At 28.6% G+C, this 72,089-nt stretch overlaps 2 protein-coding genes across 4 annotated transcripts; both read left to right on the top strand.

Moving 5' to 3' along the window:
• The first annotated feature begins 11,996 nt into the window (after nt 1-11,996).
• Nucleotides 11,997-17,345, top strand: LOC124814443 (dentin sialophosphoprotein). Of its 3 annotated transcripts, none has more exons than XM_065800284.1 (2): nt 11,997-12,128; nt 15,420-17,345. In XM_065800284.1, the coding sequence occupies exon 2, from the start codon at nt 15,446-15,448 to the stop codon at nt 17,147-17,149; it is 1,704 nt and encodes a 567-aa protein (XP_065656356.1). In that variant the 5' UTR covers nt 11,997-12,128; nt 15,420-15,445; the 3' UTR covers nt 17,150-17,345. The 3 variants fall into 3 exon arrangements, with proteins under 3 accessions (XP_065656356.1, XP_065656358.1, XP_065656357.1); XM_065800286.1 differs by lacking the exon at nt 11,997-12,128 and adding an exon at nt 14,482-14,573; XM_065800285.1 differs by lacking the exon at nt 11,997-12,128 and adding an exon at nt 14,687-15,345.
• Nucleotides 17,346-41,288: 23,943 nt separating this feature from the next.
• Nucleotides 41,289-43,928, top strand: LOC136081436 (uncharacterized). The gene is made up of 2 exons (XM_065798749.1): nt 41,289-41,713; nt 43,376-43,928. The coding sequence occupies exons 1-2, from the start codon at nt 41,289-41,291 to the stop codon at nt 43,926-43,928; spliced, it is 978 nt and encodes a 325-aa protein (XP_065654821.1).
• Nucleotides 43,929-72,089: the final 28,161 nt, after the last annotated feature.

Raw genomic sequence — 72,089 nt, 5'->3', positions numbered from 1 at the left:
ATGCAAATATTAGATTGGGAAGTACAAGCAAAAGTAAGCTGCGTACTCTTTGTCATCGTCAGAAACACGCGATACACTTAGTTTGTTTTGAAAATCGCTATACGTATTCAAGGTTTTTATTTAAAAATATAAAAGTACTTAATATTTATGAAGTGAGTGTATATAAAATATTATATTTCAATGTAAAATCAATCCGTCATTACACATTTTTAAAGATTTTATTACCTTAAAAACAAAAAATAAGTATCCACTACGAAATGGCTTATCGTGCACCTAATCTCTGGAACAAAATCATTTAACCTAATTTTGATTTATCAATTACCTTCCCAGTCTTTAAAAAGAAATTAAAAGAATTCATTCTTTTTAATGACAGTATTTTTGAAATACTTTTAAAAATAAGAAATTTATATAAACACGCTCTTTTGTTTTTGTATTTTGTCATTTTTATTTGTTTATATTTATTGATAGCTTAAGTTATATTTTATTATAACGTTTTATGGTTCTGGCGACAAGATTATTAGATCTTCTATCAGATGCCAAGTTTTTATTTAAACTTTCTTTTTGTTATTTTATTTTTAATCTTATTAATGTGGTGATTATATTCTCTATTATAATTTATTAAAAACATAAAAATTCCAATATTTGTAAATGTAAAACTTAATATTAAAAAAAAAAGAGGAAAATTTATACATACAAAATATATGTGTCCCAGCCAACATTGACATACGGGTACCGTACGGGGCCCATACGGCTCGTCAACTGGGTCCCGTATAGGAAGACCAACGGTATCCCGCTGGATCTTGGCCGCGGTTTCCATATGGGACTCATATGGGTATGCCCACTGGGTATCCCGTACGGAACCCAGTCAAATCCCGTACTTCAAAACCTTAAGGGGCCCATTTGGTTTGCAACTGGGACCCATATGGGAAACCCATTGGGAATCCGCCGGAACTTGACCGCGGCTTTCCTCTGCGGCCCATATGGATATGCCCACCGGGTATCCCGTAAGGGTCCCACGAGGTTTACCCATTGCAAATCTTGAAAAACTACGTTTAAATGTTTAAGATTTACAGAAAAAGCAAATTTATATATAACTTGCTTGGTTTATTTCAAAAAAAATAATTAAAATTACAGTCGAAATTAAATGCTTTCACGGTTATCTCGCAAATTGGAAGCTTTTCCATGGTTGTTAAAACGACTTCTTTGAAAACCTCTTTACACAATATCTCGTTTCAATATGACCAGTAAAAAAATTAAAGTTAACTGTTAATCTTAAATTTTATAGGTTACAAGTTATTTTTAATGTTATAAAACTCTAACGATTTCTCCTAAAACTCTTCAGATAAAAAATGTAATTTTCACCATCGAAGGTAGAAAAATATAATCTTTAATTTTATAATCGACTTTTATTTAAACGTTTTAAAATGAACTTGTAATAAATAAGCACATGCTTGTGATTCATATAATAATTTGATAACAATCCTTTAGTTACGTAGATAAATAAATTATATAAAACTATTATATAAATATAAATTTATATTTATATTGAATATAATTTGATATATACTGTTTATAACTTTATATATATACATATTTTATATAACTTTTATATAAATAAGATATATATATATATATATATATATATATATATATATATATATATATATATATATATATATATATATACATATTTTGTATATAACTTATATATATACATTTTGTATATAACTTATAAATAAATATATATATATAAATATATATATATATATATACATTTTGTATATAACTTATATATATATATATATATATATATATATATATATATATATATATATAAATATATATATATATATTTATAAGTTATATACAAAATGTATAAATATATATATATATATATATATATATATATATATATATTTATAAGTTATATACAAAATGTATAAATATATATATATATATATATATATATATATATATATATATATATATATATATATATATATATATATATATATATATATATATATATATATATATATATATATATATATAGTGGGTTGCATAAATATAAAGTCAGTTGATTTTTAATATGATTTTTTTATGTTTTTTGAAAATTTAAAGCAAACAAAAAAGTTAATAATTTAAAATGTTTTGAATTTTATTAACAGTGGTTTAATAAGCTAATTAAGGAAAAAAATTTAAAAAAAGAAATGTTTAAGATTTTTTTTTGAAAAAACTGTCACACATGCACGAACATGTCTAGGCATAGATTCAACTAGTCGGATGGATAATTCTCTTGAAAGTTCTTTCAAAAGCTTTTCTAACACCTGCTGTAATTGCGCAACACTGGCTATGCTCTCTTTGACCAATCTCTTGTCTATCCAAGCCCAAATGTTATTGATGGGATTGAGATATGGAGAACGAGCTGGCTAAGGCATGACCGCAATGTTTTTCCGATCATGTCACTCTTTAACCGAGATTGCTGTGTGAGTCATAGCCCCACCGTGCTGAAAAATCCATTGTTATCGTCCTCCGTAACAAGATCTGGCTGTTGGCAAAAGTTTACTTTCGAGGATCTCTTTGTAGTTGTACTGGTTAATTCTGCCGTTATAAATGTTGTATCACCCTGTTCCATTATGGTAGAAGCATCCCCATATTCCAACTGATCCTCCTCCGCCTTGTATCTTTGGTACACAAAAACATCTTTTCACCAGCCAACCTCTTGATGATTAATCTTGACTTGTAATTTATCACCTAAAATTGGATTCGTCACTGAAAATAACTTTAGTCTAGTCTTCTACAGACCAGTGAATTCTTTCTCTACACCTCTTTAATCTTTTTAGGCATAAGTTGTTTTAGAGCGGCGACATAGCAATCTAAGCCTTATGATATATTAGTTATATTATTTATAATAATATATAATTATATATAAATAACTTATATATAAATAATATACAACTTATACATAATATTATGTATATTATGATACTATTGTTTATATTACAAGCGTACAATTTCAAATCAAAGTCAAAAAGTATCAATGAATAAAAAATGAGGTAGATGCACAACAATAAAGTAATTTTTTGCATTTATATGTAAACACTTAATATTTATATCTCACGGTGGGTAAACAGTCATTTTGTTTGAATAAAATATAGAAAAATCAATGGAAAAGAGTGGATCTGTAAAAACGATTTAAAAGCTTTAAAATCCCTAAATATAACCTATCCACCACAACATTCGCCTGTTTTCTCTTTTTAAATGTTTCTGACTAAAGCAAAGTTTTGATTAAACTCAAAGCAGTTATTACCATCACTAGCAGAAACAAAACTTTATATTTTGATCATTTTAAAAATGCTAACAGTGTCTCAATGGAATAGTTACTTCATCTTTAATAGTTACTGGAGCATATGTTAAACATATATGTTGAACTTTGTAAATTTATTTTAAAAAGATATAAAAAAATTCTTTTATAATGGTAATAAATGAAATTTTAAAACAGCGTCTTTTTAATAGAGTTTCACAGTGAAAAAATACATCGAAAAAAATTTTTCTCTTCAATCACAATGTATATATAATATATACAAAAAATAAAATGCATAAAAGTCAAATTTTTAAATTTATTTCACGCACAATACGAATTATAAATGGGAACCATCGAGTAGGTTTTGTTATGACTTTTTTAATTATCAGTTTAAACCTTTTGGGAACCTTATGGGAAACCCGTCAAATCCCCAGATCCTTTGGCCTTTATAAAAACCAGATAGAACATAATCAAGCAGATTTGCTTTATTTTTTAACCATATGGGGCCCGTCCGGAAACCAAAACACTTACCCGTTAAAATCCCGCTCCCGTAAGCCCAGACAAAAACCATACGGTAACCGTCTGTCAATGTTGGCTGGGGTGTATATATATGTATGTGTGTAAGTGTGTGTATTTATATATGTGTTTACAGACAAACAAAAATAAATTAAAAAAAAAAATTATCAGACCGGAACACATTGGTCAAAACAGCAATTTCTTAGTATCTACGTCTTTATTGACTGTCAAGAACTTGAGACGATTTAAAAGAAGAAGAAGAAGAAAAAAAAATGAAGTGTTATTTTTTTAAAACGTAAAACGAACATTACGATGAAAGGAGAAAAGGTTATTAGTTTCTTAAAAAATTGAAGATTTGGATGTTCAACAACTAAAAATAACTGAGAATTTGAACAAAACTATAACCGGATAAAAAAACTCGAAAAACAAATTTCTAAGTAAAGACACACAAGTTCTGCAAGTAAACATTTTCACCACTAACAAGTTATAAAGATAAAAACGTAAACTATGTAAACTATATTATGGAAATATATTAAATAAAAACTAAAAAAAAAACAAAAAAAAACAAAACAACTACAAGCTATGCCAAAATAGGTATCCATACCAACCAAATAAAAAATAACACCTTCGTAAGAAGCGCAGACCTTGCACTGGTGCTCGTGGCAAATTTAAAATGTATAGCACACATAACAAGTCTGCAACTACAAATAGTAGGTCGTTGCTATGCAAAAATTAGATATCCATAGGAACCAAATAAAAAGTAAAACCCTAATAAGAGGCGCAGACCTTACACTGGTGCTCATGTCAAATTTTGTGTGTATAGCACACATAAAAAATCTGCAACAACAAAAAGTAGGTTAATGCTATGCAAAAAAATAGTTATCCATAGCAACTAAATAAAAAATAACGCCTTCATAAGAAGCTCAAACCTTACATTGGTACTCATTCTAAATATAGTGAATGTAGCACTAATATTAAATTAGTTATTAGCTTTGTCTTAAAATTGGCCATTCTTGCCTACTGTGCAGTCCCTTACAAAAGGAGCATTTCGAAAAATGCGCTAATGGAAAGACTCGTAAAGATTATTTAAACCGTCAAACAAAACAAAAATAAAATACTATTTTTATTGTTTAAATAAAAATAATGTATATACTAAATATATACATATATATATATATATATATATATATATATATATATATATATATATATATATATATATATATATATATATATATATATATATATATATATATATATATATATATATATAAACAACTTTAAAATGTATTCTACAAAATAGAGTGCTCAATGTTCTTAAAAGAACAGAGCAATTATATATTAGTAGATTTCTGATGAGTCTTTATTGATGAAACTTTGTGTAAAATAAAAAAAAAATTTTGTTAATTAATTTTCTACTAATATATATATATATATATATATATATATATATATATATATATATATATATATATATATATATATAGTAGCAAATATAGTAAAAACTAAATTTCGAACACCACTTGTTTTTTTTTAAACATAATCAGAGTTTCACGCAAATTAGTGATCATCAAATGTTATTTACATTATTTAATTCTTGTTCGTTAAATGAAATTTTAGAAGTATTTATTACGAATACTGTTATTTATTTATGAAAATTAGTATACGCATTTGACACTTAAGAATATCAATAAACAAGTAGCACTTAGTTACATAGTTACATAATTAAACATTTTTGGTTCATATAACATAACTAAATACATCTATAATGACGTGTTTCATAAGTTTTTCTCCGTAAGTGACTGTTTTGCAAGTTATTTTGCGAAAGAATTCATGTCGACATAAATTTTTATTTTTTATCATTGATTAAAAAAGTAAATTTTCATATTGGTAATATTTTTTGATTCTGAAAATAAGATTTAATTAGAAACATTTTTAAACATAAAGATGTTTAATTTTTATAATTCTATTCGTTTGGTGAATAAATTTTCGTAATGAACTTTGAAATGTTGATAAGCGAAAGCGCTTGTATCGCATATGCTTTTTCCGAAAGCTCTAATTTAGTATGAACCAAAAAAGCTTTATTTTGAAATTCAATTTGCGAATTTCGGCTTTAAAGCTCTATTTTAAATGCAATAAACAAGTTCTTAACATCGCAGTCTTAAAAAAAGTCACGAGGTTTTTAGGCGTTTTTCTTTATAAAAATGTGTTTCCTCAAGAGCACGTATTTTATATACTGTTTTAAAATTAATGTTAAACTCTCTGTTATATACTTTTGATGCATAGAAGTCATTTTTAATGAATAGAAGTCAAGCACTTAGTATAAAACTTTTATGCAAGTCCCATTTTTGTTTTGCACGTTGATGTCAATGACCAAATTGCAAGTCTCATTTTTGTTGATGTCAATGACAAAATTGAACTCTTTCACATTTCGGTCACTTAAATATATTGAATATTTCAGAGTTATTGAGCAATCTATAGTTATATATCCGCATATTTTTATAATGGTACTGGTTGTTGAATAATACAGGTTTAGTCTTTTTTATCAGTACGTAAGATAAATTAAGTTCATATTTTTATTTACAGCTATCATTTATTGTAATTTAAACTTTAATTTCAATAAGAGTTCAAATAAACACTGTCTTCTGCATCTTATACTAATAGTTTTAAAATTTAGTTTTTAATATAACACTTAAGCAATTATGCAATTTTAGATTTAGTTAATAACATAAGTGATTCTTTTGATAAAAAGCAATTTGTATTAAAAACTTTTATAGACCTATTCATTTGACACAATTATTCATGATATTTCAATAAACTAATAAAAAAATACGGGATAAAAATGCAACCCTTGGTTGATTTAAAAGTTACCTGTGTAATAGGAAACAATGTGTTATTTAGAACGATAATAAATATTCAAATTTATTAGAAAGATTCTATCCTTGGTCCTTTTTTATTTTTTATTTATATTAATGATTTTCCACAATCCGTAAATCCTGATGCAAATATGTTTTCTGATGACACAAATTTGTTTTTTTCATCAGCATCAATCAAAGACCTTTACGATTCTGCAAAATGATGACCTTTAAAATGTATCTTGGAAAAGTACATATAAATCTTAACTAAATTCTCAATATATACATCAGAAACATCCATTAAGATTTTTGATAAAAATAAGTTCACACTTACTTTACTTAAAAGCTTGAATCATTAATCAAATAATATTAAAAAGTTTTGAATTCACTTTTTTTGAAATATATAATAATGTTTGTTATAAAAAAAAAAAGAAAAAAGCTAAAAGGTTTTATCTCCTCAAGAATTATTAACACTACCCTATAAAGTGTTGCTAATTTTTTATAAGAATATTGATTTGATTGCAATTGTTGCAGCAAGGCTATCCATAGACTGCATATCGGTGAACTATCCCTAGACTGATCAGTGATGACTTTATTAAGATTTGAAACATTTTTCCTAAAGAACGATTTTTTTTTTCTTTGCACAATTTTCTTGTTTTTGAAATAACAGAAAAACATTGTTCTGATCTGATAAAACCAGGCGCTAACTTTTGCTAGGTGGATATGTAAAGATACCAAGCATTTTACAGCAAATTTACAAAAAGGTCTTACACAGTTGCTATAGACATTGCTAGCGTTAAAAATTTAAGATTTGCTAAAAAAAAGTACTGAATTTTAAAGATTTTAATTATGAAATTTGATAAATCATTGATAAGACACAAACATAGTCGAGTAATAACCTTTGATTCATTAAAAGTTATTTTTTATAAATTGTAGTTAAGTAAACTAAAACGGTTACATCAGTGAAAACTTGTTTCTATGGTAACAATATTCTGTCCTAGTTTAAAAATTAATTTGTGAATTGCTTTATAGTTTGAATAAAACTGTATACTTTAGTATTTTCAATAAAATTATAAAAACCCGGGAATTGTTTGTTTACTATATTTTCAAACAGAGATCCAATACAAGTTGTTAAACCTTTTTTAAAATGTAGCTAAAGTTTCAACATTTAAATCATGTTATTGTACAAAGTTTTATTTAAACCTAATGTTTTATAAAAACTACAGGCAAAAAATTTTGTCAATTTTAGTACTACCGACATTTTAAGCTTTCAAACAAACAAAAAAAATCTATTTTCAAATACAACCAGATGAGTTTCCTACCAAAAGAGATCTAATACTTGGAAATTTTTGGAAACAAATCATTAAAAACTACAGTATTGTGCAAATTAGTTCGGACAGTGGCAAAATTGGAATAATTTTCACAATAAGCCCAACTTTTAGCTATGATACTAAAGATTCTCTTGTTTTTTCAGATAAATAAGTGTTTTACTGTGGTCTAGTGGTGTCTGGCAACTCTTTGCTGCCGGTAAGATATTCTAGCAAACGCATCAGTCGATTCAGTGCTACTCCAGGCTTTGTGCAGAAAGGTTGTGACGGATTATTCACCTTGTATTCACAATGGACATCACTCCCAGGAAACGTGCAAGCATTATAGCTCTTAAAGAACATGCTGGTTTGAGCATTGGACAGATTTCTAAGGAAATGAAGGTGGCCAAGTCAACCGTTGGTGACATCTTGAAAAGAAAAAAAGACAATGGTGAATCTTCAACACTGCGACAAGGAAGATGTGGAAGAAAACGCAAGGCAACACCTCGCGATGATACAGTTATCATCAGAGAAAGTATAAAGAATCCTAAGAAAACAAGTGCAGACCTTCAGAGAGATTTGTCCACATCAGGCGTAAATACTTCTTCTTCAACTGTCCGACGAAGGGTCCTTGAAGTTGGCAGATTTGCCAGAAAACCTCTAAAGAAACAGTTATTGACATCGATTATGAAGAGAAAACGTCTTCAATTTATTATTCTCAATGGACAGCAGACGACTGGAAAAATGTAGTATTCTCCGACGAATCGCATTTTGAAGTCCATGGCTACAGGTCAAAGTTTGTGAGACGAAGCAAAGGTGAACCGCTTCGGTCAAGACATTCAACAAGCACCCAAACATCCGCCTAAGAAGATGTTTTGGGGTAGTTTTAGTGCTAAAGGCCTTGGACGACTCATTAACGTAGAGGGAATGATGAATAGTGATAAATATAAGGCTATTTTGGAGACTCATTTGCTTTCTAGCATGACAAGGGACTTTCCTGATGGAGATGGCATTTTTCAGCAGGATCACGCACCATGCCATACTTCACGTAAAATGCGCACATTCTTTGAAGAAAGTGGACTGGAGATTTTAGACTGGCCTGGAAATTCTCCAGACATCAATCCCATTGAAAACTTATGGGCTATAACCAAACAGAGACTCCTGAAAGAAGACTGTTCGACAATGGTAAAGCTAATTAGTGCTATAATTAGGACCTAGTATCATGATGAGCAAGTGACTAAAATGTGTTCAACTTTGGTCGAATCCATGCCAAATTGTGTTCAAATGCTTGTAAAAGCAAAAGGAGGTCATATCTCCTATCAATTATATCATATTTTGTACCATTGGCATGTTTTTTTTGAATAAAACTTCAATGTGGCAAATAATTGTGTTATTTCAACCAATGTCCGAACTAATTTGCACAATACAGTATGATCCTAATAAAAAAAACTTTAAAGTTTTACAACTTGAAAAATTCTTTCTTAAGATTTTAACTTTTTATTATTCTTAAACTTATTCTTACAACTGAAGACAAGATTAACAACTCTGTAATCTTAATCTCTGATTAAGTTTTTTTGTGAAGTTTCTCGTTTCAATGCATTTGGAACCAGCCAACGATCAGCTAACGTATTCTTTTCCATATTAGAAAAAACGTCTGATAGCAGTAAAAGGTTTTTTACTGTCTTGTGGCTCAGTTAAACTTGCCAGCGTTGTTTTCAGGTAAACATTTGCGGAGTAGCACATTAAAATCTCTATACTATTCAGAATGAAAATAAAAAGATTTAAATCTATGTCTTTCTTTAAAACAGACTCACAAGCAGCTATTTTTTTCTAAACTTGGACTTGTTAAAAATTATTTGAATTAAGATTAGCTGGATATTTTAGTCAATCTGCTCACCTGCTGCTAGATTTTTCTGATGAAACAAAATTTTAGTAATAATGAAAAAAATATTTTAATAATCACAGAGTTACACGGAGTTTATTTAATAACTACCTTTAGTCAAAGCAACTCCTGTTCATTGATTGGTACCAATTGATTTAAAAGATACCAACTGGTCAAACACGATTAACATTTACGAGCCACCAACTGGTTAAACAAACTTAACATCTACAAGCAACCAATTGGTTAAGCAAACTTGTCATCTGCAAGCCACCAATGCATAGAGAAGAAATCAATTTAGAAATTTTACTGAACCATATTGAAGTTTATTGAACAATATTGTCTTTATGTCAATTCAGAAGAATTGCTTGAAATGCTAAAGTTGCTTTCAAAGGTTTAAGTTTTAAAGCAGTTAGAATTTAAAACATTCAAAACAATCAGACCGACATACTTTGGCAATAATTCCTATGGGAATAATTACTACTTTAGAAATTATTTCTTTTTTTGTGAGAGATGCATAACCAAATCTCTTAAAAATTAAATTACGCCTTAATTTTAAGCTACAATCAAACACTAGCTAGTTTAGTAAAAATTAGGTTGATTTTTAATAAACTTAGAAATGCGCTTCCTAGTTATAAAACTTTCATCAGAACCAATTCATGCATATTTCATAAGGCTAAAAAACAAGCGCTTATATACAAGCGTAAATTTCTTTTATAAACGATATTTGGATTATCTAACGCAAACTGCGAAACTGAAACTGCAATAAACTGGAACTGCAAAAAACTGAAGAATTTTACAATTGCGTATTGCTTATATTTATAATATATATTGTAAATATAATATATATTATAATATAGTTATTAATTTTTAACTTCTAGAAATGTGTTGAGCACAACACATTTTTAGAAGTTATAAGTAAATAACTATTTTATGAGTCAAAATTCGTAACTTTATCTAAAAAAAGAAATCTACGTAACCTAATGTAAATATGAAACAAATATAGTAAAAACTTTATCGAGTTTTTTGGTTCAAAAGTTCTTTTTTGGTTAGTAATTAAGTTAAAAGTTATTTGCATATTAAAAAAAAATTTACCCGGTGGGAAATGAGCTAGCGACTAGCCAGCGACTAGCCGACTTACCCTATGGATAAATGACGCGTTCAAGACGTAGTAATACGTGTTTTAAACACGTCTTTTGTCCTCTGCAAAGCGTTTTAGTTTTGCAAATTCTAAAATTGGAAATCGCTTTATTTTTTTATAGTTTATTAAATTATGTCTACAAAAAAAACAACAAGTAACATATAGTTATGAAACAACCAGTAAAAAACAATGCAAAATTTACTATAAAGCCCTTGTTATTTGTTTTTTAAACTGTTATTTATTCTGAACTATTTTAGATAACGTCGTCAAATTTTGCTATCCGAAATAATAAATATAATTAATTATTAGAATTACATTCAAGATTAACTATGTGACCATCGACAAGTACGTTTCATTGGCAAGTATTTTTGACCATTGAAAAGTATGTTTGACCATTGACAAGTATGTTTAATCAGCATTTTAAACTTGATGGTTGTCATAAACTTTTAAAAGTCTTTTCCAATTTAAAAGAAATTACAATACATTAGAAAAAGAACTTTTAAACAGACAAAATTAAAAGTCAAATTTTTCTTATAACTTAGATTCCACTAACATAAATTTTACTGAAAATTAAAATTTCATTTATATCATACTGGTATTACTATTTTATTAACACTACAAAAATTTTATTTTGTTTTTGCAGATTTTGGGGGAAAAACTTTTTAAGTTTTTACAAAGTTATTTATTAATATTTTAGTACAATTTTTTTAGTTTTTATAAAATTGTTTATGATCATTATTCTAATTATTCTGTTTTATTACGCTTTATTCATTTTATAATCATTTTTTTTATAGTAATTTTTTGCATAGTTTACATAGTTTAGTGTCATTTAATATCATCAGTATTTAATATCAATAGTTTTAATTAAAAAAAAACCAAGCAATTCCGTGTCGAGAACTTGATAATTTACTTTAGGAAATTATTTAAGAAAAGAGGATGTCAATAAGAAATTAATTACTATGTTAAAACCGCATGTCATTCCTCCCCGTATGTGATTGATTTTATGTATATTATCCTCCGGGATTACTTAATCCTCCGGGATTACTTTCCTTTTTAAGTTTCAAATTGAACTTATTCGATAGATAAGCAATCCGAAAACAAATACAAACAAAGAGTAAAACTAAGGGTAAGTTTCGGTTTGAACTTCTTTTTTAATTTTTTATCTTTGATTATCATTCTGATATGTGACAGCAGCATACCAGGTAAATTTTTTTGGACAAGGTAAAGATTTTAAACAAGCTGGCAGGTATATCTAGGCACTCCAGACTTTTCAAAATAACGGTTTTAAATAGATCATATATTTTAAACATTTTTTATACATAAAATACATTTTTTTTGTGTTTATAATGCAGTGTATTTATAATATTTAATTACTCATAATTAAATAAAAAATTTAAAAATGTTATATTGTGGTTACAATCAGTTTAATATAAACAGGGCCGTCCCGAACAGGTAGTGTTTCCCACACCACCCCCCACCCAATATGAGAGACCACTTCGAGACGGCCCTGAGTATAAAATAGTTTCAAGTTTAAGTAAAAAAAATCTCATCAATTTAGGATAGATTACTGCGGAGAGCTAAGACTCAATTATCTATACAGTTAACTATTCGGTTTTCACCTGGTTATCATCTCTTTTATTGTTATATATTTTTTTACTTCTATTTTCTTGCTGTAATTGCCGAAGCCGAAAAGGTTCCAATTGTCAATTAGGCTACTTATTCGTATAAATATTTTTATAATTGTTGCTACCACGTTTAAAATACATACCTTGAAAAATAAATCCGTTGCGCGGAGAAATAAATTAATCTTGGTGCTATCAGAGATGTGGCAGGAATCGAACCATGTACTTTTTGTTTACAAAGCAAATGCTGTATATATACATGTATGTATGTATGTATGTATGTATGTATGTATGTATGTATGTATGTATGTATGTATGTATGTATGTATGTATGTATGTATGTATGTATGTATGTATGTATGTATGTATGTATGTATGTATGTATGTATGTATGTATGTATGTATGTATGTATGTATGTATGTATGTATGTATGTATGTATGTATATATATATATATATATATTCGTTATATTTAGGCGTTATATATCGATGGTTTAAAGCACAAAAGATTTTAACTTTTTTGAAAAATGCAACTTATATAAAATACAAAAATAAATAATTAATGAAGTTAAAAACAAACAAAGATTGCAGTTTTACTGAACTTCTGAAAAATTAGTTATTAGTTAATTAATTGAGGATCTCAATTTTTGAAAACCTGTTTTCTTGAAACTTTTTTGTGTGTGTTTTAAACCATCGATATCGGCGTTATATACGCATATATGTAACGATTGTTCAAATTTAAATAGTGTTAGACCCGTGTGAGAATTTTTTCAAAATTCATTTTTCAATGCAAAAGTAAATTTACCTATTTTTCAAATTATTCCTATCAAGCGTATATTTCATAGTTTAATTGATAATTGTTAGAAATTTTGTTCATTTTCTTTTGTTCATTTCCCAGAAGTAATCAGTATCTATAAAGTTTCACGGTAGTATTAAAATCAGCGAACAAAAATAACGACAAGAACTAAAATATCGGTGTGTTAACATCATTATTGTTAGTACAGACAACAAATGGTAAAAAAGATACCAAAAAATAAAACAAAAAACAAGACGCTTCTCTAGCTTCGAAATGAGGGCGGGAAAAAAACACGTAAAACTAAAACTTGAAGGAAATATAACTTAAATGTGATATAATTAATTAAATAATTTGAATGATGTCTAATAGAAAAAAATGGGGAAAAAAACAACTTTTTAAACTTTTAACAATGAGTAAACAATTTCTACTTTCAATATAGTGTCAAAATTACATCCCTTAAATAAAAGTCTCTTCACCTAAAAAGAAACAAATAATTTTAGCAACTTCTAGTTATCTTATAATATATGCAATAAATTTTCTACGCAAACAAAGTTTGCATTCTACATGTTGGAAAATTAAATCTAAGAATTTAAAACACCTACTATGTATAACAAGACACACACACACACACAAACACATACACACACACACACACACACACACACACACACACACACACACACACACACACACACACACACACACACACACACACACACACAAGGTCAAAGAAAAAGCTAGTGGACTTATCATACCACTAATATATATTTAATTCAAATAAATATTTTAAAGGAACAGTATTTTTTTTTTGAAAAATCACTTTTTAAAGAACAATTCGATTACTTTAATTTATTTGTATTACTTATTTGTAATAAAAATTTAATTTAATTTTATTTCCCCAAATCACTGCAAATAAAATAAAAGTTATTCTTTAAGTTCCTTTTTGATACAAAAAACAACAACGTTACGTTTGTTACGTAATTAAAAGTTTTAACTGTCGTCAAGCAAATCCGCCCTCAAATGTTACATTGTTTAATTTATCGCAATTAAAACATAAATATTTTAAGCCTCTTGTAGTAATATCGTTCTATATTAAAGTATTTTATCTTTGACAATTTCCTACTCGGATTTCAAGTTGAAGTTATAATATCTGGTAAGCAATATATAAATAAATAGCGTTTTTGAAAAATGAATAACTCGCTTTTTTATATTCATTCAAAAACTGGATTGAGTAAACAGTGTTTTTTTTCTTTTTTTTTTTTTTTTAAACTAACCTTTTGTCAAAACTTTAAACTATGTGTTTTTTTTAAAAAAAATCACTTACAAAGAATTTTCGAAAAATGTTCGGAAAATAGTTACGAAAAAAACAACAACAAACAATATTATTATTTAAAACTCCAAAAACCTGCAATAAAACTTTTCAATAGGAAGTAATATTCTTCAAATCTTGCTTTGATACCTCTAAATTCAGGCACGGATCAAAGAGTCCTTTTTTTTTTGGTATTACTGCAGAAGTTCCTGTTTGAGTAAGCTTTCATATTTACGTAACAAGAGCACTTAGATATTTTTAAACATACACCAAAGTATTTTCAAATGTATTTTGGAGTATTTTGTAGCAAGAAAATGTTTTAAAATATTAAAATAAACTTTGAGGAGAGAGAAACAACCATATTATTAAAAAAGGTTTGTGCAACAAACTTTTTACTTCACGTTTTTTGTTTTACAAGAGAAGCGGTTTTACTTTAGACGGATAAAATTTAAAATCTTAGATTTAGTTCCAACCGCGAAAATTAATTTAATAGAAATTTAAATCGTTAAATTAATCTTAAACGCGATTTTTGACACAGAAAACGATCTCAGTTAATGTGTCGAGTATTTGTTTTAACAACACTCAAAAATTATTTACACTGCTTACTATGGAAGAAGTAAGTAAACATAACTAATCAAAGTGTTTTTTTTTTCAATGTGAACGTTTAACAAATTTTGTTTTATGTTTCAGTTTTATAAAAAAATTGGCACAGCAAAATGACGATTGAGTCCGGCTCTACACGCGACTCTACACACGACTCTACACATGATTCAAATAATTTTTCTAAACCGTCGCTTCTTATCGCGTCATCTCAGCCAGTGCGTAAAATTAGTAGAGATTCGCTAAGTTCCGAAAATAGTAATTCAAGTGGTTGCGAAAGAAAGCCAGCATCTTTCACTCAGATTCAAGATTTGTATAGTGCCCTTCATGATCTCGTGAAAAGTAATGTTAGATCAAATGTAATAGACGGCAGCGACAACACTTCTTCAATACCTATAATTGTTATGGAAACAAATGTAACTTCAGAAACTTCGTTTCAAGAAAGTTTAAGCAAAATTGAAGAAAACAATTATGTGATAAGTTTAAACCCATCTTTGAAAGACATTAAAAATCAAGAGTCTTTAAATATCATATACCCTGAAAACACTAATTCCCAATCAAAATCTCTACACAAGAGAGGATATTCATTAGGAACATTAGGAGATTTAAATGAAAAAAAACTTACAAAAAGTCAAAGTAAGTCCCCATTGTTGCAAAGAAAGCTGTCACACGGTATATTACGACGAGAGAAACCAATTTTTAGAACATCTTCTAAATCGAAACAAAACAAGTATACGGAAGTATCTTCTATAACAGAATGTTCTAAAAAAGAATCTAGAAGAAATTGGAATTTTAAATGGAGATTTCGATCTAAGAGTAGTTTAAGTGATCCTGATCAAGATCATTGTTCTCATGATCTAAATCGTGATCAGAATGAGAATGATCAGACGTTTCAACCAAAAGATATAAGAAGGTTCTCCGACGGAAGCATTAGTGATTTTTTACCTGATTTTAAGTCAGAAAAAATGACTTCAAAAAAGTTTAGGCGGAAGCAATCGTTAGATGTTTGCAATCTGCGCTCTGTAGAGCTAGAAAAAATTGACAATCTTATAACATCTTTATCTTCAACAAAAGAGGTGGAAGTAAATATTACAGACACACCTAATTTTTATAAATCTCCTTCAGAAGAGTTAAATAAACTAGAATCTTGGTTTGAAATGGCTGCCGCAGAAGCTTTAAAACATTCTGACAACGACGAACTCAATAACTTTGGTTTAAAAAGAAAAATTAGCTCACATAGTAGTTCTTCAAATCAAAGTTTACAATTTGATACTAAAAATGAAAATTTAAAAGTTGGATCATATCTTGGTATTGTTCGAAGTACTCCAAACTTATCAACAGGTTCAAAAACAACTAACGTTTTTACAGCCGATTCGAAATCTCAAGATGAAGAAAACGAATTATTTACAAACATTAAATTTAGCGCATCAAATGGGAACCTTGTATCTAGTACGCCTAATAATAACTTTTTAACTAGTACGCCTCAAAGTAGTTTAATAGCGGATACATCAAACAATAACCTGTTAACTAATTTTCCTAATAGTAAAATAATAGCTGTTACTCCTAGAAGGAAAGTGATTCGTTCGCAAATAACGTTTGAAGAAGAGTCGTTACACTTTCCTAAATCTCCATTGTTCTATGTTCCTTATGAAAATTCCAAATCTGTCAATCACCAAAAAGAATATCCAAAAAACAATGAAAACAATTTTCAATTTTCTCGCATAACTGACTCCGAAAGTGATGACAATCACTTTCACAAGATCCAGTCAAACACAAATAAAGATAAGCTAACAAATAGTTCATTGGATCTAAATCTATAGAAATTCGAATATCAAATTATTTAATTTTATCAAAGTTGAATGTTATATGTCTATTTGCGTGGGTGCGTGTAATTGAAAAATACATATTAAATAAACATTTTAATTTATATAATTTTCAAAATAATTTGTGAATAAAATGCTTTGATTTCAAATATTTGTACAGGATATTTCAAATAAATTTTAGGAATTCAACGCATGACTATCCTACTGTCTAGAATTTTATTTATATGTTGTTAATAGTATTTATTTACTTAACAATAAAAATATTTATACTTAAAATTATGACTAAAGTTTAAAATAACTTTTAAACAAAATATTTCTTAATCATCATGTCCTTAATTTCTTAATCATAATGGGTCATGTCCTCTCCTGCCGTGATTTTATGAAAGTTTTTAACATTTAAACTTCAATACTCCGAAACCGTAAGAAATTTATATTTCAGGTTTTCGGGTGAAAAATTTCCATTAATTACTGATTAATTTCTAATTACCCCATATGAGTAAAACTATTTTTTTAATATTATTTTTTATTTTTGACGTTTTTATTAAAATTTACGTACATAAAAAAATATAAAATTTAAGTACGTTAAATACGTTTGTCTACTTACGTGATACAGCACCAGCTACTATTTTTGTATATTTTATTTTTAATTTTATTTATTTTAATAAGTGAAAATGCATAAATTTGATATAATTACTAAATAAACGAAACATTAGTTTTTCGGTAATCCTACGTGGCCTAAAATAATTCCATTTTTGAGCTCTCATTCGTAAAGACTTTTAAAACAACATGAAATATTTATCATATATTTTATAATTATTATTTTAAATACTTTTTATAAATAACAATTATTATTATTATCTTAAATATACAAATAATCTTTATAAATAACTATTATTATTTCTTAAAATAATGCTGAAATTAATAGCAGTAGTAGTGCCCCTTGAAGCAGTAGTAGTGCCCCTTCGAGCGTGTTTGAAACAAAATCTCGTTAAGCCATTGATATCGAAGGTAATGATGAGAAAGACTCGCAGCACTTTTTTAAAAAAGAAAAGTGTATGAAAATATCTAAAAAGCAAATATCTTCAAGTTATGTAATGCTAAAACATATTAAAACATATACAGTAAACTCCCGGTTGTTCGAACCTCCAAGTGGAACAAGAACTTGTTTTAAATAACCAAAAGTTCGAATAACTGAAAATCTTCTTTAAAATGACCTATTTCAAGTTACTATCAAATTTTAACAGAAGTAGAGATTAAAAAAAGAAGAAAGACTTTGAAATAAGATGTTTAAGTTTTTACTTTTGAAGAAATCGAAAAATTTTCGATTTCTTTTTTGCTTCTAAAGAATGCATGTCAAACATCTTTGATACTAGGCTCAGCGATTGTCAGATTTTGACCCCGATTTTGATTTTCACAAAAAGACTAACATTCAATTAACTCTATCCCAGTGAGCTTGCGTCGTCTGGGTAACGTCCGTAGGACATCTTATTGACGTCTGGACGTTCGTGAGACGTCTAACGGACGTTCTCCGGACAATAGATGCCCACTGGGGTTGCACGAGCTCTCTGATAAACTTGGCATTTTGGGAGGCAAATATTATTTCAGATGATCAAATGGTTGCCGAAAATTTTAATAAGTTATTTAATAAATTTGATTGTAATCAAATTTGGGAAGAAAATGATGTTAAACTACTTGTAAAAACTATAGGCAACAAATTAAAATTTTAATTAACACCTTACTCAAGTCTGTGCAAAAGCGAATCAAAAAACTTAGCATTCTTAAAGAGTAGCTAAGTATCTCGACGTTCAGAAAAAAAAAATAGCATTGAACGTCTTCTTCAAATTCAAATTTATGTACTGCCCTCTTGTGTGGATGGGTTGTAGTAAAGCAACAAGTGCAAAAACTAATAAGTTACATGCAAGGGCTCAGTACTTCATAGAAATTTGCAATTTTTAGCCATAGAAATGTTCAAAATTAAAAATGATCCTAACTAAAGTTTACTAGGTGACATTATATTCGTTAATACGAAAGCGCTCAATATACAAAGTAATCCTTACTTTAGTACTCTTCGAGTTAAACTGGAGTTGTACAAATACACTCACTTTGCTTTTTAGGACCATTAATTTGGAACTTGATACAAAGAGACATTTCTTCCTCAACCAACGTTTCAAGTTTTAAGAAAAAAACTAAAATGTGTAAAGCAATTAAATGCCCATACAAAAAATGTCATGAAGAAAAGAAAAAAAACAAAATTTCAAAAAGCTGTTATAATTGGAACAAATTTACATATGATACAAATATCATCGGTTTATAATATGATACAAACATCATCATTTACATGTGATACAAACATCATCGGTTTACATGTGATACAAACATCATCGATTTATATAGACCTGTATTTTACTGTGATTTAGTTTATATAGTATATTTGTAAAATCTACCGTTAATTAAGTAAATAAATAAACTGTTTGAGTCGTTGACGTTCTCTTTAAGCAATTCGATTGAATCATCTTCACCATTTATACTTGCAACCTATAATTCCTGCGAGATGCCTGCCTTTCTAAAATAATTCATTACAGTGTTTGCCGATACAGCATCCCATGACTAGACTAACATGCTTATAGGTTCAAGAATGTTAATATTTGGGGTCGTTTTACAAAATTCATGCGATTAAAAGTCTTTAATTCCCTAATGACTCCCTGGTCCATTGGTTGAACTTTGAAGGTTGTGTTTGGTGGTAAAAATATTAATTGAATTGCTTGAGATCGTCAACATTAGGATGAGCTGGGCGGTTATCTATGATTAGAGCAACTTTACTACGTCTTCGCATTAAACTTTGCTTAAAGTCTTCTTACATAATCAATAAAGAGTCCATCCAGGATTTATTTTGGGACTTGTACTGTTAAGGTAGGCTTTTGGCACTATTGAAACATCGTGGTTTTTCTGCTTTTCTTATCATAAACATATGCAGCTTTTCACCAACCCCACTTCCTGCTGCTAAGCCTGTTAAACGAACTTTGCTCAATTTTCCTCGTGTACATCGTTCTCCTTTTAGATGAAAGGTTGTCGTCGGAGGCTGTTGATAAAACAAATCAAACTCATGAGTGTTGTAAATACCCCTCAATTCTTACCTTGAGAGTGTAAGAATGTGCTCCGCGATGGAGATCTTAAGAAAATTATATTTATGTTAATGTAATTTTGTAAAAGATTATTATATAGAAGTAAGCGATAATAAAGTTTGTTTTACTTCATCAAATTGGCGACGAAGATAAACAAAAAATAAGGGGATTTAAATAAGCATTATATTTATCATGGCGATAAAAAAACTTAATCTACCACATTTTCCACCATTTTCATGTACGGAAGATGCGAGTAAGTTATTTTCTATCTGAAAACGCTACATTAAACGATTCGAGTTACTTTGCGATTCACTCATAATTACAGATGATAAGCAAAAACTTTCGTTACTTCTTACTTTAATTGGAGATAATACTTACGAAATTTATGAAAACATTATACCGCAAGACACGCTGATCACATACCAGCAAGCTGTCGAAGCTTTTAATGAACACTTCAAACCCCAAGTAAACCCGAGCTATGAAATTTTTATCTTCCGTAAAATGGCTCAACGTACAGATGAAACCACTCAGCAGTTTTTCGTTTGATTACACGAACAAGCTCTTAAATGCGATTTTGCCGATAAAGATAAAAAATTAAACAACAAATTGAGCTTAGTTCAAACATTTCAAAACTTCCTAAATACAGTTTTCAAAATCCTAACAAAACTTTACAAGATTTGTTAACTACTGCAAAAACATTCGAACTGATGGACAATCAAATAGACGAACTGGAGAAAGAAACGAATAAACAAAGCGAAGTAAATACAGTCAAGAAAACAAACTTACTACTAATCAATAAAGAACCACATGAGATTATAAATATGTTGCTGAAAAAAATTTGTTATCAATCAATTATCAATTGTTATCAAGAATGTGCTCCACGATGGAGATCTTAAGAAAACTATATTTATGTTAATGTAATTTTGTTAAAAATTATTAAATACAAGTAAGCGATAATAAAGGTTGTTTTACTTCATCAAAGAGAGGATTGTGGGCAAAATGGATTTGCTCTTGATGTCTTTTCCACTATATGCAACCTTTCCTCGCCAGAAATGTTTGAAAAAACAACATTATGCCTATTTTTCCACCAATCAAGTTGCCCTTCTGAAGCCTTAAAGTTCGCAATGTTGAGTTCTTTTGTAAAATCTAAAGCTTTTCTCTTAATGATGTGTCCACCAATCGGTACATTTCGTTTACGTGCATTCACAAACCATTTATACAGTGACGGATCCAGGAATTTTTGGTTTGTGTGTGTGGGTGGGGAGGGGGGAAGGGGGATGCATAACTCTCATTCCCACCCCTGGATCTGTCACTGCATTTATACACAACTCTTTTTTTTTTTTTTAATTATATTTAGGTGCCTCAAGAAGTCCTTACGGTCTTATCACATGATGAAGATGGATGAGTATTTAATTGGAAGTTCACGCCTCCTTCCAAACCGATGTTGCAAAACTTGCCCAGAGGTGGGGTTTGAACCACGGATCCTTTGTTTCTGAAGCAAGTGCGCTACCACTGCGCCACGGCTGCTAAACTTTATCAACTGAATCATGTTTTCCCAAACTTAACTTTTGTCTCTTTGCTCAAAATTGACCAGACTCATACTTGCTGGTATTGTCTTCTTTATGCTTAATACAGTAAGTTAAAGTGTTTTGAGGAACACAAAACTTTTTGGCAACGCTTTTTATTTAGTTCTTTTACTAAATCTTTAGGAGCAAGATATTTTTCTTTGGTTGTCAAAACTGTCTTCTTTTGTGTAGATGCCATGTTGAAATTTCTACCCCACTAAATTGCAATGTGTTCAATTTTTTTATTAAATTTTAATAACATTATTTCGTTGGTTATATTTTGATGATGTTCTAAAATTTTACGCGTTGAAATGCAATAGAATGGTATCAAACAAAAACAACTTTGAATAACTGGCAGGGATTTTGTCAAGAGGAGTGAAAAATCATTTCGAATAACCGAAATTTCGAATCACTGCAGGTTCGAATAACCATTAAATATTTGCATGAGTTCGTTTTGAAAAATTCACGGGGAAGGAACATTGTTTCGAATATGCAGGAAGTTCGAATAAGTACCAGTTTGAATAAGCGGGAGTTTACGGTATCAAGTTTTACAGTTTTACTTTTACTTGACAATTCAGGGCCGACGACACGGGTTTCGAAGTGGAGGGGCACAATTGTCAATTTTAAAAAAAGTCCTCTATATCTAGAATTTTCTAAAAATAAAAAAAAGATCTTCTAGAAAAAGTGTGTGTGTTTGGGGGGGGGGGGGGTGAAGCGGCCCTCCGGCCCCCCGGTATCGTCGGCTCTGCAATTTTAGGAAACTACGTTTCCTAAAATGATAAAAATTTTATTAAGTTTTATTATAAAAATTACATCAAAATTTATGGACAGATATCAATTTTCATCGAAAAATCTCAGTTCGTTTAAGATTTATGACTATAAGAAGATATTTCACTTACCCCTGAAATAACTTTGATAAATTATATATTATCTTATTTAATATAACACACAAAAAAAATTGAAAAAATCTCTTTAGGAACCATGTTCTAAGGGGTGGGGGTGAAGGAACTTTTCTTACACCATAAAATTGTAATTTATCATGCCCACGAGCATGTATTTCGAGTTTCAAAAGTGAAATCGCAAACTTAACTATCAACTTTATTAACTATTAACAACTATTTCTAATTCAGTTATTACGATTATTAGAATTTAGTTATTACGATTATTAGAATTCAGTTATTACAATTACTATTTCAAATTATTATTAGTTAGCAATGGCTAACTGTTAATAACTTGAAGTAGTAATTATAATAACTGTAAATAATGGTGAAAAAACATACATAATTATGTATGTTGTTTCATCATTATTTACAGGTCTTAAAGAAAGGCAAAAGATTTTAACGGCCAAAGTAAGATCAACATCCCCTACTACGTAAGGAAAAGTTCTGTCCAGTTCTATCAAGGAGCATAAATGAATATGGGAACACTTTAGCTTTGAAAACTTTTTAGTTTAAAGTAACATGTTGTCTATGACGGAAAGACTTAGGTCTTTTCTTTGGATAAATTGAACTAACTTCAACTAAAACTGCATACCAGGTAAGCTTTGATGCTTAGAAAAAGATACTCCTATGGTGTATTGTAATTACGTTAAAGAGCTTGTAGCAATGTTGCTTCATCACAGACATCAAGAAACAAATAATGTTGATATCAAATTAGATGAAGATGAAGGGCATTCCTTAAAGCTACTCTATTAATCATTTAAGTTTCTCAATTTATTTTGGGATATATTTTTATCATTTTTTTTTTTTATTATTACTCTTTTTTTATTATTTTCTAATAGTTAGAAAATAATTCCAAAATAAATTGAAAAAGTGTGAAGGATATACATTCAAAGTTTTAAAAGATTCAAGTGTACACAAAACTATTATACTGGCCATTTTGCCTTCATTGAAATTTTTTTTGGATAAATTAAACATTTCTTCCTTAGATTACACAGTATCTGAAGATTTAAAGGTTTTGCTTCAAATGGTTGGAAAACAAACTAGAACATTGACTACATCATCTCCTAACTTTCAAAAAGCTGATCATTATTCTTTAGAATATTCTTCAAAAAGCTGATCATAATTTTTTGTGCAGATTATGAAACTAATGGATATCTCATGGTGCAAAATTAAAAAATGCAAAAATGTACAAAAATATTGTTCAACCCTCTTTATTAACAGGGGACAAAAATAAAAAAATAATAGAGCTTGTAAATATTCCTTGTGTACATAATGAATTCATCGACATAAAAGCTGGAATCTTCGGTCTAATGAATAAATTTTAAGTTTGATAAAAGACAATAATATTAGTTACTATAATGATAAAATTTAAAAACTTATTATTACAATATTACAACAGTTTATGCAACTTAAAACTTGCATAAACTACGACAATTATTCATAATATAGACTAGATTATTTTATTACTTTGTGCATTTTTTTTTCTGTTGGCTTAGGTTACTGGACCATACAAGCTTGCGAATCCATTCACCAGCATTTCAATCAATTTTTGGGAATGAGAAAAGTTGAAGAGCGCTGTCCAAACTATATTGAAGCGCAATAAAACGCAGTTGTTGCAAACAACTACAAACAATTTTGAAGATTCTTCCAATTTTCAGGTAGCTTGTAAAAGTACCATATTAACCTCCAATGAAAAATTGTTTTATATAATTTTTTGATATATGATATGATGATATATGACATGCAAAATAAAAATAATAATCTAATCACATAGACTAGAAATTTTTTACGGCGATTAAGTAATTGTAGCTAACCCTATTGGACCCCTAATAGCGCCCACCCCTAGGGTAAGGTTCTTAAAAGGAATTTTTCAAATTTTTTTTGTGTTATATTGTGTTATAAAAAAAAATAGGGTTCAAAAGTTACAACCATTCAAAGTTATTTTTATTTTGTATTTTTTTTAATCTTTACAAATTCGTAACATATAATAGAATCGTTTACAGAGTATAATAAAATAAAAAAAATCACAAAGTTATGTTATACAAAAAATATATAAATAAAACTGTAAAGTATTAGAAATTACTTTAAAGAACGTGGGAAACTTGTCTTGAAACTTGGTCTTGTCATCAAAAAACCGCTGGTCATAAACCTTAAACAAAATTAGATGGAATTTAATTAGATTTGATATCTGTCAATATATTTCGATCTAATTCATGATAAAACTTAAAAAAAATTTTTTACGATCTTAGGAGACGTAGTTCTAGGAAGGGGGCAATTAGAGATCGAGATGAGGTTGCGTTAGCTCTAATTGCAAAAATTTTTGCAATTAGAGCTAGATCAACATACTAGAAGCTTGAGTATGCCACTTGGCTCATGCCATGTGGCATACTCATATTTCTATACTCAAATTTCCTCATTTTTTTGGAATAAGGTAAAGTTATCTTATGATAAACGAAAAAATTCTGGGGATGTGCTGCAAGGTCTTTGAGCATGTTTTTATGCACCGTGGCATGTAATTGATAAACAAAACATTTTATAAACTCTTATTCCGATTGCAACCAATCAACACTTTTCAAGCTAAATAAGCGAAACTTTATTGCATAGCATCTAATATAACACAATATGTTGCATGCAAATGTAAAAAACCCCCTTATATAACGTTTCATTCAGTGTCGTATGTAACATAAGAAACTTTTTCTAATTATTACAAAACTTTTTTGCTTAAATTGTTTTTTTTTTGAACTTTTTTATTTATGTTAATCAATTTAAAAAATTTGACAAGATTGAAAAAATACGTAAGATATTGTCTCATCTAAGTGGAAAATGTGGAACTTCGATTTTAGATATGCTCCTCTCTAGATATATTTTGATTGCTAAAATTACGTTATCTTCTTAGTTCCGCCATTTGTATAGCGTTTCGTAAAAACGTCAATAAGTGGAAATGTTTGAGCATGTGTTGAGTTTGCAGGCTGGTATAAGGAACAATTGTGTATAATATACGTATAATGTGAGAACACTTAAAAAATTTTTTTTTAAAAGTTCGAAGTCTTTTTTGCTATATACATATACAAAAATTTTAATATATATTACGCTGAGTGAAGGTCTTGAACCCCCCGAAACGAAACTGATGACAGCGCGCTAAACCACTGATCGATTGATGATATGCGTTTAGGAGGTAAACAAACCTAATTATAAATCTCTTATAGGCTCTACGTAAGTGGGAAATGTACTCATGTTATTTTTTTTGCTCTGAAAACAAATTTTCAGAATGAATTATTTTACTAAAAAATATTGAAGTAAATAAGGATTAGGTAAAGAAATTACCGGTGTGCAATATGGTATGGTGCAGTATGGAAATGATCAGTTTGGTAAAGACCCATTTTACGGGTCCGTAAAATATAGATATATATTTAAGGAAAAAGTATAGAAAAGATCGGTGTGGAAAAGACTTACAAAAACCCATATTTTTACGGGTTTGGTCAGCTAGTCATTTATTATTCTTATTTTATTGATATAGGGGGAGGAGAGGGGGAATTTTTCAGATTTTTTGATTTGGTAAATCCAGTCCATCCTGTATGGGGGTGATTTTTAGATTTATGATTTATCGATTTGTCTGCCCACAAATCAGACTTGTTTTGTATTTAGTGTAAACAGTATATTTTGGTATAAATTTGATAAATATTGAGTACATTTATTGTTTGAAATAGGAGTTCAGCATGTGTTAATTTGTCTTTATGGTAAATTAATCTCAAAGTGTATTTTTGGCAACGATTTATAACTCTCAACTCTGTTATATGTGTACTCGCCCAGGCAGTATTTGCATATACAAGGTAACAGACAATATCTACCTTCAATATTATCACCATCATCAAGTGAGAATAGAATAGATTTTGTATCTTGATATGCAATATTATTTGCCATATCTTTTCTCTAAAGCATTTGGCTGAAAATCTGAAACTTTGATAATAAGTGATACCAAAATGTTGTCAGCACAATAAACTCATAAGAGTTTATTTATTTTTTATCAATGCAACAAATGTTTTACAATCTTAATGGCTATTTTTAAGTTCATCTAGCGCAAGGGTGGCCGGTTCTAGACAAGAATTCAGGAAAGCCTTTCTAGGAAGAAACATGAAAATTCTTGCTATGATAGAAAAAAACATGATTACTTTTTAGGATAGAATAATTGAAGGATAGAAAAGAAGAAAGAAATACATATATCCTTTCTGGCAAAGAAAAATGAAAAACTTGCTAGCAAAGACTTTTTTAGGATAGAAATCGCTCAAGTAAAAGTCATTTTCTTTCTAGCAAAGAAAATTGGAAAAACGTACTAGCAAAGAAGTTTTAGAAAAGTAATTTTAAAAACGTGCTAGCAAAGAAATTTTAAGAAAGAATTTGCGCGCAATTTGGTAATTACAGTTATGATTTTTAATTGAATAATTGTTAAATAATTATAATCGCATTAATTTTGGTTCGATCAGAAAAATTCATTTTAAAATGAATTTACTATATAATATTCTATTTGCACAAATCTTAGTTGCATTTTTTTATTAAATTAGTTTACTGCATAAAACCCTTCAAAATATTTATTCTAAATATATTTTTGAATGGTGTAAATTTTTTGATTTGAAGAAACATTTAATCGTCATTATAGATTATAAGTATAATCTAATTCTAAAAAAATCTTTGTGAAATAATAAAGATTATCTGAAATTTCTGAATCATTCATCAGTGATTCACTTTTATTATAAATGGTAATTCTGTCCAAGCAAGTTTTTTTGGATTAATGAAAAAAAATTCTGTCGTAGCAAGTTTTTTAGATTTATTAAATAAAACTCTTTCCTAGCAAGTTTTTCGCATTTATTAAATAAAAATTCTTTTCCAAGCAAGTTGTTTACGTTTATTAAAAAATATTCTTTCTTAGAAAGTATTTCAAGTTTCTTTTCATAATTTCTGCCAAAAAATATTCTTTTGTAAAAATTCTTTTCTAGTAAGGTTTCTTTATTTCTATCATAAAACATTCTATTCTGAAATTATTCTTTCCTAGTTTTCTATCCTCATTTTATTCTTGTCTAACATGGCACACCAGCGCAAGATAAATTTCTTTAATCTGGAACTGGAAGAAACTGTAAAAAACATAATTCATCGGTTGTCAATATCATGTCCTGACTGAATTCTTCACGTAGAAATGGATGAATGAGATGGATCAAGATCTTTTTGACATCTGTAAAAGAAAGAGAACCTCCAGCTTAGATTTATTTTGTCTAACAAAGCATAAATATTGTATATTACGCTTTAATTAAGCTGAATATAGCAAAACATTTTTTCGATAAATACATTAACTTTTTGTTCTTATAGAATTGTTATTTAGATTCGTAATTTTATATTTATTTGTAATTTAGAGTGTTATCGTGTAAAAATGAACTGTTAAAGGCTCAAAAACTACATTATAACTCTCCGATTAAAGAAATTAGAATAAAAAAATAACGATCATAAACTTGTTTGAACTTTTATTCATACGCATATAAGGTAAGTTTGAATTTTTGGCTCGTGGATGACCTTTTCAGCAAGATTTTTTAATGTTTTTCATTACTTTTGTACAAGTATTCATCATATATATATATTTTTTTTATATTCTTTTTTCTTAACTTTTCAAAAACTGCGTCGAATTTTTCGGTAATTTTTAAATTTTCTTGTCACTTCGTTAGCCGAGAACCACAGGCCTTATCACGGCTCGTGTTCATTTTTTTTTTGTTTCCAAGAAATCAAGTTTTAAAATTTAATTTGTAAAGATTTTCTGCCAAAAAGTCCGCCTAATTTTTTAAATATGTTTAAAAGTTGCATCATACTTTAGACTAGATTTACTAGACACTCCAATTAGTTTAAAAAAAAAAGATATACTTTTTTTTAAAACTAATTTTGCTTAAGGAGGAGCTTTTGCGCATCTAACACTTAAAGTGCATTAAGTAAGAGCCATTGTTATTGCCGTACAATTTTTACATTACCGATTCAGAAATTTAAATGTATTGTTAAACCAGGTCACAATATCAAGTAGTTGACAGGGTTAAAGTCCTTGCTCCCGTTAAAACTTCCCGTTAAATAGTTGCTATTATTTGCAGCTTCCTAATGATCAAAGGTGATAAAACATTTATAACATGACATTTCCGCAAGTACTAGTGTTTTAGATTTAATTTTCCAAAAAAACATCCATCTGCAACAATAAATTCCTATACAGCTTAGTCAAATGTTTTCCTATGTCAATTGTGATAGATTTGTTAAAAAAATCTGACAAAACACTTTGTTTCGATATTTTTAAACAACTGCTTTCCGAAACATCTGGTTTCGACAGTTTACGTATTTTGTTCGCTCTGCTTCAGTTTAGGTATAAAGTGTCTAGTGTTATATTCCAGGTAACGCCAGAGATGTGATGTTGTGTCAGAGTTTTGTGCAAGTAAAGTAGCTTTACACGTTTTACATAAATAAAACTGATAGTTTACTTCAAAGTCCACCTAATAATCCCGCCATTGTATAAATAGAAATATAGCAATTTAGAGTTTTATTTCAGAATTTGCGGGAAATAACAGTTTATAACAGTGTTGTTACAACCATTAAATAATTCGACTTTTGACTAAAATTGACTAATGCATTTTTCGAAATCGACTAAGTCGACGAAAAGTCAATTTAGTCAAATTATGAAAATAATTCATTTTTTGAAACAAAATGTAATAAAAATAATAAAGACCATCCATATATTATGTACGTGGAAATCTCCAGATTTGGATCCACCTCCCCCTATTGCATTTTGTACAATTTTAAAACCCCCATCCCCCATGCGTACAAATACTTGGTTGTTTTACCCCCTCTCCACTATTGTTACTATTATAATGTGTATAGAGAAAAATTAACACCGAAAATAATTCTGACAAAATAAAACTCTAAACTTAAAAAACTTATAATAACCTCATTAATATATGCTCATTACAAGTATTACAGAACAGAAATATACTATAACCCCCACAACACCTCCAAAATTGTCTCTGTATATATATATATATATATATATATATATATATATATATATATATATATATATATATATATATATATATATATATATATATATATATTTAAACAACTTTAAAAAGTATTCTACACAATAGAGCGCTCAATGTTCTTAAAAGAACAGAGCAATTATATATTAGTAGAAAATCACTTAACAAAAATTTTTTCCATTTAACACTGTGTTTCATCAACAAAGATTCATCAGAAATGAATGATCAAATTAATTAAACTTCAATTTATACCAAAAATTAAATTACAGGAAGTTGCAAATGTCTTAACTACTGTAAATTTTCACACATTTGTGGAAATTGCTGACACTATTATAAAAAGAATTCTTTAGAAATGATTACTTATGCTATTTTTTTAAATGTTTTTTTAAAAAGGGTAGTTAATGTAAATATTATTTGAACTCATTTATTTTTATAGTTTTTTAGGAGAAACTTATTTTCGTGCCTACATTTAGACATTAATTCCGATCTTTTGTTTAATAAGCATTCTTGATTTGCATGTGTAATTATTTCAAATTTTTCTTGTAGGCATAGTATGCTTTTCTTGGAAATAATGTTATATGCAGGCGCTGTTTTAAGGATAGACCAATTCAGTATAAAATCATTAATATTTTTTTTCTTTTAATTCCCATATATATTTTGACAGCATGGTGTCTTTTGAATACTTTTTATTTTTGAAAGATTGCTTTTGCCAATCTTAAATAACACAGTGTTAAATGGAAAAAATTTTTGTTAAGTGATTTTCTACTAATATATATATAAATATATATATATATATATATATATATATATATATATATATATATATATATATATATATATATATATATGTATATATATATATATATAAATATATATATATATATATATATATATATATATATATATATATATATATATATATATATAGAGAGAGAGAGAGAGAGAGAGAGAGAGAGAGAGAGAGAGAGAGAGAGAGAGAGAGAGAGAGAGAGAGAGAGAGAGAGAGAGAGAGAGTGCTCAATGAATTAAAGTAAATCAAATCAGGATAAAACAGAGCTGTATTTGTATATATTTTATAAATAAAACTACATATTTTTTACAACTTTTATGTTTTACAAGTTTCATGCTGAATGTAATCATTAGGTAAAATTGTGATTTTTCCTCAATAAAAAAAATTCTGTACAAGAAAAAATGCCTTCCAAAAATCTAATCTTTTGGTTTGAGGTTACCCAGCAAAAAGTTTTTTTCATGGCAACACTTGGATAATAATTTTTTTGTTTAATAACTCTTTGGGATTTTTATAGAATAAAATTATTAGATTTTCCTATAAGCATATTAGGTATTTTTTAATCATATTTTAGTTGTTAGGCGGTGGCGCTTTTCATGATGAACCATGTTAAATAGGGTGTTGTTTTTAACTTATCCTTTGTATCCCATAGATATTTTGAAAGTGTGGTTGTGTTTTTAAGAGTTTTGTTTTTGAACGATTGCTTATGGTTCGCCTTACCTAATTTTCGACACGCTCTCTGTTGAACCTATATTTTGTCGGGTGTATTCGGGAATGATGCAATGCATTTATAAATTACATTTATTTTTCTGCTATCTCCATTCATAGAGCAGGTTTTGTTTATTTTAATACAGACCTATGTCTATTTGTATATACACTTGGCATTTATGAATATCAGTAAATAATAAGCACGAAAGCGTTTGAGAGAGGAGAGGATGGTTCAAAATAAACGTCAATGGCAGAATACAACAAAGCCCTAAAAAAAAGGGTTTAAGGGTTTAAAAGATTTAAATTTTAAATACAGTCCTAAAAACAACACCAAAGTAGCCCCAAACAAAAAAAAAACAAGAAACATAATCTGGTTTAACCCTCCTTACAATAAATGCGTTCTGACAAATATAGGCAAAAGATTCTTACAACTAATTGACAAGCACTTTTAAAAACCAAATCTATGTAAACTGTTAAACCGCAACACAATAAAACTCAGTAACAGCTGCACAAGCAACATAGCGAAAATTATAATAAAAAAAGGGGAGGGGGACGGGAAGATGTAGGGGGAGGGGGAAAGGGATCTGCAACAGCCAATCCCATAATTTTTTTTACAACCAATTTTTATGCGGAGTGACTAATGGGTGGCGTAAAAGTCATACTTTTATAAAAAATAATTGTGTTTTATATAAAAAATAATTGTGTTTTATATAAAAAATAACTGTGTTTTATATAAAAAATAATTGTGTTTTATATAAAAAATAATTGTGTTTTATATAAAAAATAATTGTGTTTTCTATTTTTTCTTGATAGAAAATTTTTTCTTGCAGTAATCGCGCCGATTGTTCGAAGTTACGCTTTTTATTATTTTTGACTAAATTTAGTGTAATTTCCAAGCATTGGCGCGAATAGATTCTGATATCAAATCTAGTTAATTTGTTCAGAGATATTTTCTTAATGTGTTCCTGAACCAAAAAAAACTGTTCTTATTAATTTAAGAAATATAATGTACCTATCTTTTACTGATTACGATAGATAAATAACACTTTGGCTATTGTAAAGTGATTTTTTGTTGATCTTTGGCTTTTTTCCAGTCATACGACAAACTTTATGATTTTTACTTTATTTGGTATCAAATGATGTTTTTTCTTTTAAAATAGTACTGCTACTAGAGCCTTGGATCAAATAAATCCAAATCCAAAATGGTTTCCTTAAAAGATTGGGTAAAGGACTTTCAATCTGTTGTTGTAAACTAAACTAGATCAAAACATATCAATGTGATTCAAAAATATATATAACATTTTTTCTGTGGTTATTTTAGGTGCTCCAAGAAGACCACATGGTTGCATTGCAGAGCACCGCAGAAGAGCATTTAACTTGGATGTTTACGCTTGCTTCATGTCGAAATAAAGTCAAGAGTAGGGATTGAACCACAGATCAGTGAAGGATTTAGCATTTTTTGGTGTTTGAAATAGCTAACAGACATGGCGCAAGCTCCAAACATTTGTATGTTTATATTTGTGTCAAATAATAATGCTTTGCAAAATATTGCGATGATTGGAGCCTGGGAACAAAAAAGCCCAAAATTCTCATCCCATATGCCCCAAACGCGAGAGCAACAAGTTGATGCAATAATTTTTTTTTGCTATTCTTAACTAAGTTTATATTCATCAATAAATATTAAGTTTCATAGTAATATCTCTCAGCGTTCATAAATTATGACCATATAAAGTTTAAACCCCCCTCAATTTGAGGGGGTTACAAATTTTATATGGTCATAACTTTTGAACAGTTAGAGATTGTAAAACAGTACTTAAAACTTATTGATGAATATAAATTTAGTTAAGAATAGCAAAAAAAAAAATATTTAATCAACTTGTTGCGGTCACGTTTGGGGCATGGGGATAAAATTTTAGGGGTTATTTGTTCCAATCATTGCAACATTTTAAAAAGGCTCATTATTTGACATAGTATAAGCATAAAAATGTTTGGATTTTATCCCATGTTAGCTATCTCAAACACTAAAAAATGCTGGATCCGTCAGTGCCACATATCTTTTGCGTCTGAAGTAAATTTGCTTCAGAATTCAGCGTTTAAATCCTTCAAATGTATGTACAATAAATACTTATATACATATAAATTTTCAGCTTAAGACAAATATCTAAAGAAAATATGTAAAAACAAAAATAATTTTCAAATAAACTTTTAAGGCTCAGAGTTCGCCGTTAGGTATCAGATCAAAATTCAAATTATTAGAACCATTCAATAACGAGAAAGCGAGAAAGCAGTAGCCGCAGATAGCTCCTTAAATCCACTATTCTTCAAATTTAATGGTTTTTTACAAGAACTTTTTGTTGTGGCTACTGAAGCTTCCCCAAGCTCATCACACGCTTTACATTATATTGAATAAATTCCACTGTAAGCACAGCAAAATTGAATTTTTTATTACCAAATATTTTTCTTAAAACAAGAAATACGTCTCTTGTTTTAAGAAACAAATATCCTTCCCTGAAAATAATTTTTAAAAACAAAAAACATGTTTCTTGTTTTGAGAAATAAATTTCTAAAACTATGGTCAATAGATTAACGATTTTGCTGTGAGTTCTGATCAGTTGTTAAGAACTTAAAAAGTTTTTAAAAGTTTTGGAATTGATTGTTTCCAAAAAGTGTGAGGGAGTCTCATCCGTAGGCGTTTTTTTAAACAATGACCTAGAATATCAAAAATTAATCAGTACTCTGAAGTAATATACAACTCAAGACCTAGTGGCTGGTCTTTATCAACAAAAACTGCTTTCAGAAGGATTTCATCTTTTTACATCTTTACATCTTTTTACATCAGACCTCCTTTTGTTTTTGAATACAGATAATTTTATCATTTTTTTATTGTGATCTCGCTCAAAAGATGCTAACGTCAGCACCAAACACCTTTATCGATTTACAATGATTTGAATTTCACCTCTGCAGCAGGCTCAGTAAACATCTACCAATAGTCTTGTTGATCTTAAATGTGTAACTTAAAAATAATGCAATGAAGATAAAATAAGGTTTAAAATGACACTGCTAAAAACTTATAACATTTAATTTTAATTAGATAAAACCAAAGTGCTATTTCTATTGAATTCATTTTTATTATATTTCTACTGATTTTAAGAAAAGTCTGTCATTCGAAAAAAAAAAGTTGGTTTAGAGTTTTTTTTTTTGTATTTTACGTCTGACTTTAAACCATTTTGCAAACCATTGTTTTTAAATAATTTAATATTTTATGACATAAATTATTTTGGGGCTTACTGTGGCTGGTGAACTTTAATTCAGATAAAACTCAATTTTTTTCAGCGAACCGTTATCGCAATAACTTAGATCTTCCTATATTTAAGAACGGTGATGTACTCGATGAGTCACCTACTCTTCATCTTCTAGAATTAACTCTTACTTCCAATCTTTCTTGGAAACCATACATCAAATTAGCATCTTCTAAGGTTGCATCTCTTTATCGAGCTCGTCACTTTCTTACTTCGGATTCTATTCTCTATCTCTATAAATCTCAAATCCGGCCTTATATGGAATATTGTTACCATATCTGGGGCGGATCCTCTAATGATGTCTTTCTCTTTTAGACAAGGTGCAAAGACGCATTGTAAACATAGTTGGACCTGCTCTTGCAGCCAACCTCCAACCATTATCACATCGTCGTAATGTTGCTTCTCTTTCTCTTTTCTACAAATACTATAATGGACACTGCTCTAAAGAGCTTAATGTCTCTTGTGCCATCTAATAAAATTCATTCTCGTGTTACTCGTCATTCAATTAAGTGTCATCCTTTTTCTGTGACTGTTCCGAAGTGCTCCAAATACGCTTATTTGTCTAGTTTTTTTCCTCGAACATCAGTTCTTTGGAATTCGCTTCCTTCATCTTGCTTTCCTGATTCATATAATTTGCAATCTTTTAAGTCGCCCGTCAATCGTTATCTTGCTCTACAATCTTCATCTTTTCTCTTTCAGTAACTTCCAACTTTAATTAGTGGCTGCTTGCAGCCTTGTTGGAAGCGAAGATGTTTAAAAAAAAAAAAAAATTTTTTTTAAATAATAAGACTAAAATATCAAAACTTATGAAATTAAGTTTTACTTTAAAAATTGCAGAATTAGAAAAGTCGCAGTTCAAAAACCGCGATGCTCTGGAGAGAGAAATGTTGTCAGCTATTCTATTGATCTCTTTGAGTATTTTATTACTCAGAATAAAATCCTGCCTGATTTTAAAGAAATGCAACTTGAATTTCATGAAATTCAAGGTGCGTGAAACAGCTCCATATTTGTTAATTTTTACTTTATGGTCTGATTTTTTTCTGCGAGTTCACAATAAACTCTGCACTTCTCAAAAATGTAAATGTGAATAATTTTAAAATTAGAAAATTATACATTTTGCTATATGAAGCTCTCCAACATGATGGCAGGAGGTTAACAATGGTTGGCTAGGAAACTTAGCTAATCTTGTACAAACCCCTTTTAAATAGCCAGGGCCTAAAGTGGGTGAACTGTATGAGATCAAAAGCATCTAACAAACTTTTGATTGCTGTGTATTGGGCCTCAACGCTATTGTGTTTAAAAACCACGTTTTTTTAATTTTATAACGAATTTGTGCCTTTTTAAAATACCACCAGGAGGAGTGACTTAAAGGTACGCATGGAAACAGGGGGAGCGGATCAAAGTTATAAATTTTTAGCTTACTTACTTTATGGATGATTTCGGGACAATTTATAACCAAATCCAAATTATTTAAGGCTGGTCTTAAATACTTGCTAAATATCAAAAAGTCAATACAGCCGTACTTACAATATGATTGTATACAAGGCTATTAATAGGTCCGGTCTGGGTGGGTTTCAACGAACCCGGTACCAGACCCGACTTGTAGAAACGAGTCTGGGTTTGGGTTAGGTATCAACGGACCCTATCCAGATCCAACGGTGATTGAATACTTACTGGAGCTTAGAATTTTATTATGCGCATGCGTCAGCAGGAAATGTATGAGTATTACTATTTAGTTTAACCGTGTTAAGCTTTCATCATATGATTGTTTATCAGATTGTTTGTTTTCTTGTTTGCTTTTGTTTGGTAAATTATTCATAGTGATACTAAACAAAACCGGTCATAATTGAACCTGATTAAGTATAAAACTTATTAGAGTTTGAAGTAGTAAGCTCGTTACAAACATTTTAGAAGAACTAAAATGTTTGTAACACATTCGTAAGTGCTTAGTAATAGTCATCCTTTTTATCTTTTCAAAAATAATAGTTCTTGTTAATTTTTTTATAAAGTTGCATGTTGTTTTTGAACAGAGTTGGTTTTACGAAAATATATCCGCAAAATATGGCAAATAGTCATCAACAAAAGTTATCAAGAGTAAGTAGAATTTGCGACAATCTATTAGTTTAAAAATGACAGTAAAGTTTCTCGAATTTATAAAGACTTTGGAATAAATATTTTCAGTATGTTCATCCAGAGAGTATGTGCATGAAATGTTATACAACTCTTAGAAACATTGAAAATAGAAGTAATAGTTTTTAAAACGCCAAAAACTTACACAGACACAGAGGATGATATTTAATAAACCGAATAAAGTTTTTGTTTTATTTTTAAGCTAAGTTATGACTAATTTATTTTATGGATACAAATATATTTACAAGATATAAAAAATGTTTAATAAATTTTTTTTTTTTACATAATCTAATTGTAAAATATTATTATTAGTAAAAAAAACTGCAAAATTTACGTGAAAGTAACAAACAAGACAATGTATATATATTAGCGGTACTTATAATTATGAGTTGCTTTAAATTATTTTGAAATTTTATTCTTATTTATAGCATCAACCATTGCTTTACTTGTGCAATTCAATTTCTAAGCTAGTTGTAGACCTTGGCTTTGTAAATACTGGTGTTCACTTACTATCTATTGATGTGAGCCAGAAATTTAAAAAATTATTTTCTTATTATTCAAAATGTCATTACATTATGAATAGCTCCCACTCTTTTGGAGTTTGTGATATTCAGGAACTTGGTAAATATTTCACTAGTAATTTTACTCTTGCAGAATGCTATGTGCATAGCTTTATATTTTTTTCAGCATTGTGTATTTTATTACAGATTAATCTTATCAATTTTTGAGATTTAGCAATCAAAAATTTAATGGATATTTTATAGATTTACAAGGCCAGATGCTACTGTAACACCAAAAATGCATTTGCTTGAAAACCATGTTTATCAGTTCATTGAAAAATGGAGGTTGTTCTGGCATATGAAAGGATATAGTAGGCTTGAAAGTACTATTAAAGAACATTTTATAAGAAATAACCCTAAAGCGGAGTGTATGAATCCTATCGTGAAAAAAAGAAAAGCGAATCTATAGACATTTTTTCACATTCCATAAAAATTTAATTTTCATTTATCATTGAAGGCATTGAAAATTATTTTCATTTTTGATTTTTATTCTATTATATTTACCAACTTTAGAACTTTACTTTTAGTTATCTTAGAAAGATAAACACAAATCGTTACTTTCATTTTAAGACGTCTTTTTCGATTTTTGAAATTTGTTGTTATTGAAGTTTTTAGATTAATTAGAAGAATTTTTGATATTGATTTTTTAGTATAAGAATTGTGTTTTTTAACTTCAAAATCAAAGTTTAGTTTTATATATGATGCTAGGTCTGGAATATCATTACATACCAACATTTAGAGATGCTATTCTTATATACATGAAGACTCCGCGGGAAGCAACGGCAGGGTCACTTTTTTTTATTTTGAGATAATTCGTTATTAAACTTTTAAACCTATATAAGTTATGAACTTTTAGGAAAAATGCGTGCATTTTCAAAGTGTATTACAATTATTGAAATATACTTTTAACTATTAACTATATAACTATCGTGGTTAATAAAGCTAGAAAGTGCAAAAAGTTAAAATTTTCAAAATGTGACCCTGCCATTTCTTCCCGTGGAGTCTTCATATGAACTTTCATGCTGTAATTTGTGAATTCTTCTAGCTTATCTATCCGTGCCGGCCTTAAGGAGGAGGGGGAGGGGCAGAGCGCCGCCCAAGGGTGCCAGGAAACTGGGGCGCCAAACGTTGTATGCAAACTTTAACAATATAATAAATAGAAAAAATAAGTTAACCTAAATTTTTTCGAATGTTTTTTTTTTTTTATAAAAATAATTTTTTTAAATAATTTCTTTATTGTATTATTACACTGTTAAAAATTCTTTATGCAAAATTAATAATTTGATTAAAAGTGTTTCAATCATAGCACATATTTTGTGACTTAAATTCATTTTTTTACTTGTATCTTTCTCGGCGCCAATTATTTTGCGTTCCATCTATTATAAATTTTAAACATTATTTTCGGTACGAGTTGCGAGCGCGTTGTTTATTAATTTGTAGAAGAAATTTAAAGTTGTATTTGTGATTCAAATTCAGTTTTTGTCAAGTTTTCAAATTTTGCAGTAATAAGAAGCAGGTAAGTATAAATAATGAAATTGTTTATGAATTATTAGCTTGCGGGTAATTTTTTATCTTAAAATTTTAGACAAATAGAAACTGTCAGCAGCAATCAATGGAGAGTACTCATAATAAAGAAAAAAATGTTTTTAAAACTCATAATAATAAGAAACCATCTGGTGCTCAATACGGAAAACGTAAAGCAGAAAAAGTTGATAATTTGAAGAAAAATTATAAAAAACTCGAAAATTATTTTACATCGGAAAATAGTGATTGTAATAAAATAAAGGAAGGAGAAAATGTTGCGCATGTACTTAGTGATACATCAACCAGCGATGAAGAAGACGGAATAGTATCAGTTGGAAATGTTCACTACGATGAAAAAGATATCGATAACGAAAATGATGATGGCCAAGATGGTGATGTAAATTATCGCAGCAAAGAAACATCAATCGATTACTCAGACTGTGGTTTGTGGCCAATTCATCGCAACATTCAATTTGTTGATTATGTAATTAATGTAGGTGCAATACAAGTGAATTTGGACACATATCCACGCGATAATAGAAGACGAAATTTTTCAAATGCTTATTACAACCGAAAACTTTCAAATAGCGAATTATTTCACGACGTTGGCTTGTGTACTTAGTTTCTAAAGATGCGGTATTTTGTTTTTGCTGCAAACTTTTTGATTTCAACATGAATTTAAAGTTAAACGAAAATGGATTCAATAAATGGAAGAATTTAACAGAAGCATTAAAAATTCATCAAAATATCACACAGAAATGCTTATCAACTATGAATTGAGACAGAAATACGAATGAAGCTGGTGAAACTATTGATAAGGATTTATTATATGTTTAATAAAAACATTTGTTATTTTAAAAGCAGCGTTGCGTTGTCTATTTATTTAATCACTCATTTCTATAAACCCATATCATGAAAAGTCTAAGTTCATACTTTTAATAAAAAATTAATTAAATAAGAAACTTGATGCACAATATGGATCTCTTTGCATTAAACTATATATTCCCTTTAGAACTTTTGTTCATCATTTTAGAGCATTGATCTCGTTGTTAATGGTAACAACCCACCCATATATACCTAGGGGCGCGTTCACAAGTTTTGCCCAACCTGTCAAAAAAGCTAAGGCCGGCGCTGCTTATCTTTATATAAATTACCTCGATTTCAAAAAATGACTGGTGAAAACAAATAACATATATAGTTTTTTCATACAATATCTATAGTGAGAATATGTTTTGCTTTTTACTCCAAAAATTTTCAATTAGAAGTTATTCTTCAAATAATTGGGTTGATGCTTTATTTTTTTCAATAAAAACTAACTTATTTCAAACAGAAAACTTTCTTTTTTTTTCACTAAAGTTTTCTTAATTTCTTTTTTGAATGAATAGTTAATAATAGTAATAATAATAGTAATAATAATAATAATAATAATAATAATAATAATAATAACAATAACAATGATAAAAATAATAACAATGATAAAAATAATAACAAGTCAAATGTTTTTATAAACACAAATAGCTATATGTATAATGTTAGACAGTTACAAACAGGTAAAAAAACTGATAAAACGTAACAACTCACAATGACATTAAGCAATTATTTAAATAGAACAAGAAGAAAAAAATAATAATAATTTCGATGATAACGGCAATTATAATAAAAATAACAATAACAAAAAAGTATAAAAATAAGAAAAGAATATTTAACATTAAAGTACCGTAAACCGGGGTAACTTTGGCCAGCGGGGTAAATTTGACCATTTTTAAAAATTTTAACATCTGTAACTTTTAAACAGTTAGGTAACGTTTTACTATTTTTGTTTTATTTGTAAATGCAATCTTTCTTGCTTAAATTTTGATATGAAGTTTGTTGCAAATGCTCTTTACTATAAGTGAAAAAGAATGAAAACAACATCTTGGTAAAACACAATCAAAACTGTAAAACAGAATGTTGTCTGGGCGAAGATAAAAATGATAGCAAACAACTCAGTTTTACTTCTGTTTTAAAGACAAAGATTCAGATAAAATTGGCTCAAGTAACAACATTCCGGTTTTTTTACAGGGTGGTCAAAGTTACCCCGTAGCTTTATACTCTTTTGGGGTAACTTTGGCCATGTAAATAATATTCATTTTAAAGTAGTTTGATCGTTATTTATTATAACTATAATATTTTTTGAAGCATGTTATCCTAATAGTTTATTTTGAAAAACAGTTTTTAGCATTCTTTTGTAAATGTATTTTAGGATTATTATAGAAGTATATTTTCTTGCTGAACTATTTGTTGTTGTTGTTGGTGAATCATAATTTTGTTAACTTTATAACAAAATTAAAATTTAGAGACTCTTATTTTTAAATTTAATTCCAATTTAATAAAAATATATTATAGTTTAATAAACTATTACATTGCAGTTTGCTTGTGTTGTTTATATTCACTTTTGTTTAAAGCATAATGCCTCGTAAATATAAAAAGCATAGTGTTGGAAAACGTGCATACAACTCTTGTTCTAATACCATTCTTTTGAAAGAGTGTATGGATGCAATTAATGAAGGTATGTCTATTCGTCAAGCCTCAAAACGGTTTAGTATACCAAGAAGCACAATACATAATAAAATGAAGTTAAAGCATAAAAAATGCATTGGTGCACCAACCATATTTACTTATGATGAGGAGCAGTTATTTTTATCTAGAATCAAGGTTATGTGTGATTGGGGATTTCCATTAAATAAACTTGATGTTAAAATGTTAGTAGCTGGTTATTTAAAATCACAAAACTGTACTGTAAAAATATTTAAAAACAATATTCCTGGTGATGATTGGGTCTCAAGTTTTATGAAACATTCACAGTTAACCCATAGAATAGGAGGTGAAAGGAGGTAAAGGAGGTAAAGGAGGTGAACTAAAAAATGTAAGTAATTATCGTCCAATCTCAGTTCTTTCAGTTTTTTCTAAAATATTTGAAAGAATTTTATTTAACAAAATATGTAATCATCTCTCTGTTAATAATATACTTTATAACAATCAGTATGGTTTTAAAAAGAATAACTCAACTGAACACGCAGTAATTCAACTCACTCGATGCATTACAAATTCCTTTGAAAAATCACAGTTTACTTTAGACATTTTTATAGACTTATCTAAAGCCTTTGATACCATCAATCACATCATTCTCATAAAAAAACTGAAACAATATGGTATCACCGGTGAAGTCTTGACATTATTAAAAAACTACTTAAAAAATCGTAAACAATTTGTTTACATTGATGAATCTACCCCTTCAAATGTTTTAGAAATAGCCTGTGGAGTTCCACAGGGTTCCATACTTGGACCACTATTATTTCTTATTTATATAAATGATCTATATAGAGCCTCTAACTTAATGACAATAATGTTTGCGGACGATACCAATCTTTTTCTATCCAACAAAAACATCAATCATTTGTTTCATCATATGAATATTGAACTGAAAAAAATTTCAGACTGGTTCAAATCAAATAAACTTTCGCTAAACATTGAAAAAACCAAATATATTCTCTTTCATCCAGTTTCAAAAAAGCATATTCTACCATGCAAAATGCCTGTGCTTATTCTTGATAACATTCCTATAAAAAGAATCACGTACACAAATTTTTTAGGTATCATTATAGATGAAAATCTTTCGTGGAAGTACCATATCGATAACTTATGCCATAAAATATCCAAAAGTATTGGAATTCTTTATAAATCAAGAAGTATTTTAATGAGACATACTTTAATTAAGTTATATTACTCTTTGATACACTGTCATATTAGTTATGGCAATGTCGCGTGGGGGAGTACGCACAAAAGTAAGTTAAAACCTCTCCATTGTCAACAGAAGCATGTAGCACGTCTTATAAATTTAAAAAATCGTTTTACTCATGCAAAGCCTCTTTTATTTAACATGAACATTCTTAATATTTATGAGGTTAATATTTTCAACGTTCTTTGTTTTATGTTTAAATGTAAAATTAATGTCCAGTTTCTTTTAGTGATTTATATTCATGTAAAGAAAAAAACAAATATGTGCTCCGAAATAATAATTTTATACGACAACCAAAATGTAAAACAAATATCGGCAAATCCTGCATTCCATTCCGTGGAGCATTTTTATGGAACAAAATAGTCTTAAAAAATTTTGATTTTACTCATAAGATAGCTTTATATTTTAGTTTTGAATATATTTGACCACTAACGATATTTATATTTTTGTCAAGTCAAGAGTTTTTATCTTGTAACTTTATTTTATTGTATTTAACGTTCTAGCGGTTCTCGATGACAAGACCTAGTAGTCTTCTGCGAGTCTCCGCGTTCTTTATATTAAAAAAAATATATATATTTTAGTATTCATATAATATATTTTAACGATTTATTTTAACATGTAACACGAGTTTTATTCAGATTGTAATAAAAAGAACAAAAAAAAAAAAGAAAAGAATAGCATCAAGTATTAAAAGAAAACATGCAGCAACAATTAAAACAAACAAAGAACAATTAAAAATTTATTTTGACAATATTAGACTTGAGCTTGAAGGAGTTCCACCTTGTAACATTTGGAATTATGATGAAACAAATTTGCGTGATGACCCTGGAAATAAAAAAGTTGTTATGAAACGTGGTACTAAGTACCCTGAGAGAATAATAAATAGTAGTAAAGCTTGTTTCTCTGTAATGTTTTGTGGAAATGGTGTCGGAGAAATTCTTCCACCATACACAGTTTTTAAAAGCACACATTTATTCGATTTATGGATAAAACATGGTCCAAAAAATTCTCGCTTTAATAGAACCCAATCTTGCTGGTTTGATGAAGTTACTTTTGAGGATTGGTTTTTTCGAACATTATTGCCATGCATTAAGAAACAAACTGGGAAAAAAGCATTAATAGGGGACAATCTCTCCTCCCATTTAAGTCATAAAGTTATTCATTCTTGTGAAAAACATAACATTAGATTCATATGCCTTCTGCCCAATTCAACCCATTTACTTCAACCTCTTGATGTTGCATTCTTTGCACCATTAAAAAAAGCCTGGAGAAGTATAGAATACCGAAAGGAGATTTTTCTAAGTTGCTGAATGATTTAATGACATCCACATGGTTAATTCGAAGGGAAAAGTAACTGTTGAAAAATAAATATTCACAAAGCTATAATTGGTAGAATATTATTTTAATTTTAGGTGGTAAAGTTTATTTTTAATTGTTTGTTTCTCTTAAATGCCCGTAGGAAACAAATTAATTTAGTTTAATTCACAAAAAATTGAAGTAAAACATTCCTTGAACAAATCAGAAAATAAAATAAATCAGTTAAACTGAAAAACGTACACTTCAAGTATTTGTATGAAATAACGTAAATTTTATTTTCTCCATTCTCAAACGTTTTATTTGCTTGACTAAATTTAAATATTTTTGCGTTTGTTTTCTAGAACCGAGTATGCGCTATTACGCAAAAGCAAAAGAGAAAGAAACTCATATATAATTAGCCTACTGCTTGAAGTATGCACCTTATCGTTTAAATGGAAGTAAACGGAAATCCTACAAGCACGAAAAAGAAGATAAAGAAGTTAATAAAAGTAGGTGATAAAGAAAATCAAAAAGATGCTACCTGTAAGGTAGAACGTGACAAGTTCAACGAAGGTAGTTGTGAAAATGAAAATAAATTACCCTTGCGTTTGTTTTCTAAATAGATTTTTTGTCTTTGTTTGATTGGTGCTGCACCAAGCAATGTTTGCATATTAAAATAGGAATGAATAAATGAGTAATATATGTATTTCAAACATAATTGATCTAAGTATGATTTTGCTTTATAGAGTAACCCGATATTTAAAGAAATTTTGTTTTTAATCATGTTTAAGTGGTCTTACCATATTATGTTCTCATCTAGAATTACACCTAAAAAATTTCATTGAGCATTCTCTTTTTACGATGTATTCTCCAATAATAAGTTATGGAGTGCAAGAGATTGACTTTAACTTTTTTATGGAGGCGATGAAAACTAGTATACTTAGTATTAGTTAATTTTTTTAGTTAAAAATTAACGTTGAACTAACGTTTATTCACAAACGATGGTTCTATAATTTAATTAATTCAAGGAAGGTTTTACACCTATTTTTTGTGAATTTAACTAAACTCATTTATTTTCAACAGGCAGCCATTAAAGTGAAATAAACACTTAAAATTAAACTTTGAGACTTAAAATCACAATAACATTTTACCAATTATAGCTTTGTAAATATTTATCCTTTCATCGGCAATTTTACTGTTACTTTTATTTTCGAACCAACCAAATTAAACTTTGATTAAAGTCTGTTTGTCATTAGCCTTAAACATGTCAAAAGACAACTTCAACATTTTTCTTTTAAAATTAAATATCAGTTAAACTGATTTTCTTTATGAAACTAGTAAGTATTATTAATAAAAGAAATGTTTTCGAAACAACTTTATTATATGAAACATTTATTTGTTTTACATTTGTTTCTATTGTACTTTCTGACTCAGTAAATAAATAACTTCTTAATCAACTTTTTTTAATTGCGATATCCGTGAGGACATAACAATCGAATACTTTTATTTCTATAAATAAATAAGTATAATAATTAGAACTAAATACTTTTATTCATATATATATACATATATATATATACATATATATATATATATATATATATATATATATATATATATATATATATATATATATATATATATATATATATATATATATATATATATATATATATATATATATATATATATATATGTATATGTATAAACACACACACACGTAATTAAATATATATGAATGAAGAAAATATCTTTATATTATCATGTACAATATTGTATATTTAAAAGAGTTCTTATTAGATAAACTAGAGCTATTTAGTATATCGATGGCTAAACTCCAACACCACGTATCTCAAAATTTGGCTGTTTTGAGTTAAGTAGTGAATAAGTAACCATGGCCAATTCTACACCTGATTCTAACAACACTTATGTTAAATAATACTGGGAAAAGTATTTAAATTACGTAAATTTATTTCCTGTATCTTGTTAGTTGGCAGAACTGAATTCTAACACCTCGTATCATGAAATGTTTACTTTGAAAATATGTGACAATATTAACCAGCTGGTTTATTCCAGGTAATTATTGTTTAATTTGTTAACCGTAATTCAGTTAAGTCAATTGGTTACTAGCTTAGAAGTATAAGGAATAGTTTTGAAGTATTCACTTAACCTAGATTTGTTGTTTACTATAGAAAAATTGCTTGTAAAATAAACGTTTAAGATACGTGTTGTTACAGTTTAGTTTGTATTCTCGCAGGTCGAAGATACGTGTTGTAATATTAATATCTGCCACCTAGCAGTTGAATCATGGATGAACCAAATAGTGAAGATAGTGATTTTATTGATGGCGTGATTGGTTTGCTACAAAAAGAAGAAACAGTACGTAAGTAGCTTTTAAAATAAAACTTAAATTCAAATTTCTATAGACCTACCCCATAAAGTAATAAGCCTAGGCGTACTCCTGTATAAAGTATGAGTATTTGACAATACTAGTACAAGCTTAGTCTTTAATAAAATAATAATTGTTAATAAAATTAATAAATTTCTCTCATAATTTATCTATTAAAAATTAGTCTATAAAAACAATAATAATACCCTAATATTTTTTCAGGAATTGAGCGGACTACGAACTACCTTGGAAGAACAAATATTTTGAACAGCAATGATGATACAGAAAATCAAGCTTTTTTGACTATTGATAAATGAAGCAAAAGTGATATTTGAAGATGGCCTAGGTATTGAAGACGTCCTACAGGAAGAAGTCATCTTCTCTGTCGACGAAACGGATTTGAATCAGCCCAGGACAAACCATCAGGATATTTTACGAGAAGGAGATCAACCTATACCTATTTTTGTTTGCTCTCTATGCTTAAAAGATAAAGAAAAACTGCTACAAACATTGACAATAGTATTCCAATATTAAAAATATCGAAAACCTCAAGATGACTAACAAAACTATGCTTAAAATATCGGAAATAATCCCGTTGCAGACAATTTAATTTGCCAAGAACTTGAAAGAAAACCTCAAGATGATTTGTGTTTGGTTGAGGTACTTAATGAGGAAGGCAATAATAGCAAGAGAAAAAGAAACAAGCGGCCTGATTGATCTTCTTGGGATGTTAACGTTCACAGGAAACTAAGAATGACAGGAAAAAAGTACGTAGGCTATAAAAAAGTCAAAATTGATGGTAAAATTACAGTTAAATGAAGTGAAGTAGAGCATAAAGAGAGAAAAATGGGACCAAAATGGGACCAGCTTGTAATTCCAAAATTTGTAAAGCAAATAAAAAACGAAAATGTACTAAAATATCAAAAGAGATGAAACATAATTTATTCAAATTTTTTTGGCAACTATTTTGGAAAGAAAAACAAGTTTTCCGCAACCACGTGAAGAAAATTGATGTACAACAGAAAACTATTATAGACAAAATAAGTAGGAGGTCTGGTTCATTCAAATACTACTTAAGTCCTACTACTGCTGATTTAAAACCTGTTTGTAAACAGATGTTCTTGAATACCCTTGGTATGAAAGAATGGGTAATTCAAAATTGGGCATCAAGCACAGTTGTGTTTCCAGACGACGAGGAAGCACAGCATTCAGAATAAGAAAATGGTGCTATTCTACCAAAAGATGTCATTGAACAATGTGGATGTAGAGAGAAAAAAATACCACAAAAGAAAAAGGTCATTTCTGAATGATTTAAAATTTTTTTATTGCAAAGCATCCACGTCGAAAATGTATTTAGAACAATTATGGGATACAAAAATTGATTTGTACTGATCATACAAAGACTTTTGCATTTCTCACAATAAACCGTATGGATCCCTTACTATATTTATGCAAATTTTTGAAGAAAAGAATTTATCCCTCTTCTTTCCCAAAAAAAGATCAGTGTGATACTTGTTACGCATTCAAAGCAGGCAATGTTTCAAAGGAAGACTATGATCAGCATATTACGGAGAAAAGTAGGGCTCGAGCTGAAATAGAATAGGACAAACAGAAGGCAGTTGATGGTGAAATATATTGCTTGACGACAGACATGGAATCTGTTAAGTTAACCCCCATGACAAAGGCAAGTTTCATGTATTACAAGACGAAGTTATGTTCACATAATTATACTGTTTATAACTTAGCTAATAGACATTGCAAATGCTACTGGTTTTCAGAAGTAGAGGGGAATTTATCGGCCAACACATTTGCCTCCTGTTTGGTTGATTATTTGAAGGAACATTGTCTATCTCCTTGACGCCCCATTGAAGTATACACAGATGGTTGCACAAATCAAAATTGCAACTAATTTGTATCAAATGCCCTTCTTCACTTTGCCGTCCAAAATAATATTAATGTAACTCAAAAATACCTGTGAAAGAGTATACGCAAATGTCCGGAGATTCAGTACATGCGAGGATTGAAAAACAAATTAAGGGAAAGGATATGTACCTACCATTTGAGTATGTAAAATATACCAAGGAGGCCCGGCAAACTCCCTTCCTTTTAAGGCTGCATGCTTGAAATATGACTTTTTCAAGGATTTCTCTAATATAAGCTATTACGACTCAGTTCGTCCAGGAAGAAAGAAGGGTGACCCATGTGTCGTTGATGTTCGCTGTTTCCAGTACCTACCCACAGGAACAATTCAATACAAATTATCTTTTGATGGAAGTTTTGTGGATTTGTCTAGAAGACCAATCAAAGTTAAAAAAGATAAGTGACCTATAAAACTATTTAAGGAAAGGATTCCGCTTCCACCACCAAATGGAAACATTTACAAGACTTGAAGTATGTCATCCCAGAGGATTACCATCTCTTTTATGACTCCCTTTCTTACAAGAAATAATTTTGTGAAGATAACTGCAGGTGTTTGAGGACACTTAACCATTAGAACACCAAAGAAGATGAATGGGGTTATGTAACTGTTTAGCGTTACTATTTTTTAAAAGACTACCTTTATTCCAGTTTTATATGCCTTTTAGTTAATAAATTATGTCCTTTTTCATTTTAGACAATGCAGTTTTACTATTGACTTACCCTCTTATACAACACTTATCTCAGACAAAACTTTAGGTCAATTCCACGTATCTTAGAAAATTGCCCATATTTCAAAGTAAAAACTTATTTTAATCAAATCAACATTTTAAATAAACAAACAAAAGAATTTAATAATTTGACGTTTTTTTATTTTTTTATTTATGTGGTTTTTTTGAAAAATCACATTTTTTGGCTCTCTTGAAAAGTTGTGATTTTTTAGATACGTGATGTTGGAATTTAGCCATCGATATATGTTACTGTTATTTATTTACTACTTGCCTGATGTTGATAGCAAAATAAAAATTTTGGTAGAATATCAAGTTACTACTTGCCTGATGATTGTGGTAACACATAAAACTCAGAGTTGCAATATAAGGCTATATTATAAACATTGGCATTTAGCTAATTCATGGTACTGCAGTAACAGTAACATATATACTATATATATATATATATATATATATATATATATATATATATATATATATATATATATATATATATATATATATATATATATATATATATAACATATATACTATATATATATATATATATATATATATATATATATATATATATATATATATATATATATATATATATATATATATATATATATATAAAAAAGGTAAGTATGGGTATTAAGGCCCACCTAAAAAAATGAAAATGTAAAGAAATGCTGATTTTTTTTTGCTGCAAGTGATAAAACCAGATAACTCTAATATTTTAATGTCGAAAAAAAGTTTCACAATTTATTTTTTCCCTAAGTTTGGATTAGTGGGCCTTAATACCAATACTTACCTTATATATATATATATATATATATATATATATATATATATATATATATATATATATATATATATATATATATATATATATATATATATGCAGTATCGGACAAAACGAGTGCAACCAAATAATGCTAATTTAGTTTCTTTATATAAAAGTGCTGCATTTTTTCAATTTAGAGAAATAACTATGTAACTGTTTAGAGACAAAGTTCTTCAAATTTTATTCATCACAAAGTTCATTATTTGTACACGAAAATTAATAAATTAATCAAAAGTATTAAAAAAAGTTGATTTCTTTCTGGACAAATCAAGTGCAAGTCGACAAAATGTTGACCAAGCTGTATTTCGCTATCAATATTTCGTGGCGAATCCTTCGTTGTCGATCACAGCCTTGCATCTTCGAGGCATAGATTCGATCAGGTGAATAATGAAACTTTGTGGAATCGCTGCCCAGGTCTTTTGGATTTGTTCAAACAGTTGATCCTTATTACGAACACCTTCACGATTAATTCTGCGGTTGACGATCTCCACAGGTTCTCGATAGGGTTGAGATCCGGAGATTGAGGCGGCCAATCCATCACCGATAGGTGGTTGTCTTGAAACCACTGCTTGACTACTTTTGCAGTGTGTTTCGGATCGTTGTCTTGCTGAAAAACCCATTTTATTGGCATATTCCATTCAGCATGAGGTAACATAACATCTTTCAGGATATTTTTATACATGAAACGGTCCATTATTCCATCGTTTCGATGTATTGGACCTAGACCGTTAGCAGAAAAACACCCCCAGACCATTACATTGCCTCCACCATGCTTCACGGTCTTATTAGTAAAGTAAATTTGGCAGTAAAGTTGCACTGATACAATCTACCAATATTGAAATCTTTGTTAATTCACCGTATGAAAGACAAGTTGCTTGCAACAACTTTTATCATTCTATACTCTCTGCCCAAGACATCTGCCAACCTCTAAAATCAACAACGCTCGTTTTTTCTAAGCCTTGGATGACACCACTTATTCAAGGCCTTATAAAAGAGCGTCAACAACTCTTTTTCTTTGGGTACGACAAAGAGTGGAAAGCACTTGCAAATCAAATTAGTAAACTAATTACCAAAAGAAAGAGAATCTATAACAGGCGTTTCACTACTGGAAAAACAGATTTTTGGGGTGAAATTAGTCTTGCTGATAAAGGTCAAATCACCACCCCTATCTCTGAGACACTAGCAAACCAATTAAATGATCATTTTCAAATTGTTTGGACTGGCAAGAAACAACCCAGCCTCTCATGCTGCATTAACTGAAAGGCAAACCCGCCTACTACCCGTATTTTTACCCTTAATAACATTGCCAACCAACTCAGCAAACTCAAACCAGGTTCCTCAGGATTAGGATAGTGCTCTAGGTCCAATCTTGTTCATTCTATTTATTTCCGACATTAACGTCTATCTTCCACCTGAAATCATCCTCGAAAAATATGCTGATGACATACTGACCTATATAATTATTGATAAAGTTCCTACCAACCTAATTCAATCCATTGTTGATGGCGTCGCCCTCCGGTCTAAGCTAAACGGAATGAAATTTAATGGCCCGAAATGTAAAATCATAAGAATTATTCCCAGTTGCTCCGAAATACAAGCTTTACTATCAATTGTACTCAATAATACTGAACTTGAAATAGTCAGCAGCCCAAATACCTTGGAATTATGCTCAATGAGAATATTGATTGGGATGAACAATGGACAAAAATTCACAACAATATAAAATCAGTACCATATCTGCTCAAACGTCAAACGCAAATTAGACACACTAAGCCAAACCTTTTACAGTTCTACCGATCTTACGTTATTAGCCACTTGATATATAGTGCTCCTATTCTCACTTCGTGTAGTGCTGCTGCAAAAAGAGAGATCCAATATTTTCATAAAAATTCCCTGCAAATTATTGGAATTGATGTAACCAATTCAAGCAGCTTCAATATTATTTTTAAGATTGAAGAATTACTTGACAGGATCTGTATAAATATACTCAATATGATCCTTGCAGACTCATGCCATCCAACAACCACTAAATTAACTCAAACCAACAGCAGAAATCCTAAAAGATTCCCGTATGCTCTTAACACCGCAAAAACTACTACTTACCAAAAAACTTTTATTCATAAATACCTCCGTATCCTTCGTGATGGTGTTAGTGACCTCTACCTCCCAAGCAATATTGGAAGCTCTACTGCCTTTTCAATGCATAAACAATATGTTCCTCCCCTGTATTCTCAGCAAACTATTAATATTAAAGGACAGATGAAATCGTACAACTCATTACTTGTAATGCTATTCAATTTTAAATAAAGATTTATAAAATAAAATAAAATAAAAAATTCAATGTTGAAACAACGTTGAAAGTTCCAACGTTTAAAGTTTTAACCGTGCTTAGACGTTGATACGACATCGTTCGCATGCTGGGTATGAGAATAAAATAAATTTGTTTTATCAGTAAATAAAATAGAATCTAAATTATTCGATGATTTGCTTAAATTATTAATATAGATTAAAAATAAAAGTGGTCCTAATATAAATCCTTTAGGAACACCGCAAATAATTGTCACATTGCCGAATGAAATATAATATTTTTTATTAGATAAGCAGCTTTTGAAGCAAGCTATGTTTGTATTTTTGATTCCGTAGTTTTCTAATATTTTAATTAAAATACTATGATCAACAGTGTCGAACGCCTTACTAAGATCTATGAAAACACCTAAAGTGAACTTGTTTTTGTCAAAACCTAAAAAAGTAATGTAAATGAGATGAAGACTTGCATGATCAGTAGAGTGCCTTATTTTGAAACCAAATTGTTTGTTATAAAGAATATTATTTTTTTCTCAAAATGAGTACAATTTGTTTTACATACTGCGTTCTAGTATTTTGAGATCCAAGGAAGAATGGAAATAGGTCTATAGTTAGAAATATTAGTATCATCTCCAGAATAAAAAACTGGTATTACCCATGCATATTTAAGCATTTTCGGAAAGATTTCTTGTTTAAACAAGAGACTAAATATATGCAAAAGAACTTTTTTAATATATAATATATATAACAATTTTTAATATATAATATATAATAACTTACATATATAATTTATAGCAATTTTTAATACATAATATATAATAATTTTAATATATAATATTTAACAATTTTTAATATATAATATATAATAATTATAATATATAATATATAATAGCAAATACATTTAGTTACAATATTACTACTAACACTATCAATTCCTTGTGCTTTGTTTAATTTTAATAAATGCACAGCATCTAATAACTCTTTTTCAGTTAATTCAGCATTTTCCATTATTGATTTGCTAGGAGTACTTCTCATTGTTAAACTCGGTGTGTTTTAATTTTGATGCTAAATTTAAACCTGCGTTGGTAATCATCTTATTAAATGTTTTAGCAACTAAAGATTCTTTTGTAATATCTTGATAACGATAACTTAGTTTTTTTGGAAGACGATTTAGCATTAGTGTTTTTTTTTCCAATTACTTTTTAAATGACTTGCCATGTTTTTTGAGTATCGCCTTTAAAATTTTATTTTTTTATTTGAATAGCATAACTTCTTTGAAAGTTTTAATAATAATAATAACTATTTATTGCTGAAATTTAACAAATTAACAATTAAAACGATTTAAATATTTGTAATATTAAACGAGAGCGTGTAATAAGCACACTCTGTTTTAGCCGGTGACTTTATATTCGCCTTCAATATATTCGTGTAATCGTTTTTTATATGTTTTCACTGATGTATATAGCACAATAGATGGAGGAAGACGATTCCATACAGTGGCTATTCTATTAAGAATAAAATTCTCTCTTAATGGTCAACATTTTTTATTAGTTCTTTTATGAATCGAATGGGACTTCTTCTGTATGCAGATTGTTCCATTAACTCATTAGGTTTTACTAATTTTTTTGACGTAGATATACACCATTTAACTTGTTTGAATCCGTGGACAATTTTGAAGCACTATATTAAATCTCCTCTTAACCTTCGAGTTTTTGGCGTTGTAATATTAAACCTTTTGCATCGTGATTCATAACTTAGATGTGGGAGGCATCTTGTTTGAGTTGTTCTTCTTTAAACTTTTTTAGGGTTCGGAAAGTGTCTGCGCAGATCTGCGCAGACAAAATATGCGCATATATGCGCAGACGTCGGCGCCGACGTCTGCGCAGATACTTTAACGGAAACGAAAAATTTAAATTATCTAAATCAAATGTCTGAAATTATTTTTGCATAATTTAATTATGCAAAAATAATTTCAGACATTTGGAAAAACTAGTAAAAAGTAGATAATTATGATAATTATCGACTTTTTACGAGTTTTTTATTGCTTATCAGTTTCTTTTTGGTTCGAGCTACATATAATCAATCAATATAAACTTTTTTAAAGTGTTTCTTACTAAAATTTAAAGTGATTTAGAATCAAGAAATCGTGTATTATCGTCATTCAAAATGTTTAAAATGGAAAACATCAAAATTTCGAATTATTTGACAAATCTTAATCGAGAGAAGCGTTCTGGCACTTGTTTAGCATATAACAAAACTGTTCAATGGTCGAAGGAACGCCTTGCAGCGCATGAAAGATCAACATGTCCAAACGCCAGTGTCGAGGAAAAAAGATTTTTTTCTTAGCGTAATTATGAATCGTCACATCTAATCAATGATTCTCAGCAACTTCCGTCTACGTCTGATTCACCGATGCAGCGTGTACATCCACCAATTAATAAAGAGCTCAAAAATGATATCGACACGAAGCTTGCTAATTTCTTTTACCGTACGGGTATATCATTTCGTTTAGCCGAATTGGAGGCTTTTAAGGATTTCGTTAAGTCGCTCAATCCATCGTACGCATCTGTCATCCCGAATGCTAAAGCCTTATCAGGATCTCTGCTCGACAAACAATGCACAAAATATTCTACTTCTGTCAATGAAATTTTGAATTGTGAAACAAACTTAACACTGATGTCTGACGGCTGGACGAACATAAGAGGCGATCAAATAGTGAATATTTGTATTAAAGCGCCCGATCAGAAGCCTTTTTTTTACACCTCGATAAAGCCATCCGGAATCATTCAAAATTCATCTGCAGTTGCCGCGGCAATCTTACAAGTTATTGAGAAGATTGGCTCACAAATATTTTCATAAGCGACAACGCTCCTATTATGAAATCAGCATGGTGGATCATCGAGGAGAAATATCCACACATCTCGGCTAACAGATGCGGAGCTCATGGAGTCAACTTGCTTGTGAAGGACATAGTTTCTACAACTGAGGCCACAAAAACAGTCAAAGATGCAGAGAAAATTATCAAATATGTAAAAAATCATCACATCGTGAAAGCAAAGTTTGATGAAAGACAAATTGCAGCAAATATTTCTCTTTCATTGTCCATGCCTGTATCTACACGATGGTTTAGTTATTATAAATCACTGAGCAGTCTCCAACTATCAAAATACGTTCTTATTAAGTTGGTAGACGAAGAAAGTAATTACTGAAGGAAATTCAACCAAAGAATACATCTGCTGATGTTATGGCGTTGATAAAATCTAACCCATTTTGGGACCGTCTCTCTAAGCTTGTCAAAAGCATTGAATTTCTTTCCAACGTGATTGGAAAGCTAGAAAGTGATGAAGCTCCATTGTCTCTCATGCATGAATAATTTGGTCAAAAGTGCAATTCATATATGGACGATAAAGACATACAACAAAAAGTGCAATCTCGCCTCGATTTTCTCTTCACATTAGGTATTGGAATTGCTTTCATATTAACGCCTAAAAGTGCCGCATAAGGTTTATATTTGAATGAAGATAAAATCGATTTTATCACTGCTACAGTTAAATTCGCCAAAAAGATCAAACCTGATATTGCTGACACTGCTGATATATATATATATATATATATATATATATATATATATATATATATATATATATATATATATATATATATATATATATATATATATATATATATATATATATATATATATATATATATATATATATATATATATATATGTATACAGTTGTGGCCAAAAAATTAAGGCACGTCTTAAAATATAACTCAAATTTTGCAGTGTAAATTTTTTATTGAATAAACACAATAGAAAATGTAAAATAAATGAAAAAAAATAGATAAAAATTATAAAAAATTGTTAATATTCAATAAAATAAAAGTTATAGCACCAAATTATAGCAAAAGTTTAAATGACTTGAATGTTATAGTTCAATACTTTGTCGGATGTCCCTTATTATCAAGCACGACTTGTATTCTTCTTGGCATACTATGTACTATTGTTTTACAAAATTCTCGAGTGATTTCATTAGTCCACACTTCTTTAAGAACTTTTTGAAGATGTTTTTCAGATTTTGGCTGATGTGCTGCAACTTTCTGCTTCGTTATATTCCAGAAGTTCTCGATAACATTAAGATTGGGTGAACTTGAGGGTTTATTAGATAATAATTCAATTTCATTATCAGTAAACCATTTTTGGTTTACTGATAATGAAATTGAATTATTACAGCAAGATTACAGGATTTTACAGCAAGATTTAGCATCTTGCTGTAACAATTGAATTGTTACAGCAAGATGCTAAATCTTGCTGTAAAATCCTGTATAAGTTTTTTTTTATGTGCAGTTTCACTTTGTTTTTCAATACACTAAGATACTTTTGTGCATTGACTTTTTCACCTTTTTTAAAGATGTACACCCCGCATCGAACTTGCGCTGTGATTACTCCCCATACCATGACTGAAAGAGGATATTTTACTGTTTTTATGGTATACTTTGGATTCAAGCGTTCTTCCACAGGTTTTCTAACATAATTATAGCCTGTGCTTCTAATTTGTTGAAACGTATTTTCGTTTGTAAACATTACGCGTTCCCACCATTCCGGTGTCTTGTCTTTTAAACTTTTACAAAATTTAATCTTAGCTTGTAATTGAGATGGAGTTAATAAAGATTTTTTAGCTTGTCTTCTTGCAACTAGACCAAAGTCATCACACAACCTTCTTCTAATTGTTCTCGAACTAATAGTAAGTCCCCTTTTCATAGCAAGTTGTGATAACCTTGCAGATGTTGTGTGGGGCTCAGTATTAACAACATTCTTTAAAAAACGGTCTTCTCGTGATGTAGTCACACGTTTTCTATCACAATTTTTGCGATTTGAATTGTCTTGACACGTAAAGCATTTTGCACGGCACATCTTGATATTTTTAATTGTTTTGCTATACAACTTTGAGAAAAGCCCTCTTTTACCCATAATATCACAACTATGGCAACCTGACGGTGTAAAATAAATCAAAATATTTTCAAAAATCAAAATATAATAAAAATATTATTTATATCCAAGGTAAATACGCCATAAATAAACACTAAATTAAAAAAAGTTTAAAAAGCGTAGCCTGCTTTAATTTTTCGGCCACTACTGTATATATATATATGTATATATATATATATATATATATATATATATATATATATATATATATATATACATACACACATATACACACATGTATACATATACACACACATACACACATGTACACACCTATACACATATACACACACACACACACACACATATATATATATGTATATATATATATATATATATATATATATATATATATATATATATATATATATATATATATATATATGTATATATATATATATATATATATATATATATATATATATATATATATATATATATATGTATATATATATATATATATATATATATATATATATATATATATATATATATATATATATATATATATATATATATATATATATATATACATATATACGTATATACACGCACATACACATACATACATACACATACACACACATACATACACATATACATACATACATACATACATACATACATACATACATACATACATACATGCATACATACATACATGTATATATATGCACACATACGCATGTACACATATACACATATACATACATGCACACATAAATGCTGTAAATCTATATGATTACTTTTTCATAACATAATTGAATATAATGTATATAATTAAAGACTTTAGACCTCAGACAAACAAAGCATGCACTAATAGATTATTTTCAAATATAACATTTTTATAGATTGATTAAAAAAAATTCTCTGTTTTTTCATTATTTAAAAGTAATAGTTTTAGCTTTTGTTTAAACTGTTCAAGAGTTGTACGTGTTTTAATATCGTTACTAATTATCTTATTCCATACATTAGGTCCTCTAACAGTTATTGAGAACTTGGTTGACTCATATATAGTTTTGGGTTGTACTAAGTTGTTACTTGAATATTTAGTCATGTAATTGTGTTGAATTTTATTAAATAATGGTTTGAAGATATTTGGTATTATTATTAGTTTTATACATAAAAATTAGCAGATGATATATATTTATTTGGTACAAGTTTGATATTTATAGATTGCTGAACAATGGTCCAGAATGTGAGCAGCGGTGTGCATTTGATAATAATCTAATTGCATGTTTTTGTTTGCTAAATAGCTTTTTTGTCTTTGTCTTATTGGTGCTGCACAAGGCAATGTTTGCATAATTCAGATAGGAATGAATAAATGAGTAAAATATGTATTTCAAACATGATTGATCTACGTATGGTTTTGCTTTATAGAGTAATTTTTAGAAATTTTATATTCAATTATGTTTATGTGGTCTTTCCAATTTATGTTTTCATCTAGAATAACACCTAGAAATTTCATTGAACATTCTCTTTTTACGATGTATTCTCCAATAAAAAGTTTAGGAAGTGCAAGTGGGATTTTATCTTTTTTATGGAGGCGATGAAAAATAGTATAATTAGTTTAATTAAATTAATTGTAAGTTTATTCACATTTAACCATTCGGTTAGTTTTAGAAGTTCAATGTTGACCGTTTTAAATAGTGTTGTTATATCACTGTGAGAATAAAATAAGTTTGTGTCATCAGCAAATAAAATAGAATCTACAATATTAGAAGCTTTGCTTAAATCATTAATATAGATTAAAAATAAAAGTGGTCCTAATATAGATCCTTGAGGAACGCCGCAAGTAATTGACATATTGTTAGTTTTTTCATTCCCGAATGAAATATATTGTTTTCTATTAGATAAGTAGCTTTTAAACCAAGCTATGTATATATTTTTGATTCCGTAGTTTTCTAATTTTTTAATTAAAATACTATGATCAACAGTGTCGAACGCCTTACTAAGATCTATGAAAACACCTAAAGTGAACTTGCTTTTGTCAAAACCTTAATCTGAATGAGATGAAGAATTGCATGATCAGTAGAGTCCTGTTTTGAGGCCAAGTTGTTTGTTATAAAGAATATTATTTTTTTCTAAAAATGAGTATAATTTGTTATACATAATGCGCTCTAGTATTTTCGAGAAGCATGGAAGAATAAAAGTAGGTCTATATTTAGAAATACTAGTATCATCTCCAAACTTAATTCATTTTCATAAGATTTTTTCAGAAACGCTTCATACAATCGTTTTTTTTGATGATTTTATTATTCCTGGTGTAATCCAAGGGTTTATAAATGTTTTAGTTTTAATAATTTTTGTTACCACCGGGAAAGCTTAATCATAGCGTTTTTTGAATATTCGAAGGAAACTGTTATAAGCAGTATCTGTAGTTTGAATTTGTAGAATTTTATCCCAGTTTTCAGAAAATAGAAATTTATTAAAAAGTAAAATACATACTCCTCCACCTATTGTCTCAGTATTTCTGACTTGATGAATAACTTAATAGTTTTGTAGTTAAAAATTTGAATCTTTTTCAACTTGTTTATCTCGACACCAGGTCTCTGTGAGACAAATAATTTTAAAATTAATTTCAACACTATATAAAAAATCTTTAAATTTATCAAAATTTTTTTGAAAGCTCCTAATATTTAGGTGTAAAATAGAGAACTCATTAATATCTATATCAGCAGAAAGATTAGAAATATCGGAATTATAATAAGAAGGGCATATGTTGCTAATTATTTCATCAGTGTTAAAAAAATTAACGTAAGGATCTGACTGATTCTCTATAAGTATATTTTTATTTGTCTGGAATACCCTAAACCTTAATTCACGAAAATTTATATCTTCCATAATAACAAGAAAGGTTATACTAACAAAATATTTAAAGTATAAAATAAAATAATCAATGTTTAGAAGGTAATTTCCTGAATTCTTTTACTATTAATTTATCGTAAATTACAACCGAAAAATACTTACAACCGCATACTTACAACCGAAAACATACAATTGTTACAATTGAAAACATACGAAGGTTACAAAAGAAAACATACAAAGGTTACAAAAGAAAACATACAAATGTTACAAAAGAAAACATACAAAGGTTACAAAAGAAAACATACAAAGGTTACAAAAGAAAACATACAAAGGTTACAAAAGAAAACATACAAAGGTTACAAAAGAAAACATACAAAGGTTACAAAAGAAAACATACAAAGGTTACAAAAGAAAACATACAAAGGTTACAAAAGAAAACATACAAAGGTTACAAAAGAAAACATACAAAGGTTACAAAAGAAAACATACAAAGGTTACAAAAGAAAACATACAAAGGTTACAAAAGAAAACATACAAAGGTTACAAAAGAAAACATACAAAGGTTACAAAAGAAAACATACAAAGGTTACAAAAGAAAACATACAAAGGTTACAAAAGAAAACATACAAAGGTTACAAAAGAATATTAGTAATGATATTAAAAAATGGGTAGGTTATTGGCAATCATTTTTTTAAAGGTACATATATATATATATATATATATATATATATATATATATATATATATATATATATATATATATATATATATATATCAATGCGTACCCGACCTTTGACATCGCAATGTCAGCGATGTCAAAGGTCGGGTACGCTTCTTTCATCGGTTGAGCCATTACTTTCAAGAAAGGTAAAAAACCTTTTTTTAAAATGCCAAAGTATCACCAAACTTTTTTTTGACAGTTCAAAGCAATCCTTTTTTTTTAGACATCACGAGTATGGGAGATTGTTGGGATCGATTTTGCTGGGCCCTTTACTGAAACAAAAATGGGCAATAAATATTTCCTAAGCTGTACCGATTTGTTTTCAAAATGGCCGGTAGCATATGCTTTCCCAAATAAAGAAGCCGCAACAGTGGCTAAAGCTATAATTAAGTTAGTCACAACCTTTGGTTTTCCGTCAGCTATCATAACTGACAATGGAACTGAGTTTTGCAATCAGGTAGATTAAAACAGTATTAAAATTAGTAGGAAAAAAAGTAATGAGTTATTAAAAATAGGCTTCATCAATGTACCCTCGACAACGAAGTTCTTTAAAAAGGATATTTGTTTTGATATTTTAGTTAAATTACGAAATGTACCAGTTGCTACATCTAATGGGCAAGACGAAAACACAAACATAAAAAGGTATATATGTATATATATATATATATATATATATATACATATATATATATATATATATATATATATATATATATATATATATATATATATATATATATATATATATATACATATATATATACATACATATATATACATATATATATATATATATATATATATATATATATATATATGTATATATATATATATATATATATATATATATATATATATATATATATATATATATATATATATATATATATATATATATATATATATATATATATATATATATATATATATATATATATATATATAAGAGGTCGCCGGTCAAAAGGTGCTGCGTTCAACGCACGATTTAAAGGCCCTTATAATGAATCACGTATTACACCATGTGGCAACTTTAGGCTCACGGGTATGAAAGGCGTTTCCCTGCTTTGATCGCAGAAAAGACTACATGTGAAAAAATTTATTGAAAACACTTTATCAAAAGATATAATTTCTTAAATAACTAATTTTACCCTTTTTATGTGACATTTACTATTAGTCCATAGTATTATAAATGTAGATCAAACTGCAAAGAATGAGTCAGAAATCCTACAAGCACAAGAAGAGTTAACAAAAATTAATGATTTTTTGTTAATCTAATTTGTTTATAATTTGTGTTAGAACTCTAGTCGAGCCCCCACCCCCCCCCGAATATAATTACTTTGCTGTTTCCTACGAAGAATTAATAATGTACTTTTACTGTCTTTCTGTTATCTTTTTAGAAGATCATGTTACCGAAACGGTTCAAAGGAGTAAAGTAATAACTTACAAAGTAAAAATTGAAAAGCGTACGCATTTTTTTAAGGCTTAATTGCTATTTATTTTTATTGATTTAATATTTAGAGAAAACTTAAAACTTTTTTCATAAATAAAACAATTTAATAACTCTTTAGAATTGGTTATTACTTCAGAAGGGAGTAATTTAAGTAAAAGCTGCGTGATTAAAAATAATGACGGTATGCTCAAAATCAGTTATATTAAAGCAACTAATAATTTTGTTTGTTAATCTGAGTATCCACAACATACTTCAATTAAATAAATGCTAACATTTAAAAAAGTATATTTGATATATAGATCATGGAATACTTAATAGATTACGACAGTTAAAACCCGTTAATGCTATAATGGGAATATACGAGGAGTTAGGTGGAAGCAAACTATACGATTATTCGCTTCAAGATACTCTCATAGGTTGCCTCAGTGATGAAATTGTTTATGTTTACTTGAGTTTAATTGCAAAAATCAGCAGGTAATAATTCTTTCAACATTTTAAAACATTTAAATTTATAATACAAATGGCATTTAGAAAAAATATAAGCATCAATATAATTAAAGCGATATTTAGAACATTTGGTCTATAGGGCTGTTCAAATAACACATTTTAACAAATTTAAATTCTTATCACAGCGGAGTTAGTAAAGTTTTAACAAAAAATTAAAAACTTGGACATATTTTCTTTAAAAATGTCACATTGCACAAGACGAGGGGAGGGGTTGACAAAAATGTCATATGGGGAGTCTAAAAAGAGCCAAAAAGTATCAAATATTATTTGCACAGCCCTTTTTAATACTATATATATATATATATATATATATATATATATATATATATATATATATATATATATATATATATATATATATATATATATATTAACATAAAACAGCATTCAAATAAAATGTAATCAGTTTCTAAAAAATAACTTAACAAATATTCGTTTTAGGGCGAAAAAAATATTGAAGTATTGGCACCAGGCGGATTTCTATCACAGAAAGAGATACAGCTCAAAACAAATTTGATTCGAAAACAACATTTGGTACTGAAAAGTCATTCTTCTAATGACAAATACTAAAAAGAAAATAATTATCACTTTAATTTTACACTAATATGTTATATATTTAGATATAATACATTTATATTATATGATATATTTGATACATTATTATATGATATGTATATTTATTTATAGGATGAGTTATTTAAAATTGATGCAATAATATGCTGCATGGTTGCAAATTTCCATTGGACACTGACAGTAATTTTTTAACTATTTATTTTTTAATAGCTAAAAATAATTAAAAGAAAAATGGAATAAAAATTACAATGACATTAAATTCAAAAGGAAATTTGTTTTTTTATATACCTTATAACAATATCTTTTGTCACAGATTATTAAACCAAAGGAAAAAATTGTGCATCATGTTAATCCTCTTGGTGAGCTAGATATGAATGTCAAAAATGAAGAAATAAAATGGAAGTATGAATGTAATAAGTATTTACTGTTTTTGAGTAACTCATATTAACTTGATTTTTCAATATAAATATAGTAGCTACTTGAAACAAAGACATGGAGTTTTGGAAAAATTCAAAATCTTGAAATTGCCACATGCATTGCAAAATGACTGCATATCATGTGGGGTCTTATGGATTAAGGTAAATTCATTGATGTTGTAGTAAAATGAAATTGGACAATTTATTTTTTTAACTTTTGTGTACAAACTGTTTTACATTTTGATACAAAATGTTAAAAAAGAATTTGAAATGTTGCAGTTTGCTGAAAACTTTATAAACAAGGAAGTATTGTTACAGTCTTTTTCACTAAAAGAACTAGACAAGTACCGAAAAGAAGTTGTACATTTTTGTTGGATAAGGGAGGTTTGCTTATAAAAATTGAAATATTTTTAACTTAAAATTTGAATTTTACATAAAATTTCAAATTATTCAAGAATTTTTTATTATAGGTCAAGAACATTGGAACAAAACAGTATGTAGAATCTGTTGTCAACCGGAAGGACCTAAAAAAAAAAACAAAAATCAAAGGATTGATAAATGGGTATAAGATTTTAACATTTATCAATGATTGATTTGTATAAATATTTAGTAAAAAATAGTTTCATAAAGTACTATTAATGCCATCAATAGATTAAATGTGATATTTGCAAACCAGTTAGATGGTTTCACCAACCATGTATTTTGTATGTGAAAGAGAAAAAAAGTTTGTTTACATGCGCAAAGATTTCTATTTAAAAGAATAGGTAATATATTTTGTTGTACCTTTTCATATAGATTAAATTCAAATAGCAAAAAGATAATGTTTTTTTCATTTGAATTTTAAACCTATTTTAATTTGAATTTTAAACCAACTTTTAAAAAAATTTAAATTTATATTTGTAATATTGTAATTTAGAAGTTAAAAAAAAGGTGCAATAAGAAAATCGAAATAAAAAATAAAAACATATTTGTTTTTGTAAATAATTTTTGAATTGATTTAAAATAGTTTATTGGTAAATAAAAAATATTAGAATAAATAAATCAAAGTTAGTTAAAAATTATTTATTGAATTATTGCTTACCATTAGGTTTTCAAACCTGAAATATTCAATGATTACAACTATTATACAAAATCTGTAATAATGGAATGTAATCAACTTCAAAATAAATTAAAACCTTACCTTTTTGTAACATTTTTGGAACAGTTATTTTATTAACGGTGTAAAATGATTTGTAAATAAGTTTATAAAGCTATAAATAGGTACGCGTAAATCCGGATTTTACAAAGCCGTTTTTTCGGCCAAACTCTGTGACACGCTTTTTCAAGTTAGTTGAAAAGTTGCATGGTATGAACTTGTTTTGCTCTGTAATTTTATAGATATGTATCAAAATAAATATTTTTTTAATACTAGAATTATGGAACTTTAATTTTACATGGATTTCTTTGAGTTAAAATTTTATTTATTATGAACTTATTGTTGTTAAAAATTTGCTTGTTTTTTGGACATCAAAAATATATTGAAGGAATGCTGGTTCATTATTCTTATATGTTCTCTCAACTTTAAAAACCTTTTTTCTTACTACCTGCCAAATTTCATTGAAAAAAAAGCATACTCAGACACTTTAAAACTCTACTCCAATTAGGTAAAATTTTGTTGTTGTTTGGACATGAAGTATATATCGAAGAAATGCTGGTTCATTTTTCTAATATATTCCCTCACCTTTAATAACCTTTTTTCTTATACCTGCCAAATTTCATTGAAAAAAAAGCATTCTCAGACACTTTAAAACTCTACTCCGATTAGGTAAAATTTTGTTGTTGTTTAGACATGAAGTATATATCGAAGAAATGCTGGTTCATTTTTCTAATATATTATCTCACCTTTAATAACCTTTTTTCTTACTTTTCTGCCAAATTTCATTGAAAAAAAAGCATACTCAAACACCTTAACATTATAATCTAATTAGATAACTTTTTAAACTTCAATAATGTGATACACTTGCAGTGAGGAGGATTCTAATGTCATTATATTTACCATTATTTAAATATATTATATTTTATTTATAAAAATTAAACTTTTTTATGCTATCATTGAGCCAAAAACAAAGTTTGTGTTTTATAGTGAATGCACAAAGTATTTAACTGCTAATTTTGAATTGTCGCGAATAGGCATTGACTCTAATACAGAGTGTAATACAGTTTGTAGAAATGGACATATTTTTTTTTTATTTACAAAAAATAGTGATTCGTTTCTCAAAATATCTTAACAAGTCACTAGACATTTTAAGATAGAAACAAGTAAAAATCAGGTTAGAAGTCCCATAAATAAATCATTGAATTGGTCTAGAAATTATAGCAGGGCTGAGGATAGTAAGCGTTTTTATGAATTTTGCAATAATTCTTTTTTAAGCCATATATCAAGTCTGCCTAATATTGTATTATCATCAGGCTTCTCAGATATTTCATATACCAATATGAATGTTTTATCTCCTTTAAATAGTTGAACATCAACATCTGCAGGTTATAGCGAATGAGACGTAACTAAACATATATTTAGAAAGAAATTAGTCTCTATAAAACAAAAAAAGCTAACTCTTACAAATAATGTTGGAACAAGTTGGCACTTTTAAAAGCTGAATTAAACAGCATGCCAAACCAATTACGTGTTCTAAGACAAAATGTGAAACAAAAAGAAAAAATAATTAAAGCTTAAAGGGCAGAAATACCAGAACTGAAAAAATACACACAAAAAAATAAAATTACAGTGAGCAGATTTGTCACTTTAAAGCTGAAAAAAAAGCTTTGAAATTAAATGAAAGCATAACTAAGCATAATGCTGCTGTTTTTTACATGTAACAGGGTAATTGCTAGTTTGGAGAATGATTTGCTCCAGATTAAGGAGGAAAGAAATGTAATTATGCCAGAAGATGAAAAAACATATTTATTACAAATAATAATAATAATTTATAATATGCTTTTGTGTAATATAACCAATAAGTAACATTCCATATCTTATGAGCAAAATAGGGTATTATGTGGGTTTTTTTTTTTTAATAATATTCCTCATCGAAGTACTGTTGAGCAAAGAGCTTTTGAACTTGGCATTATTTCAGATTTGCAAGCAGCAGAGTGGGCTATGCATAATAATAATCCTGCTCTTGGGTTTGATGCTACAACACAAGAAAGTGTCCACATTAATAGCATTAACTTAACATCTTAAGGTAAATATCTTGTGTTTGCTCTAGATCAGTTACCAGGAGGAACAGTATTTGATTATGAAAGTCATATATGCACTTCAATTGATTATATGGCATTTGTTTATTCAGATTTTTATCAAAGTAGCTTTGATGAATGTCATAACTCGATTATTGAAAGTATATCTAACACAATGTCAGACAGAGTTGCAGTCAACCATCTTACTATAAGCAAAGTTTGTGCAACCTGGGTCAAGAGTTTGAATGAGCTGAACTGCCATTTGCATCCTCTTGACACAATTGCAGTTTCATGTCGCTTGAGTATTCAGTTTCATGTCGCTTGAATGTTCTCTTGAGTGTGAGAGTTGTTAGTTATTTGGAAATGATTGAATGGCAGTTAAAATTGTTTTAGCCATGAACAAAATGAGGTTTATAGATGTCAAAGGTGATCCAAAAGGATTTGTAATTTTTTTAAGTGAAAATGATCTACTACGAAGTATTATTCCTAGATATCATGGAAATTGGCTTCATATTCTTTTTCATAATTGTTTCATTTTTATCAACTATTACAGTGAGTTTAAACATTTCCTCACTGTTAGAACAGTAAAATGTAAAATTTTGCAATTCTAAGAGAGGCATTTTGAAATAAAACTGCAATAAAAGAAATGTGCGCGCTTGCATTGTTTGGAAAACTCCCTACTGAGCCTTGAATGGAAAAGTTTTATGTTTTAGGTGAGGATGCAACTTTTGATCATGTTTCTGGTAGTCAGTTAGTGAAACAAAGTTTTGCTAATAATTACAAATAGTAAATCTAATTCAACTGCTCAGTTTTGCAGAAGAACAGATTTTTTTGAAATACTCTTGCCCCTAACATTTTAAAATCAATATATGCTCCATTGCTAATATTCGGGCCTTCCGCATATGGACCTGATGATGGAAGAGGGATGGCAGAGGATTCAGAAATGTAGTTATTAACAACTATAAATATACTTATTAATAAGTTTATATAGATTCACTTAGCTGAATCTATATACACTTCTTGATAGGTGTATGTTTAGTGTATATGTATATATTTATTAAGTTGATACTTGTATATAATCTTTTTGTATATTAATTTTTGTATATAGTTGAGTTTGATTTTTTTATGAAAAATTTGTGTTTTATATAAATACTATTTATTATTACAAAAAAATAATATTTAAGTTTTAATCCACCCTACCCAAGGTGTGAGAGGTGTAGAGCTTCCGAATAATACCCTCTTGTACCCTTTTCACGCATTTATCCCTAAAACCTTTCTTTCTTTTGATACTAAATTGCATGCATTTTTATATGAAGATACAAAGTAATAATCTTGATATTGGGTCAGAGGGTGCGCCCGAAGCAAAAAGGACTTCTAGCCTATCAACCTAAAGTATCCAAATCATATTTGATGGTACCCTGTTGGAATATATTAGAAAATACAAATAAAAATTATGAATTTCAATTAAATAATAATATTTTCTTTTAAAAAATCTACATTTTTCAATATAATAAAGAGTTTTGTAGACGCCCCTCTAGCGCCCTTTGTACACCCTTTGTATATATATATTGCCCTTTGTTAGACTTATCTTTTGATACCAAGTTGTATGCATTTCGATAAGAATTGACCAAGTTATGACGTTTTAAGTTAAAAAAACCTCAAATTTGATCACAGTTTCTTCAAGAAGTCCATATATCAAAAATTCGGCACCCAAAATGCCACAACTTTTTGTAGAATTGTTCAATTTTAATAATTTTTTTATTTTTAAAATACTGAATTAAAAACCTTTCCAATGATGTATAACAATGTAGTGTTTGATTAATTTAAAAATTAGTAACATTACTAGTAACATTCTTTTATATTATTTATGGTCGCTCTTGTTGATATTGCAAGCTTGTGAACCATATAGTATTTAAGTTTTACGTATAAATTTTGCACTTAAAAATAATTATATGTAATACATCTTTATTTTCTAGTAAACAAATCACTATTATTGTTAAATAAACGTTCTTTTCCTTTATTCAATACTCTGAAGATTGTACCGATTTCAAATATGATATAAAAATATTGTAAACACAGATATTATAAAACATGCATCATATATAATAAACGATTATTGTGTGTTTTTGATAATCATGTATGTATAGGAAAAATTTAAAACTTTAAAAAAATATTAGCTTCTCTTTTCGTCTTTCGTAATGCCTTAATATAAATATTCGGACTCAAAGAAACATTTCTAAATATAATATATTAAAAACGCATCCTCGTTTTGAGTTTTACGGCAGAGGATCTAATCAATGATATATATCAACTAGATGTCTAACTTCCGAAAAAAAGTGAAGCAAATTTTTTTTGCCACCAGCATCACACCTATATCAATTATATTAAACAGAGAAAATGAATTTAATAGATCATATAGAGTTTCTATAAGTATTTCAGAAAAATATAAAATTTTCAACCCTTCATTATGGAATAATAATATCATTATTAAACCGTTTCGAAAAAGGCGCATATTTTCTAATGTGGAATAACATTTTGTATCTAACTTGAACCAGAAAAAAGATTCCTAATTAAAATGGCTTTAAATAACATATTAAAGGAAGAAAATCTTCTAAAAACGTTTAGCTCGGGTACCTTTAATTGACTTAAAACAAATATTAAATATACTGAGATCCTAATAATTTCTCATGACATTACATTTCTGTGCGAACACTGGGTATCAAAACTCGAATATTCTATAATCAAAAACATCTATAAAAACTCCCACTCATTATATTTCAGCCAGGCAAATAAACATGAACAGGGTCGACCTTTTGGTGGAAATGCCTTTTTCATACGAAAACATCAATTTCAAAATATCATATCTATTTACGAAGATGACAATATATTTGCAATAAAATTACAACAAGGTTATATCGACATTATTGTAGTTGGCATTTATCTAACCTCTTCACGAAACAATCAAACATCATTAGAAAAATACAAAAGTCAATTAGACATACTTAAAGGAATTATAAATAGCCATGAGGGTAATGGCAAAGTAATTATACTTGGAGATTTCCAGTCATTTCCGCACGGAATATACAATCTATTAGAAAGAACTAGCTCTAAGAGAAATAATTATTCTTTGATTTTATCTGAATTTATTGAATAAAACGAATTAGAATTAGTCGATGTAACTAAAGGGTCTAGTCCTGCAATTACTTATCGACATCTTACATTACCAAACTCATCGTATATTGATCATATAGCTATTTCAAAGCATACATCTCTTCTAGTATATAAATGTATCGTTATTCCTCCTTCTTTTCAAAATGTAAGTGATCACTTACCGCTATCGATTTCAATTGGACTTAAAGGTCAGTATTATCAAGAAAATATAAATAAAATAACAAAGGATTTTAGCATTCCAAGATATCTCTGGAATAATCTAGACTTTATAAACTTATATAAGGATCACTTAAATACAAGTTTTAATAATCTTAACCGTATTGGTAATTTCGAAAATGAACTTGACCAAATCTATACTACTATTACTAACAGTGGAGCATGGGCTCTTAGAGAACACTTAAAGTCAAAAAAAAGATCTGATTATTCAAAATCCTGGTGGACTCCCGAGTTAACTCGAAGTAAAAAAATTCTTTCACATTATTTTCAAAAATGGAAGGAAACGGGATTCGTAAAAGACTCCACCTCTTCTATCTTTAATCGATACCTCTTTGCTCGAAAGAATTTCCGCAAAGCCGTCAAAGCAGCCCAAAACAATAAACTATATCAACAATACATAAAAATTGAAAAACTCTAACCTAAAAAACTTTTGGAATGTTTTTAAGTGTATAAAAAAGAATTCAAATCCAAAACTTTTTGCTATAAATAATAAAAAGGATAAAGAATCGATTACCGCAGAATTTGCTACTATATTAGAAAAACGATTAAACACTGAAAGGTTAAATCATAGTTCTATTTATCGTCAAGTTCCACCTTGTGAAAATCCTGATGAAATAGCTATTACTCATGAAAATATAAAAGTCGCTATTTCTTGCCTAAAATTTAATAAATGCCAAGATCATTTCAATATATCTGCAGAACATTTAAAATATGCATAGTGTGATGCACTAACGCAATGGATAAGAAAATTTTTTCACTTTTCAATTAATCATGGATGGACCCCTACGTCTATGTCAACTTCAACTACTATACTGCTAGTCAAATAATATAAAAAATCACTTACCGACCCAAATAACTACCGAGGTATCAGTATTATTCCAATCTTTACGAAACTTTTAGAATACCTAATTTTACTCATCAGTCCTGAGATAAAAGAAACACATCCCCTTCAATTTGGTTTCAATAGTAAGAGTTCGACCTTGCATGCTGAATTTGTTATAAGCGAAACAATTAAGCATTACAACAACAATAATTCGCCTATTTATTTATGTTCTTTAGATGCTGAAAAAACTTTTGACAGCTGCAACTGGGACTTTCTCTTTGATAAACTTTACTTTGATAAAAACTTACCTCTCCAAATAGTTAACACTATATCTTCTTTATACCACAAAAGTAGTGCAACTGTCTCTTACGTAGGTTCCAAATCAGTTTCATTTGCTCTTAAGCAAGGAGTGAGACAAGGATCCATTCTGTCCCCCTACCTATATAACATATACACCGAAAAGTTACTCGAAACTATAAAAAATGATAACGTTGTGGGTACTTCTATACATGGAAACTTCACAGATGTTGTTGCTTATGCTGACGACATCGTTTTTCTTAGCTCTACTCTATCTGGTCTTGAAAGGCTAACTACAACGTGTAATATTTACAATAACTTAAACGGCATAAGCTGAATGCTGTCAAAACGGAACTGTTGCTTTCGGGAAAAAGACAATTAACTAATTGCAAGATAACCCTAGACGACCATCAAATAATACCAAATGAAAAACTTAATCATCTAGGCTTTATTTGGGATACACAAAAATCTGTTTTTGCCTCACTCAATAGAACAAATATTAACAATAGGGAATCAAATTTCAAAATATAGTGCAAACTCTGATTCAGTCTGGTATCCGGTTTGTACATCCATCTTCAATTATTCAGTTATATACATCTTTAGCAGCTCCGACCCTAATGCATGGTCTGGAACTCTGTGAAAATAGATAGTCAACAATCTTTGTATTGTTGACTCTCTATTTTCACAGAGTTCCTTAATAAACTTGGAAGAAATGCAGTTAAGTCATTTTTTAATATCTCTAAGTATAGCAAAAACTATATAACTCTCTCTTTAAAGTTCGGGAGATATCGACTTACATACAACAAAATAAAAAAAA

The sequence above is a fragment of the Hydra vulgaris genome, chromosome 06, assembly GCF_038396675.1.
Source record: "Hydra vulgaris chromosome 06, alternate assembly HydraT2T_AEP".
NCBI lineage: Eukaryota > Metazoa > Cnidaria > Hydrozoa > Anthoathecata > Hydridae > Hydra > Hydra vulgaris.
The sequence above is the reverse complement of the archived record's forward strand: the minus strand, read 5'-3'. Positions and strand labels throughout refer to the sequence as shown.

Coding starts and splice junctions, on each gene's coding strand:
- LOC136081436 (XM_065798749.1), top strand. CDS start 41,289: ATGCCTCGTAAATATAAAAAGCATAGTGTTGGAAAACGTGCATACAAC. Junction 41,714..43,375: donor AGAATAGGAGGTGAAAGGAG/GTAAAGGAGGTA, acceptor TGACAATATTAG/ACTTGAGCTTGAAGGAGTTC.
- LOC124814443 (XM_065800284.1), top strand. CDS start 15,446: ATGACGATTGAGTCCGGCTCTACACGCGACTCTACACACGACTCTACA.